Genomic DNA, 71,211 nt, shown 5'->3' with positions numbered 1-71,211 from the left:
CACGCTGGAGAGATTATATCTCTCGGCTGGCCTGGGAACGCCTTGGTGTTCCCCAGGATAAGCTGGAGGAGGTGGCTGGGGAGAGGGAGGTCTGGGCCTCTTTGCTTAGGCTGCTGCCCCCGCGACCCGGCCTCGGATAAAGCGGATGAAGATGGATGGATGAATGGATCCATCTTCTGGGGTGGGCCTACAGAGTAGTGATGGTAAATTTGATTCTTTTTACTGAATCGAGTTTTAATGAGTCACTCACCAAAGTGAATCAGGTTTTTTGAGTCATTTGATTCACTGAGTCAGTTGACCAGAGAGTGCAAAAAATGTACATTTTCACTCAAACTTAATTTGTTTCTCTTTTCATGTAAATCCTACTGCTAAGATGAGTGATTCTAAAAGAAAACAACTATTTTATATAGCAAAAAAGAGCAAAAACATTTCTAAAATTAAGCAATTTCCTATCAAAATTGCTTAATAAACATTTATTTTGTTTATTTTTATTTTATTAGTATTTTCATCAAATGTGTCAAATATATATTTTCTCATCTAAATGTCCACTGAGCTGTGAGCCAGGGGGCGGTAATGCGCCTTAACATTGGTTGCCAACCAAGAAGAAGAAGCTGTGAGCCAGGAGGGAGGGGGTGAGCAAGTCCTGAGTGATTCGCTTACGATTCAGCACAGGAGGCAGGGGGTTAGTGAGTCCTGAGCAATGACTGTATAAAAGATGGACGACGCGACACCGTCTCCTCCCATTGTGCAAAAATGAAGCCAAAATATCCCGCTTGTGGAGGCTGCTATCTCTCAAATTTGGAGCCAGAGTCTGCGCAGTAGTGACTTGAGGTGGAGTGACTGTGTAACACTCCAGCCCACATGACCGCAAACACGCCCCCTACACTTTTTACGTAGCCCGGCGGCTCGAGTTTTTTGCTGGTTTACCGCGACTGACGACTCATTTAGTTAATGTATATTCAACCATGTCACTGTTATAAAAAAAGACAAACAGTTTATCATCTTATAGTTCTAAAATCGCTATGTTGTTAATTCGTTTGCTAGATTAGCTGCTAGCATACGCACTGTGTTGGAGGTTTGTTGCTAGCTACTTAGTGATGCTACACACCTGTTACTCTAATAGTCTGTCTTATTGAAGGATTCAGCACTTCTTATGTTTTTTTTATCCATTTTTAGACAGCAATGAGATCAGCTACACACTCCACAGAAGCCCAGAGTTACTGTTAATATCAAAAATATAACGCTGTCCTTTGAGATTTTGACATTTAAGACTGTGAGTGTAATGGATCTCAAACTGTTTAAATCTCTACAGCCTGGTAACATGGAAACTTTAAAAACATCAGCATAAGGTTTCAGTAGTGTAGTCTAATTTGTTCTTTTCATTTAATAATAATCCATATTATGTATAAGAGCTACATTCAACCTGGAGAGAAACTAGTGAGGGAGACCATCAGGACCAAGCTGGGTTTCTGCGTCCAGAGGTTTGGAGAAACTTCTTCCCTTTCTTTCATCACAGCTGTCCTGTGCCAAAAGTTCTGTTGACCCACTGAAAGAGGCATCATTTAAGAAACACCAGGAACACTGAAGCTCATTGCATAGGACAGCGGCGACACACGACGCATGTGGCAGGGCTTACAAGCCATCGCTAACTACAGGACGACACCACCTGCCTGTGACAGTGACGGCTCCCTCCCAGATGTGCTTAACAACTTCTATGCTCGGTTCGACAGGCAGAACGACGTGGCGGCGAGGAAGACCACCCCTCCTCCGAACGACCAGGTCCTGTGTCTCACTACAGCTGAGGTGAGGAAAACTCTACGCAGAGTCAATCCACGTAAAGCTGCTGGACCAGACAACATCCCAGGCAGAGTGCTCAGAGAATGTGCTGATCAGCTGGCAAATGTTCTCACCGACATCTTCAACATCTCTCTGAGCAGTGCCGTTGTCCCCACGTGCTTCAAGGCCACCACCATCGTCCCCGTGCCCAAGAAGTCTTCTGTGTCCTGTCTCAATGACTACCGCCCTATCGCACTTACACCCACCATCATGAAGTGCTTCGAACGGCTCGTCATGAGACACATCAAGACCCTGCTGCCCCCCTCACTGGACCCAATGCAATTTGCATACCGCCATAACCGCTCAACGGACGACGCCATCTCCACTGCACTCCATCTTGCCCTGACACACTTGGACAAGAAGGACTCACACGTCCGAATGCTGTACATAGATTTCAGCTCAGCATTTAACGCGATCATCCCCCAACAACTGATCGGAAAGCTGAGCCTGTTAGGCCTGAACACCTCCCTCTGCAACTGGATCCTGGACTTTCTGACCGGAAGGCCTCAGTCAGTACGGATCGGGAACTGCACCTCCAGCACCACCACACTGAGCACTGGGGCCCCACAAGGCTGTGTGCTCAGTCCTCTGCTGTTCACACTGCTGACTCATGACTGTGTAGCAACACACAGTTCAAATCACATCATTAAATTCGCTGATGACACGACCGTGGTGGGTCTCATTAGCAAGAACGACGAGTCAGCGTACAGAGAGGAAGTGCAGAGACTAACGGACTGGTGCAAGGACAACAACCTGTCTCTGAATGTTGACAAGACAAAAGAGATGGTTGTTGACTTTAGGAGGACACGAGGCGACCACTCACCGCTGAGCATCAACGGCTCCTCTGTGGAGATCGTTGACAGCACCAAATTCCTGGGCGTACACCTGGAGAAGGACCTCGGCTGGTCCCTCAACACCAGCTCCCTGCACAAGAAAGCCCAACAGCGTCTCTTCTTTCTGAGAAGACTGAGAAAGGCCCGGCTTCCACCACCGATCCTGACCACCTTCTATAGAGGAACTATTGAGAGCATCCTGAGCGGCTGCATCACTGTCTGGTTTGGGAGCTGTGCCATATCAGACCGCAAGACCCTACAGCGGATAGTGGGAACAGCAGAGAAGATCATCGGGGTCTCTTTACCCTCTATTGAGGACATCTACACCACACGCTGCATTCGCAAAGCCACCAGCATTGTGGCTGATCGGACACACCCCTCTCACACACTCTTTACACTCCTGCCATCTGGAAAAAGGTACCGAAGCATTCGGGCACGCACATCCAGACTGTGCAACAGCTTTTTTCCACAAGCCATCCGTCTCCTCAGCAAAAAGGGACTGACTGATAAACACGCACACACACACATACACTAACATTATCACTCAGCTTAACTCAAATACCTCAAAACATTGAGACTGGACTGACTAACCAACACAAGCGCAAACACACTGACCTACACTACCAAACCATCGCACACACCAACCTGTAAATGCTCTTTTGCACAATATTATTACTAGATATATTATATATTATTATTTTTTTTTTGCACTAACTTGTCTTGTAGCACCTTGGTTCCTGGAGGAACGTTGTTTCGCCTCACTGTGTATTTTTAAACTGTATATGGTTGAAGTGACAATAAAGTTGAACTTGAACTTGAACTTGATCAAGCAGAACTCATGATCTTCACCAGCAGCTCCCTCACAGGGAAATCTTCAGCAGTCCTCTGTAGGCCCACCCCAGTAGATGGATAAACCCAGCATTTCATGAACACTGTGATGGAGACCTTTGGTTTGTGTAATGTTATAAATACTCAGATACTCCCCAGAGGCTCCGGACTTTTACATAAACATAATATATTCAGTCCTGTAGAAAGTTATATATTTAAAAATATATGATCCTCTCTGGTTACTCTGGTATGAATAACTCTGCATCACTTTATGGTAAATAACACACCATCTGCAAAAAACTGTGAAAGAATTCCAGATCACAAGTTTGTAGTTCAACATACAAGTGACGACCTTTGACCTTCATCAGGTTTTATTTAATTGTGTTAGAGAAACTCAAACGTGCTCTTCATGCAGCTGAGTACATCAAGTGTTTAAAATGGAAGCTGTGCAGGTCTGAGATCAGCAGTTTTGTGAAACACCAAACTGAGGTCCTGTTAATGCTGATATATAGTGACACAGTTACATGGGTGATTAATCCTTTTGTTTTTTTGTCTTTAACTTTATCAATAAAACAGCTGCAGCTTTCACTACAGCACATGTGGTACTTTAAACTTTGTACTGTTTTCATCAGTTCATTTTGCAGTTAACATGTGAACATGTTGGATGATCTGTCTGCTGTCACTCGGTGGTGCTGAGGTCTTAATCTGACGGCAGCTCCTGTAATCAAAGAGAACAGAACCATCAAACTCAAATATAAATTTTATCCCTCAAAATTGAAATAAAGTTGATTCTTCTGTCCTCACACACTCAGGATCTGAAGTTCTTCTCTTACATTTTTTTCAGTATTACAGTACACTACAGTACTTCAATCCATAGTCCCTGATTAATGAGGAGCTACAAGGTACAAGCTTTTTAAAACAATGTTACTCGCTTTACAGATGTGGCAAGAGACTGAAAATATGCTGTTGTTTGCACATATTTAATATTCAGCTCTGCACATGAGCTGAAGCAGGATGCAGCCTTTTGCTTTTACAGTATAATACTTGTAATAAAAGTACAGTAACAGTAATTAGTGACTGAGTCGCCCAGAGCGTTTCTCTTGATTTCTTTAGTCTGTGTAAATTCATTCACCTGCACGAGTTAACTAAACGAACCCTGACTGCCGAGTTCTCATCTTAGCTAGCTAGGTCTCAGGACCGAGCTAAGGACGGTAGTTACGGATTACAAACACGTTTAACTTACCGAAAAAGTGCAGCAGGGCCTCGGGTCCTTCAGTCGGGTAGTCCAGTTTACTGAAGAACACCTCAGGCTGTCAGGGTAAAACAATGTCGTGTTTTCGTAGCGTAAACGCTGGCCCTCCTCTCAGAGCCTACGCTCTATCTGCTATTCCTGAACAGAGATACGCACGTTTCTCCGTGACTGCAGCTGCCAGTCAAAGCTGTTATGATGACGTTTCACCCCAATTTAACATCACCGCGGTAGGAATTAGAATCAGAGTTATGGGAGAGGAGACCCCTTGGATATCAATCAGCGAGATGAGAACTATTGAAGACAAAAGAAAGAATCTTTGGAAAAAAATTATCTGAGGAGAATAAATTAATTTTAGTCTGACCCCAGTCCCATCTGCTAACATGGAGGATGGGACTTTACTGTAGCCAGACACCAGGGGGCGATAGAGACGTTTTGTCTTCATTTTTGGGGAGCTGCCGCGTCGTCCATGTTTTAAACAGTCATTGGTCCTGAGTGATTGCTTACCCTACGATTCAGCACAGGAAGGGAGGGGGTGAGTAGCTCAAATGTGCTGTTAGCATGTTAGCAGAGCGATGCTACTGTGAACCGAGGAGCTATTGTCTTGATGTGAGCTTCTACTCAGGGTTTTTTCTTCCAGTTAAGAGCAGAATGTTTTTTGTTAAGATACTGGATGTTGTGTTTTTCTCCACAATTTTAATTATAAGCTAGATATATTGCTGCTAACAGCAACAGGGATGAGTCAGTGAGTCAGTTGGGCTTGTGAATCATGATTCATGAGTCAGTAAAGTGATTCTCGAGTACTGAACGATTCGTTCATGATTCGCGCATCACTACTACAGAGGAGTGCTGAAGATTTTCCTGTGAGGGAGCTGCAGGTGAAGATCATAAGTCCTGCTAGATCAATGCCATGAGCTTCAGTATTCCTGGTGTTTCTTAAAGGAAGCCTCTCTCAGTGGGTCAACAGAACTTCTGGCACAGGACAGCCGAGATGAAAGAAAAGTTTCTCCAAACCTCTGGACCCAGGAAACCCAGCTTGGTCCTCATGGTCTCCCTCACTAATTTCTCTGTGGAGTGTGCAGCTAATCTTATCGCTGTCTAAAAACCTAAGGAGTGTTGAATCATTCAATAATACAGACTATTACAGTAACAGGTGTGTAGCATCACTAACTAGCTAGCAACAAGCCTCCAACACATTGCGTATGCTAGCGGCTAATCTAGCCAACAACAGAGTGATTTTAGATGCTTTAGAACTATAAGATGATTGTGACGGAGTTACACCGTCCCGGGCCGCAGACAGCTGATCTGGGCGCATACACGCACCACCATAAGGGGAATGCTAAATTAAATGTGTCTGGCCCAGTGGTCACTAGAGCCCAGGCGAAGGCTGGATGCCAACCCTTGCCAGACTTTGACAGTAGTCTGTGCGAGGGTGGCACTAATGGGCCAAGAAAATTCCGCCGCCAATGCCGCTTTGAGAAGCAGCTATGGTCAAAGGGGCCGGACACTAAGAGCATGAAATGGGATGTACCAGAAAATATCACTTTGTTGCAAAGGGAGGATGAAACGTTGAAAGTTTTGTTTGCTAATGTGACTGAAGGGGGAACTGGAAAATGGGGTGGGAAAGAGAAGTTCATTGTTGACAAAAATGTGTTGTATGCAGTTGACGGTGACCACCAACGGCTTCTGATACCTTCTAGTTGTAGACCCCTCATTATGCACCTAGCACATACCCTCCCCTGGGCAGGTCATCTGGGTCGCCAAAAAACCTATACGTTTCTTTTGGCCGTCAATGTACACAGACATACAAATATATTGCCGTACATGCCCTACCTGCCAGAAAACTTGTCCAGCTCGCAAGTCAGACAGGGCCCTGCTACAGCCACTTCCGGTCATCTCCACCCCCTTCTGTAGGATAGCTATGGACATTGTGGGTCCTCTGGTAAAAAGTAGTCGGGGTCATCAGTACATTTTGGTGGTGTGTGATTATGCCACTCGTTTCCCAGAAGCGTTCCCCCTGCGTGCGCTCACGGCACCCAATGCTCTGCGTGCACTGGTACAGCTATTCTCCCGGGTGGGGATACCAGATGAGATTTTGACCGACCAAGGGACTAACTTTACCTCTAGGTTGATGCAGCTCTTCCACAACCAGCTAGGCATCTCTGCCATCAGGACGTCACCCTACCATCCACAGACAGATGGGTTGGTGGAGAGGTTCAACCAAACTGTGAAGAGGATGCTGCAGATGTTTGTGTCAGACACTGGGAAAGACTGGGACCAGTGGCTACCCTTCCTGCTGTTTGCGTACAGAGAAGTTACCCAGGCTTCCACTGGTTTCTCACCATTCGAGCTACTCTATGGTTGGGATGTGCAGGGGCCGTTGGATCTCTACCGGAAGGGTTGGGAGTCTCCTGCTTCTGCTCCAAATGATAAAGGAGTGGTGTAATTTGTGCTGGAAATGAGAGATCGGTTGGAGAGATACCATGAAGAGGCTGAGGTCAACCTGCAAGACGCTCAACGAAGCCAGAAGACCTGGTATGACCAACAGGCCCGGCAACGTGAATTTCAACCTGGTCAAAAGGTGTTGTTACTTCTCCCCTCAGCCAACAGTAAACTTCTGGCGAAATGGCAAGGGCCATACATAGTTCTTCGCAGAATGGGGCCAGTGACCTATGAGATTCATCATCCTGAAAAGAGGAAACCGAAGCAGACTTACCATGTGAATCTCCTGAAAGAATGGGAAGAACGTCCCCACCAGGCCCCTGTGAAAGCTCTGATGGCAAGAGAAGTGCCAAGAGAAGGGAAGACAGAACCCGAGCAGGGAGCCGATCCAATGTCTCCGGTGCTGACTCATCTTACCCCACAGCAGGCTGCTGAGCTACTCCATCTCTGTGTTCAGTTAACCCCGGCAGGACCACCCTTGTCGAACATGTGATGCGCCTAAAGGATGGACATCCCATCCGCCAACGTCCATACCGGGTTCCACAACACTTAGTGGATAAACTGCGACAGGAGGTGGAGAAGATGCTGGAGCTTGGGGTGATAGAGCCGTCCTGCTCAGAGTGGTGTAGCCCGGTGGTCATCATCTTCAAGAAAGATGGCTCCCTACGCATCTGCATTGATTTCCGGAAGCTTAATTCCATTTCAGAGTTTGATGCCTACCCCATGCCTTGAATCGATGATTTGCTGGAGAAGATCGGACCGGCCAGGTACATCACCACCTTGGATCTGTGCAAAGGTTACTGGCAAGTGCCACTGGAGGAGTCTTCTCGACCGTACACCGCCTTCAGGACACCTGCCGGCCTGTTCCAGTTCACGGTGATGCCATTTGGCCTACATGGGGCACCGGCCACCTTCCAAAGGCTGATGGACAAATTACTACAGGGGTGTGACCCCTATAGTGCTGCCTACCTGGATGATGTAGTGATCTTCAGCAACACCTGGGAGGAGCATCTGCAGCACCTGTCCGAAGTCCTGGGAAGAATCCATAAGGCAGGGTTGACCCTCAACCCCTCTAAATGTGAGTGGGCACGGAAGGAGACCCGCTACCTTGGCTACCAAGTGGGCAGAGGTGAGGTGCGCCCGCAGATGGATAAAGTGGAAGCTATCCAGAACTGCCCTCGGCCTCTCACCAAAAAGGAAGTCCGGTCTTTCCTGGGGCTGGTTGGCTGGTACCAAAGATTTGTGTCCCAGTTTGCAACTATTGCGGCCCCTCTTACTGCTTTGACCAGAAAGGACCAACGGAATCCTGTCACATGGACAGTGGAATGTGAACAAGCCTTCAAAGGGCTGAAAACCTGCCTGTGTACGACCCCAGTTCTCAGGAGCCCAGACTTCAGGAAGAGATTTCTGGTCCAGGTGGATGCCTCCAAAAGCGGCCTGGGAGCAGTGCTGGCCCAAGGGGACCCTGGAGAAGAGCATCCGGTCCTATACCTAAGTCGCAAGCTGCTGCCACGGGAAACCAACTACTCAACGGTGGAGAAGGAGGCCTTGGCCATTAAGTGGGCACTGGAGAAACTCAGGTATTATTTACTTGGAAGGGAGTTTGAGTTAGAAACTGATCATCGAGCGCTCACCTGGATCCATTCCATGAAGGACCATAACAGCTGAATGACACGCTGGTACCTTTCACTGCAGCCTTTCCGATTCACCATCCGTCACAGACCAGGCAAGTTCAATGTAATGGCAGATTATCTCTCCAGGTTGCCGCACAACGCCAACCTCCGGGTGGAAGGGGATGATGTGACGGAGTTACACCGTCCTGGGCCGCAGACAGCTGATCTGGGCGCATACACGCACCACCACCATTAGTTTCTACAATTACCGTGGCTGCGCGTCTTTTTGTCGACCGGGCAGATAAAAAATAAGGGGTGAGAGGTATATTTTGAGCGGCGCAGAGGGTGGCCAACATATTTTCCCATTTACCTTTAATAAAGCAGGTCGCGTAGACTCGCTGTGATCGCTAACCCCCCGATTATACGGGGGTTATGCAAGCCGATGGTATGGTGTTCCGGGATTTAAATAGTGGGTTCGCGCGCGCTTGATAGGTCACGTGAACTCCATTATTTTTTTTGTTTGTTTTTTTGTTATTGTAAACACTGTAGGCTGCCTGGAATTGGCCATAAATGTCTGTATATACATATATGTACTGTAGGAATACAGCTGGAAATAAGCTGAGGGGGAAAGATTGTTTGGTAAAAGAAATAATAAAGAGATGACTATTATGCCTAGTGGGAGGGGCCATGGGGTATAAAAGAAGGCTGTCAGGGCCTACCTGGGTTCTTTTAAGTGAGATGTTACAGAGAGGGTAACATGCAGACTGTGGTTTGTATATAGATGTTTGTTTTGTGTTGACTTAAGTTAGTTTCCTATTTTCTTTGTAAATAATCTTTTGTGCACCTGGGAGGCCGGCAGAATAAATTATCCACACTAAATGCTTCCTGACTACACCTGCATTTGTTCTGGAGAAGTTTAGGAGAGGACCCCGCGACAATGATAATCTGTATGTCTTTTTCATAATGACATGGATGTATTTACCTTAGTTGAACGAGTCGTCAGTCGCGGTATACCCATCAGCAAATCAACTGGAGCAGCCGGGCTACATAAAAAGTGTAGGGGGGTGTGTCATGTCCAGCGGGTGTGTGGGCGGGAGCATGACACAGTCGCTCCACCTCAAGTCACTACTGCACAGACTCTGGCTCCAAAAATGCAAGATGGCAGCCTCCACAAGCGGGATATTTTGGCTTCATTTTTGCACAATTGGAGGAGGTGCTGTCGCGTCGTCCATGTTTTCTACAGTCATTGCTCTAAACATATTGTGCGTTGTTGGTCTTGTGTGCTACCCAGTAACATTCAATGTTTTTTATTTAGTTTTACTTATGCTTATGATGGTTGTTGCTGTGGTTTCCCTACTGTGTTTTTCTCTTTTGGTTGTTTTTTTTTTCCCAGCAGGTGATCAAGTGGAGTTTTATTGTCTCTCTGTCTCTCTTCCCCTCGATTTTTCTGTCCCTCTCCTTGTTTGGAGCTTTGTCTCAACTTCTCGTCCTCATCTTTCTTTTTCGTATCCTCGGTTCCGATTGTAATGACTTAAAAGTTAAAAAAAAGTTCGAACAAACTATGATAATCAAGTGGAAATTGGATCTTTGGAAAAAAAATTAGGAGACAGGGTTTATGACCTATACTGCAGCCAGAAACCAGGGGGCGATAGAGACATCTTTGCTTCATTTTTGGGGGAACTATTAGGTACTGTTTTCTACATTAACTGAAACTGCCATGTTGCACTTTTGGAGACAGAGTCTGCACAGTACTGACTTGAAGTGGAGCTGGTGGCGTTATTTTTGTGCCTCCATTCTGTTCACACCTAAATAATTTTTACAAGTACAAATGTTACATTTTGAGGAGAAAGTTATTTTGAGCAAAGAAAAACTTAATTTGAGTGAACAAAATTGACTGCTGTGTGCAAGAAATATATTTCAGTGTTTGTTACTATCCATACAGACACACAATAACAGCCCCTTTTGCTCAGTTGTTGGCATTTGCTCTTGCTCAGATCTCTGCTTTGTGTGCTGACAGACATCCGTGGACCTGCTCTCAGTGTGTCGCTCCATGCACGCTGAAATCTTTCTGTACACTGTTATAAATGTGCCACAAAACCAACCAATCACACACTTGGATGCAAAAATTCTGATTGGCTGTTTTAGTCTCCAATTGGCTAACTAGCTACTGCATTCCACAAAATCCAGTGGAGTGGTTTGGTTTAAACTAGATTAAAACACATTTTTGGTTAGTATTTTTATTATTTTATTTTAAAATATATCATTTTTGTTTGTTGGTGTAGTATAGTGCATTGTTTTGACCTAAGTTCTGGTGCCACCATCCTCACCTGACTCATTCTTTGGCTAGCTCTATCTTATGTCTTCTAATCCTGAACAGCAACACGAAAATAGAATGTCCCGGCCACATGTAACGCGTTACTGTAATCTGATTACTTTTTTCAAGTAACGAGTAAAGTAAGGGATTACTATTGCAAAAACGGTAATTAGCTTACCGTTACTTTCCCGTAGTAACGCTGCGTTACTGTGTTACTAAAACCGTGATTTTTTGCGAGAATGTCTCATGACAGTGACGTAAGCGAGTGCGCCGTTAGTGACAACAGCTGTGTGCAGATCAACAGTGGATCATATATCGATTGTGGGAGAGAGTATGAGCGTGCAGCGTTTAAAGCGTGGAAGTACTGACCTTACTTTGAGTTTGATTCCATAAAAAGTGACAAAAACATTAACGTCCATTGTGCGTGGGAAGAAAACGTCTTTTTACAGCGAAAAAACCCCCTAAACTTCCAAGCAAGCACCGAGTGCGCAACGACGTAATGGGAAATTCACAGAGAAACTTGCGGATTCTTCAACTGACCGCGGCACACCTGCACCAGGGTAAACCTCCGCCTACCGCAGTCCTGCTTTACAGGTGAAAATAGAGCAACAGGACCGCTGAGTCTTTGACTTTATTTATTTTCTGCTGTGTTTTACTTGCATCTATTTGAAAGAGTGAGTGTAAACACACAAAATATTTTATTTTATGTGCTGGAATGTGTAGAAAATAGATTTAAATGTTAAACTAATTTATTCAAGTCAGAGAATGTTGCATATAATTAAATTTTTGCTTGATGCATAAAGTTAAAAGATTAAAACTGATAAAACAAGTTAAAAAAAAACTTTTCCATTTGATTACATTTTGTATGATGGATTATGTAGAAAAAGTAGAATTGGGCTGAAAGATCTATCGCTTTATCACCTCTTCAGGTTGTAAATCGTGTTTTTAAAAAGTAACTAACTCTTCCACAACATGCATTTATCCTGTTTTCCTTCTCTCACCCCAACTGGTCTCGGCAGATGGCCCCGCCCCTCCCTGAGCCTGGTTCTGCCGGAGATTTCTTCTGTTAAAAGCGAGTTTTTCCTTGCCACTGTCGCCAAAGTGCTCATAGGGGGGTCATATGATTGTTGGGTTTTTTCTACTGTATGTATTATTGTAGGGTCTACCTTACCATATAAACCATCTTAAGATGACTGATGTTGTGATTTGGCACTGAATAAATAAAACTGAATTGAATTTAATACCGTATTTCCCAGACTACAAAGCGCACCTAAATATTAGCCGCACAAGCTAAAATCAGGGGAAAATCCTGTTTTGTACATACATTAGCCGCACCTGACCAAAAGCCGCAGGTGTTTCAATGTTGACTTATCATATGTAAGAGAATATGCACAAAGGGAATTGTCAGGAAAGAGATGGCTGTTTGGAGACATCACTTTTATTAATATTTTGAAAAACAAGTTATGGGTACATATTTGCACATGTAGTACATAACAATAACCTACAGCACACCAGAACAATAGATTCGGCCTACCTTTTAGGCTCAGGTGCAGTGACACAGCTTTAACAAGAAGAAAAGTCAGTCATTCACCACCATCTTTCTCTTCTTCCTACGCACTAAAACCACCAAAGTCCTCTTCTCCAGTGTCGGATACAAACAGGCTCATGATGGCTTCGTCATCCACTCTTCTTCTCTCATTCGTTGTCACTTTCAAAACCAAAGAAATCCTCATTGTCAGTGTCAGAGTCGAACAGCCTCAGAAGGGCCGTGGCGGTGTCCTCCTCTCCATCATGCAGCAGTCCAGCCCTTCAAAATCCGTTGGTGATCGTGGATGTTTTCACACTTTTCCACGCTGTCAGAATCCACCGGTGGAGTTGGGCATAACTTGCTTTTTGGGCATAACTTGCAAGTTTATCGCCGCTCATCATCCACGACTCCCGCTGAACGCGTAGCGCTACTTTGAAGTTTGTTTTTCGCGCTACTTCGTACGTCACTACGTTGCCTGGCGGACGGACATGTGACTAACATACCACTCTTGAACCCCGATCCTTCCGCCAGGCAACGTAGTGCCGTACAACAGCGGAACACACAAAACAAATCGTCTTACGATATGACAAAAATCACGGACAATCCATAGAAAAGCCGCACCTGACTAAAAGCTGCAGGGTTCAAAGCTTGTGCAAAAAGTAGCGGCTTATAGCCCGACATTTACGGTAATTTTTCCTGAGATCAGCTATGCTTCGTGGCTTGCCATCAAGGTATTTTGCCCTGATTTAAAATGTTATGGTAGCCACAACTTTAATTAAAGTTACAGTAAAATTTAAAATGTCTTTAAATTTAAATGTATTTACAACATAGAATGACTTTGGCATGATGTCTGGATTGCAGTCACTAGCAAGTACCATGATATTCTTCACTGATTGGATAGGGATGACCTGCTTGACTGTTGCCATTCATCTCTTTAGAGTGTCCACTACATCTTTGTCCCTCGACCCCAGGCAGATCTTGAAAACCTTTGTAGAAAAAAAATATTAATCACCTCAGGACAAAAGGAGGTCTCACACCTGAACATCTCTGGTGGTCTACAAGAGGTGGACGAAGGCAAGACACTTGAGTTACCAGATCATAAAAAGATTATTTTTTTAAAAATTATTTAAGTGTTGAATTTGAAAATATTAGTGAGCAGGTAACTGTTGTCTTCTGACATTAACAAATTAAATACTTGCATTCAGATTATGGTACAGAAAGCCCACACATATTTTTTTCAAGAATTTTTTTTGTTATACGGTTTAAAATTTGAGTTGATGAGTTTGTTATGATTCCAGGGTGGTTGCAGCTGTTAATTCTTTTTCCGTGCAATCCCTAATGCATTTTAGCACATCTGGTAGATGTTGCTGGTGATTTTATTCATTCTTGCTTTTTAATTACTACTAATCTAAATTACTGTAAGAATAAAATTAAAACAAAGGTCACCTCTTTTAATGGTTCAATGTAATGTATATGTATTTAGAATGCTTACACAAAGGAACATTACTCCAACAAGTACCTTTTCTGGATTAATGAATATTATGCGTTTGTGGATTTGAAGGAGCTTCAGGATCAAGGCATTGACTGGGAGTGTGCTCTACTGCAAGATTAATCTAACAGCTCAGTTGTGGTTCCTGAGGTTGAGTGCCCACTGGATGAGGAAGCCCTGGAAGGACATCAGAGAACAATGAATCCTTTGGAACATTCCAAGTCACACAGTCGTGACCTGCACATACGATTCTTGCAACAGGTGTCAAACCAACAGTGACACCTAACATGTACTTGAAAGCCAACACTGTTCAAAGTTCTCAAATACTCTCCTTCTTTGCTAAAACATTCAGATTACAACTATACAAGCAAACAAAGCACTTGCTTGGTATCTCAAAATCATTTAGTTAAAACTAAATCCGTTGAATATGTTTTTACTGCAGTTTAATTGTTATAGTTAGTTAAAACTGCAACAATTATTCATGAAAGTGGTCACATGGTTAGGATGAACTTCTTCAGTAAGAAAACTATGCCGGTAATTAGTCATAGGTGAACTTCAACCTACAGCTGCATCTGTAACTACAATTTCACAACATATTTAATGGAAGGGACTGGAAATTACTTAAAACACAGCCAAAAATCTGAACTATTATTTTTAATTGTGATGTCCAATGCCAATTGCGTAACGGTCCTCATTGAATTTATACATTAGGACATCTTTCCCTAAAACAGTAAGAGTGATGTATGCACAGGGCATTGTTGCTCTGTTTCCATATCTGGAAGACCCATATTCACAACATGGATATGTAAGTAAAGGGGTCCTTGCAACACATAATTGCCCACAGAAATGTTGATAGCATCGTCAGTCTGCTGGTATTTAATTATATAGGAACATAACTATGATCCAGAGAGGGGTCTAGGATACCTTGCGAAGGGTTAACTGATGGCACGGCCATAGCTGGACTGGCCATCGGCCATTTGCTCAGTGGCCCTGATGATTTTCTTTTTTTTTTTTTTTGTAATGGTATAAACAATGAAAGGTGTTGGATTGGCCAGATGCTGGCCAGTGTGTAAAAATAACTCAGTTGTTTGGTGGTGGCATCGCGGAGCTTCCACAGATTCAGTAAAATGAACAAGTGGTGGAGGCCAGCAGGTGGAGGAGGGAGATCGGAGGCAGGACGAGGAGAGACCTGAGGCGGCCGCCGGTCCGAGTGTCAGGTGAACTGAACTTCAGGTAAGAAGTTATGACCTGCAGTCTGGCTGGGTCAGATATAAACCAAGTTTAGGTGTAGTTTATTTTCGTTGTGCTGACTTTTTACAGTCAGTTACAATAACTTGTACTGCGTACTAGCTAGCATGATGGAGTTTCTATACAGCTGAGTGGGTGCTTTGATTTTACTGATGTTGAAATTTATTAAATTCATAAGGTTAGTTAGTAGAGTTGCCAACCGTCCCATAAAAAGACGGTATCCTCCCGCATTCAGAGAAATTATTTCGCGTTTCGTGTTGAGCTGAGAGGGGAGGCAGTTTGTCCCGGACTTCAGCTAGAATGAAAAAAGACACAAAGGTGGAGTTATTCTCTGTCTTTGCTGCACCGCTGCCTCTTCTTCTCTCATTCTCTCCCCTTTTTCTCCTGTTGCTACTTTAATCATGAAACTGATCAATGATCAGCTGATTGGCTTTTCTCTCTTGTTTGTTTATCGCCCACTTTGCACCAGAAAGAGAAAACCGCCGGATGTCGCGCTAAACAACAGCAGCACTTTGAAGCTTGATCAGCTGTTGTTAGAATTTATTTAATATTAATTTCTAGTATCAACTGATGTTTGCTGGAGCCTCAGCTGTAAACCTACTGGTCACGATATCGGTTTGGATATGTGGTGAGAGGGAAACATGAAGATGAAACCAGGAGATGTCCTTACTAAATCATCAGAGCTGAACAGGTGATGGAGAAACAGGTTTACCCTTTAGGTGACATGAATGAGTTGAAGGGAAGTTATCAACTGTTACTGAGAGACAAATAACACCAATATCATTTTCTAAGTAGCTGACAGCTGGTAACTGTGAAGGGGTGGCTCTAGCAAAGTTTTGCCAGGTGGGCAGGTAGGGCATTAACATGGAAAGGGGGGCACAAAGAAATACTTTATTTTCATTTAAAATGTCTGGCTGTTATTAAATAATTATCTGAAGCTTACAACCAAAGTTTTTATCTGATGTAAAATGAATAGAAATCATACATATACCAACAAGACAGCGTACATCACTGTCACAACAGCTTTTGTTTTCATTCAAAGGCTATATGGCTTTAATACCTGGTGGGCCGGTTTAGTCAAAATGCCCGGGTCGATTTTTTTGTCCCAGTCCAGCCCTGGGCACGACACGCAGTGAATTAATCTGAGAAGGTGCATCAAAAAATAAATGGCCGCGCCAGCGGTGCACATCGCAAATCAGACACATTAGTTGTGCCTCTTCTTAATGACGGTATCTTAACTAACAACCCCAACTACCAGATTCAACTTGTAATTGGCTAAAAATAACTTAGCCTACTGGTAAGAGGGATGTTGTTAGCTTTCCACATTCCGACACTTCAAAAGCTTCAGGAGCTGTCTGCTCAACACAGCATCAGCACCACGGAGATACACGGATACATCCGTAGACTCGAGACACAATGCATTTTTGGGACTTTCAGGTGTTTGGACCAATGTTTTATCTTCTGATCAAACCAGAAATCTTTAATGAGCAGCTGGATTTGTCTCGCATTAACTGGCTGAGTTAATGCCAGTTAATGCAACATCAAAGCAGCTGGAATCCACAGCTGTGCGTGTTCATGGAGCTGCATTTTCACCTGCTGGACATCACTACCTGACAAGTTTAACTGTCTTCAGAACATTGCAGAGACCTTATTGACAGTATTTGGCTCTACATATCTGTGTGAGCAGATTTTCTCTCACATGAGTCCTCAGGTAGCCGTCTGAATGCTGGACACTGGGAGACCTGTGTGTCTCAGTGGGAGACCAGAGATCACATTAACATGTGTATCTCTGAATTAACAAACATGCCATATTGGCCCAGTTTATTTTTCTTATCATTGTTGTGAGGAGACCATAAATAGACATTTGCATTTTATGTTGTACAGTTCATTTGCTGTTATGGATAAAAGTGTCTTTTTTTTGTTTCAAATAAAGCTGATAACTATTCGCTGATAGCTGCCAACATCTGCGAACAAATATAATTCTATAAAGTGGTTCTATATAGTGTGTAACTGTTAATATAGAGCATTATTAAATTTATTGCTAATGCAATCATATGGCACACTGACCTCTGAGGAAATTTTAGAAAGGTAGCCGACCCCAGATTTAGACTGATGTAATTTGTAGGCAGGAGTCAAAAAATTGTTTTTTCTTAAGTTGTTGGGCTAGGGCATGGTCGATCCAGACCCCTCACCCCAGATGCAGCGTTATCAGAGGAGGATGTGAAAGCAGCTATTGCTGTTTTGAGAGACTCAAAATAAGACACTATCTGTGGGAACATGAAAGCTACCTTAATTTATCGTCATTCAGTGGTCAGTGATGAAAAGAATGCAGCAAATGTCTTAGTCTTCCCACAGTTTGTGGACACACCAGGACTAGTAAGTCATCCTAATTTGTTGAATGACTGAAATATATCATGCAGCCTGCAGTGTCACTCATCACTCCCCTCTATGTATTGTATTTTTGCATTACAGATAGAACAAGATTTCAGACTCCTGTTTGGTGAGGTCACTGCCAACAAATGCTTGGAGAGGTGGCCCATCGATTTCAAAGCAAAGGTTGTAAAGGAAAGCCATGGACTTCTACCCACACTGAAAAAAATGTTTTTTTGGCCCTGTAATTATTATTTCAATTAGCTATATAAATTTTACAAAAAAATACAAATTCAGTGCTATTACTTTAAAATAGCAGTTTTTCTTGTAGTGCATTACTTGAGGATTGTTTGTAATTATGTGTCCTCAGTTTTGTATGTAAATTGAATCATTCGATCCAAGTAATATTCACTAAACCAATTGGCTTAATTAGTTGACATTTCCAAGTAAAATGTAATGGAGTGACATCAGTGAATATGGCCACCTTCTCTGCATTCAGAGCATGACGTCAAAGCCCCTCCCCACATTTGAGCGGTCTTTCTTCAGACATACCATGGTCCACATTTCGACGGTTGGCAGACTTGACGGAAACGGGAAGAAGTGGAACCATGAATGTAATTTTTAAGCGGAACAAACTTTGTACGTTCCTGTTGGCTCACCTACTTAAGTCAGTTTCTCCGCACTGAAAGCAGCTGCACTAGCAAATAGTGTATTTTCCTGCTAGACTTGCTGACTAACTTTCCTGGCAGGAGGTATGTCCATAATTTCCCACAGCACTTTACAGCTTAGATGGCCACCCAAACAACACACGCCTGCTGCCTTAACTAACGTCTTTATGAATAAAACGACCACGGTTGCTGCACCGCTGCCATGAGGTGTATTTTGAAAAAAAAATTTCACTCGATTTCACTCAAGTCTTCATATTGACCTGTTTTAAATTTGACACCGAGCTGACATATGTAAAAAAAATAAAAATAAATTAATATCATTGTGCATCCTTGAGTTAGTAGAAATTAGTTGAAAAGCATATAAATAACCTTTTTTTTTTTTTTTTTTTTACAGAACATAGGACCTTCTGACTGCTAATTTGAAGTCCACAAGGTAAGATCAAATTAGTAACGATTAGGTTTAACTTGTCACATAATTTCTTTGTGTGGCAGTTTGGTTTAATTTTGAGATGGTCAATTTGTCTGTTTAAGGTGCCACAACATGAGATGGATGTGTAAGATATGTAGCTTTGAGTCAGAGAAGAGGTTGGGATTGTTAAAACACTACAGACTAAAGCATGGAAATGGTGGTCGCAGCCAGTCAGTCCCTTGTCTTCACACTGATTGCCCTTGCTCGTTTAAAACATTTAATGCCCTTAAGACCCATTTGTCTTGACACCATGTGAAGATGGTCACACAAAGTGGACCTCTTTCATTTACTTGTCTACTTTGCTGCTCTGTTTTTTTTTAATTCAGAGAAGCAGTATTTTGAGCATCTTAACAACCACTTAAGGAAGTTTGAAGTAGTTGCATGTGTCTTCAAAAACTGCAACTTCAGTACAAATATTTATTCCACCTTTGCTACACATAGACACAGAAAACACCAGTCACACACCCTTGAGGATTTTAAAACTGAAGTATTAAAAAGCAAACCCAATGAACCCATGTTTGCTCAGGATGAGACCTGTGTGGAAGAGAGCTTAGAGCTTTGGGATGGGGAACCACAGGAGTTGTCTCAAGATATAAAAGAGAAATTTGGCCATCTATTTTTAAAGTTAGAAAGCATGTTCAATGTCCCAAACAAATGCATTGATGAAATAGTAGATGAGCTTCAGTTTATATCCACCTCTGCATCTGGTCCACTTTTAAGAGATGTGGTGGTGTCCACCTTGAAAAGCCATAATTGTGATCTGGATCCAGCCATTATCTCAGATTTAGTGAAAAATCTTTGTGAGACACACCCTATAAGTACTGCCTTGGGGACAGGTGGCCCTTTCACAACTTATTACAAGAGAAGAGAATTTATGAAGAAGCATTTTTCAGTTGTTGAACCAGAAGAACACATACTTGATAATTAAAAAAAAAGGGCAAAACCTTCCAGTATGTCCCAATATTGCCCTCCTTGGTGCAGGTCCTAAGTAAGTCTTTTCAAGAAAACACATTTGAAGGTGAAAAAAAAAACTGAATATGACTTTAAGTACCAGACATTTCGTGATGGATCTCACTATCAAAACAACAAGTTTTTCTCTGTAGAGGAGAACAGAGTGAGTCTCATCCTGTACGTTGATGACTTTGAGGTATGTAATCCTATTGGGACATCTCGAAAAAAGCACAAAGTCACAGCTGTCTATTGGGTGTTGGGAAACATTCCGGTGCAGTTACGTTCCACATTGACATCAATCTATCTTGCAATTCTGTGTAATTCTCATTCCTGCTAACTTTTCGACTCAAAAATCAGTAGGGGGCAACGCACATGAAAATTGGTGCTTATTACGTCTTTTGCCTCTGATTATAGGTTTAAAAGTACCCCAACAAGAGCCTGTATGGCAGTTGCTGATGACACTGAAAGACATTGTGGACCTTGTCATGTTTCGAGCCCACACTGAAGAAAGCATTTGCTATCTTGACAGCATCATTTCAGAACACCGAAGCAGATTCCTTGATGTTTTCCCCCAACATAAGCTCATTCCCAAGCACCATTTCCTTGAGCACTATCCTCAGCTAATTCGGGAATTTGGCCCCCTAGCTGCCCTCTGGACAATGAGATTCGAGGCCAAACACAGTTTTTTCAAGAAGGTGGTCAGACACACTGGTTGTTTCAGGAATATTTTGCTGTCCCTTGCAAATAAGCACCAGCTCATGGTTGCATATCATCAATCACATTCTGTCAAACCATCACTTGCAGTCACAAAAACAACAGAGGTCTCTTTAGATGTGCTTAAGGATGATCTAAAAGACCTGGTGAAATGCAGATTCCCTGCTGTTACAGCTGTGTATGTTGCCAATAATGTGTGCAGTTTAGGCACCAACTATGCAGTGGGAATGTTGTTGTGTTGTGGTTCCACTGCAGGACTGCCTGACTTTTCTGAAGTGTTACAGATAATGGTGATTTGTAACAAACTGACTTTTTTCGTGAGACAACAAAATACATGGTACAATGAACACCTGAGGAGTTATGAGCTGGAGAACACAGGGAGTGTGCCGTTACTTGAGCAAAGAGAGCTTAAAGATTTTTATCCTTTGGCTTCATACACCCTTGCAGGAAGACGCCTGACAACTTTAAAGCACCACATTTGCCTATACTTTTGAAATGTGAGGAGAGAAGCTTGTGAATAAATGTCTGTGTATTTCTCTTCTCTGTTGTTGCAGCTTCTTCCTGTTGATATGGCACCCTCAGCGAAACTGCGGATAATTTTTGGGGAGGATGATGTCCACAAACTACTTTTACCTGCAGGCATCCCAAGCACACTTCAGGACCTCAATGATGTTCTTCAAGAGACATTTGATATTACAGGACCATTCACTATTATGTACCAGGACATGGATTTCGACGGTCAGTTCTTCACTTTGACCTCGATTGAGGAAGTACAAGATAAAGCTAACCTCAAAGTAGTAAAAACTGAATCAGTAATCTTGAGTCTCACTACTGTGGACATGTCAGAAGTCGAATCTCCAGTTCCACTATCTACCGGAGCAAGCTCCTCCTAATCTGTATGCGACACAATCCTGTTGTCCTCCCCAGATGAGAGTGGACCATCCTACAGGTTTAAGCCATGGCCATTTAAGTTTGAAATACTTCTCTTATGATATAGACCTTGCACTGGAAGCAGGAAAGCAAGCTTATGAAAATGATGGCACACAGCGAACGTTGTTGTCCAGATTGGACGGGTACACCACCAAACTCCTGGAGATATTTCGAAGGAAGGGCGGGACTGCAGGGACCAAAATAAAACCAATGTTGGACTCACTGAATAAGGTAAAATTTTAAATTATTTTTATTACATAATCTAATGGAAAAGATGAGGTCATACACACTGAGAATGTATCACTCTTATTTAAAGGACAAGTTTGTTATTTTAAACTTAAAGCTTTGTTTTCAGATTGTTTATGATGAAATCGAACGATTTTGATTGAAATTTGGACACATGCTGCTGGCCCGAGCTTTTTTGGTTTCTGTGGTAGCACACCCCCACCTCCACAATGGCTTCATACAAAGACGTGAAACTCACCGAGTGGTCAGGGGTGTTCACTGATATGTTCACACACAAATCGCTGCAAAAATGCTTTCCAACAGGTGTTTTACCATTTGTTGTAAAACTGTGGACCTTTTTTTTCAAACGCCTCACACCTGTACATTCTTCCGCCGAGAGCTTGAATAATAGAATAGAATAGCGGCGGACTAATACCGTACATCACAGCACATCTAATACAAGTCAATGGAGTTAGACAAAAACTACAATAAAAACCAGTTGGAAAGTATCTTTTGCAGCGATTTTTTGTGTGAACATATCAGTGAACACTCCTGACCACTCGGTGAGATTCACGTCTTTGTAAATGACAGTTTTATGCGTTTTAAGAAGGATTGTTCCAGTGCACCTATGAAGCCATTGTGGAGGTGGGGGTGTGCTACCACAGAAACCAAAAAAGCTCGGGCCAGCAGCATGTGTCCAAATTTCAATCAAAATCATTCGATTTCATCATAAACTGAAAACAGGGCTTTAAGTGTAAAATACTGAACTTGTCCTTTAATCTGATCAGTGTCTGTGTTGGCTGAAACTGTTCTCTTGATCCTGACACTGTGGCCACAATTAACAATTTATGCACATGATTGTCTCTACAAGTGTATACAAACCTGTCTATGGGCAGAAATCTGTGCCATCAGAAACTGAAATTGAATAAGTTAAATTTGAATTTGAATTGCTCAGATTGAATCTGAATTGTAACTTGAATAAATGCTTTTGAAAACGGAATTTGAATTAGTCTAATTTGAAATTGAATTTATGGTTTGAAAATGATCATCACTAAATTGAAATTGAATTTTATATTTTGAAAATCAATTCGTTTGCTTTGAAACTGCATTTTATCCTTTAAAAATTCAGCTCTCGAATAATTTCAGTTTCACTTCTCACCATTCAGTTTCAGTTCTACAATTCAATTTCAGTTCCAAAATTCAGTTTTTTGGAACTTACATCCGGTTACGGTTCTTGCGTAATCGCGCGCAGAGTAATCAAACTTCGTTTTACTAGCGGACCGCAAGTGGCAATCTACAACATCTTGAGCTGGAGCTGGAGCTGGAGTAATTCTCCTGAAGACATTCGTGATGTCAAATGACCAGTTGAGAAACGCTCAGGTTGGTAATAAATGTATTACATGTATAAGAACAAGCGTCATGTTAACAAATAATACCCGTACAGTAACGTTTATGTGTGTTGTAGCTGTTAGCTAAAAACGCTAATTTAGCGTAGATTGCCCTGGGTTCAGCGTTGACAAACAAATATGAAAGACAGCTTTCAATAGAATCCCAAAGTTGTCATCTTGTAGCCCTCCGGAGTCCTCCACACTTGCAGAGGCCCCTACAGTAGGATGAAGGAAAATTTACAGGCTAGTTTCAGGTGTGAGGAAGTTGCAGGTTTCCTGAAAAGCACTATTAATTAATTAAAGTGCTTGAAATCCATGAAACTGTGCTTATTATTGTTAAATTCTTGTGGATTTAAAATGTGAAGGCAACGTTGATGGTTTGTAATGGCCTTAAGTGACACTTATTATTAACAGTTATCTTAATACTAAATGACGTTGTATTGCATTTCCTTTTTCAGAATATATTCGTGCAGGAGTGCTTGTCCAGATTTAGGCAAAGGCTGGAGTATGTCCTCAACAACGACCCTCTTGACCTTGATTTTCTGGAGTACATTGTGACCCAAGAGAGGACTTTCATGAATGCACTGGAGAATGCTGACCTTCCTGCTGATGTCTGCGAAGCTATAGAAGAAGTGAGCAGCTTGTTACACCAGCGAAACAACCCTCCCCCCTTCAACTCTGTGGTACAGATTATTGGTCCTTATGGGCGTTTTAGGCTTCAGGTCACAGAGAATCACCTCCAAAGTCTTCTTCAGCTTGGTCTACCTGCCACATGTGTAGCAGACCTTCTTGGTGTCTCAAGACGTACCATGTACAGGAGAATGCAGGAGTACAACATGTCAGTTAGGAGTCTTTACTCTACCCTATCTAATGACGCTCTTGATGCCAAAGTGAGAGACATTAAATCCAGACTACCTCATGCTGGATATCAGATTGTCAAGGGTTACCTTCAAGCTGCGGGCCACCGTGTACAGTGGAACAGACTAAAGGCATCAATGCACAGAGTTGATACAGAGGGCATCTTAACAAGAATGTCAACTTTGGGCTGTGTGGTTCGGCGAAAGTACTCTGTTCAAGGCCCACATTTCCTACAGCACATTGACACCAATCATAAATTAATTAGGTTTGTTTTGGCATAGAAAATTAAATGACTAACATAATTCTGAATAATTTTATCCATCAGATGCTTTATGCTTTGCTTGTCTTTTCTTCACCAGATACAACATAGTGATATTTGGCGGCATAGATGGCTACTCTAGGAAGGTAAGTTGCCTACCCAAATACAGCACATATTATTAAATCCACAAAGACTTTCTCACATCTTGTTATCTTTTCTCTCTCCGCTTATGTAATTATACAGCTCACATATTTTGATCATATTGTGTATTATGACAGTTTGCACACTCTTGTCACATGTCCTCCTATAAACATTTTGTATATATGTATGAATTTTTAATGTGGTGGTGTTAATCAATTTTCCCCCGGTTTAGATTATGTACCTTAATGCTGCATGTAACAACACAGCCAGCACTGCACTTGATTTTTTTCTGGACGGAGTTAGAAGATTTGGATGGCCTTACAAGTGAGTAATTCTTCGTTAAATTTATTCTGGAGTTTGTCTCATGATTTGTGTTTGCCATGTTTAACCATGAAATGATCAGGATTTCAGTGCTGTATATAAATTTGCAAGTGTGTCAATCATGTATTTGAATAATTTTTTAGTGTATTTTGTTGTTTCAATACTTATTTTTAAAATCTTATATGGTACAGAGTGAGAGCTGACCAAGGAGTTGAAAATGTCAAGATTGCTGAAATGATGTTCACTGTGAGAGGCACAGGATGTGGAAGCTTCATAAGTGGAAAAAGCGTGCACAACCAGAGGTAATGCTTGTAAGATCTTAAATGGCATAACATTGTTATTTCATCATGATTGACTCCAGCTGAATTGCTGTTTGGCTGTCCTTTGTTAGTTTTTGATTGACCTTTCAGACCTTTTCTGTATTTTTTTTCAAATGTAGAATTGAGCGCCTATGGAGGGACGTTTGGACAGGGGTGACACACATTTATTATGATGTACTACACAGCTTGGAGGAAGATGGATTTCTTAACATCTCAGATAGTCTTCATCTCTTCTGTGCCCATTATACCTTCCTCCCAAGACTCAAGGGGGATTTGGCCAAGTTTTCTGCTGGCTGGAATGATCATTCCATCAGGACAGAGCATAGCCTTTCACCAAACCAGCTGTGGGAACTTGGGATGCTGCAGCACCCCATCAGAGAGCCACAGAGATATGAAGAAAATTTGGCAGTTGAGTATTAATGGCAATGTTTTGGTTTTATTGAGTGCTATATGTAGATTTTTAAAATCATTTACATATGCGCTGCTTTATTTCAGGAAATCCAAATTGAGAGCATTGATTGGGAGAGTGCAGGGCTATCCCATCATAACAACCCAGGTGTTTTGGTGCCAGAAATTGAATGTCCACTGAATGCTGAAGATATTGAATCTCTACGCCTTTCCATAGATCCTCTTGTGCCTTCATGTAGTTTTGGAAGAGACATTTACCTGACCACACTCTCACATGCTCTTCACCTACATCACCATCCATGAAAGTTGCAGCTTGGCCCATCAGAGTAAAATTATAAGAACATGTTATTTTACAAACTGCTAGTGATAGTTTTTCTTTTAAATAATCCCTTTTTCTAAGAAGAATAAGAACCTCTCCTTGTTTTAATGGTAATTTTCATTTTCTTACTTTCTGTTACACTCATGAACCCAAATAGATACTCACAAGCTGACACAGTCAAATGGAGGAGGGAATGAGATCAGCAAGGACTATATTGACAAAAACTTTTTTTAAATAATAATTTCAATGGCAATAAACAGAATGCTTAAACTGTAAAACAATAATAAAAAAAACATCAAGCAACACGCAACGATTTCTTTGTTTTACTAACATTTCATGGAACAATCAAGATGTCTGGCTGGCTGATTATGCTCCTAAATATGAAGAAATGCCTGACCATAGTGGAACGCGTTTGTCATCACATGCTTGAACTCTTCATAAGTTTGCATATGCTGAACAGGTAGCTTGACTGTATTACTACATGCTGTCACGGTTGGGTAGCAAACTTCATGAGCACCATACTGAATATGGCATGAGTGGTTGAACTGCACAGAGACTTTGAAGTTCATCTTCTCATCTGGCAGGACAGGAATGTGGCCTTGTCCTGTGAGCCACTGCAAGAATGAACTTGGGGAAAGGATGACTGGACGGTCACTGGTCTCAGGCTCTTCACCTTTTTAAAAAAAAGACAAAGCAGTCATTTAGATAAAATATTAGATACTGTTTACCTGTAACTTCACAAACACAACTTAAAAACTTAATTACTGACAAAGAGTGAACAAGCACTCATAGTGTAATCTACAGCTGTGGCCAAAGGTTTACAGAATAAGAATTGTTTTCACACATTTTGCTGCTTTTGTTTTTTAATATCTTTTTGTAAAACGTTTTCTGAAGTGTACTCCAGAAACGTCGGACAAAAAGATCTAAAAACACTAAAGCAGCAAACTCCATGAAAACCAAGACTGGCCATTCTCTAAAAGTTTAGCCATTCCTTACATAAAATCATGATTCCAAGTTTAACACAGAAAGACAAAATACATTGACAGTAAACTACATGTGCACTTACGTGATTCCAGCGCTTGCAAGAAGTCCTGTAGATGGTTCATAATCCTCATTTCCACCTGTTCTTTGTTGGAGCCCTTCTCGCTGAACTCAGGATGGCATGTTGCAAAAACAAAGTCAGCATCAGCCTGGTAAGAAAGACAAAGAAAATTGTGACTTTATCTGAATCAAGACTTAATTGTAATTGAGATCAAGGACCTATTATTTTGTCTTTATTCTAAGTAATTGTATTCTTTTGTCACGCATAAAGACAGGGACATAAAACGTCTGTCTCATGCTGCTTGCTAGTTCTTCTCATTTAATCTTATAACTTTGTATAGATCAAGTCTCTTTATAACTCTGTAGGTTACATGTAAATAATCCTTGTTAAAAGGGATTTTTTCATTGCTCCTGATGCCTTGTGTTTGCTCTAAACGGTTCAGGAATATTAAGCAACTTAAGACAATTTTGAATATTCTTTTTCCAGTGCCACCATTAATTACATTTTCTACTATAGGACTTGAAGTATATACTGTAAAGTAAAGATAAAGAGCACTTTGAACTGCTATTCACAATTACAAGTGTTATCCCTACTAAAGTCAACATTTACTCACCTTAACTTCCACCCCTGGGACAAACAGCGATTGGCACATGTTTTGGTACTGCTTCAGTAGATCAGTAAGACCATAAAGGTTGAGCCCATCACGTAGCTGGGAGAGGAGATGCACCAACCGAAGTGTGGCGTGAAGAACAACAGCACTGAAATGCAGAAAGGAAGAAAAAGTCGCATGCTGCTAAATGAAAAAATTAAAAAAAAAACTTTTTTTGGGGGGGAAACAGTAAAACAGTTTTACCGAACAATTTCTTCTTTCTTTTCGACATTAACAGGTCCATGATAGCCACAACTCAAAATTTCATCAGTGAGTTCTGTCATTTTATCTTCTGTTGCCGAATCAACCTTAAAGGACACAAACATACACATTAACATGACCAATTCCAGAGTCCTATAATTTGCAAATAACATAAGGGATGGTAAAATCTGTGCTAAACATGTAATTCAAAACACTGTATAGCAGTGAAACCTTTAAGACTTCATACCTGGGAGATAACAGAAGTGTAATGATCATCACAGACATCCTCATTCCTAATGTTCTCAATCTGCAGCTGTCCACTACACAAGTACTGGTAACACCAGTCTTTGAGGCAGCAGGGTGGTGGCCCACCTTGCGCCAGACTAACTGCCCAAATTTCACCAGCACTACTGTGAGAGGAGAAGAGATAAATAACATCAATCAGGTAATTTCCAATGCGTGTGTGTGTACACACAACTGCGGACCCCAATGCATGTGAGAAAGGCCTACCGGAAGTTTCCTAGATCGAGATACAGCAATGAATATTTGGGAGCCTTCCCAGTCTGGTCACCCTCAAATAGCCGTTGCTCCAAGCCTGCAACCATTTCTTTTAACACAAATAGTTAGTCCGGTTAAGTAGCCATTTTCACTCCTATCAATTTAGATCACATTTTAAATACGAGTACCTGTGAGGAATTCTTTCCGTAATGCCCCTGTATCAATTCCTGCCTCTCCGATGAATGTGACCCTCAGCTGATTTGTAGGCAATGCCTTTTTTTACCTCTTCCACTGTGCAAGTCCCCGCTCCACCATATTGGATCTTGAGACAGTGATACGGAATTCTTCCTCTGTATTCACAGCAGTACTTATGGCCTGCAGGATTTCATCCAGGCTAATGGAGAAAAACTCGCAATTACAAACATGATACTGGAAACCATGTTGTGTGTATTCATGTGTATTCGTTAATGTCTTTTAGGTTTTCAAACTGAATTGTGTCACCACTAGCAGTATGTGACTTTGACCTAACAGAAGAAGAAAATGCAGTGGACAGGCTAAGCCTTTAGGTAGCTGGATTCCTTTACACAAAGGGTACTTGGCAGAAATTGTTTGAAAACCACTGTACAGAGCATTGAAGAAAGACTACTGATGTGTACAAACCTAGAAATGCCCATCCTTTGTTGTGAAGGTAGGTTTGCATTGCTGTAATGAAAAAATGCCAGAGTAAAAACAACATCACTTGACCTCAAACATGTACTGTACAAAAGCAACAAATAAAACAATACCTTTACAACTTAAAAACTTAAAAGAGAACTTCTTCAACCGTGTTGTAATAACTTCTGTAAGACTTAAACAATTAAAAATGTTACGGCAAGAATGACAAAACCTAATGCAAAAAAAAAATAAAAAATTATAAGGATCAAAACCAAAGTATAACATACATGGCACAATCACTAACAAAGCATAAAATGCTGTCTATCAAAATATAAATTAATAGGTGGAAAGCAAAAGGCTTGTAGGGAAATTCTCAAACATACGTTGGAAGCCATATTAAAAGACTGCATTACCTCTCACAACACTCGCTTGCATGTGCCTCCACCTCATTCTGAGGAAATGTCTCACCGCAGACAGGGCACACAATCTGTAACAGGAAACAATATCAACGATAGAATCAATAATGCCTCAAAGACAGACATTAAACACGTTGCACTCAACATTACCTTTGCAGTTGAGGACAAAATAATGACATCTTCCTCCACATCCTGTCAAGACAAGCAAAGAAAGGGGAAAAAACCAGCAACTTTAAAAGAATGGAATTGTGATGTGATTCCATACATCTGATTGTTGCTTATCTGTCAACTTTCATTACAAATACAGCTTACATGGGCTACCCACTTTAAATATAAGGAATAAATCCAACCTCTAATAATGAACCTCTTCAACTTGGCTATTGTAGGACACTTTAATCAAACTCAACTTTCTCCCCATTCAATGTAAGGCATCATATTTATGTTCCTGTCTTTGTCATGCACAGTCAAATAGATAAAGGTTAAAGGGGTACAAAACTTCACCTTTAGATGTGAGTTAAGTTGATCGTCTTCTGTATGTGGTATGGGATGTGGTGCGTCCTCTATGTCTTCATTACAAGTCTGATAAAGGAGAATAGCAAGTACAAACTTAATAAATTACCTACAGAAACACAAGCAAGTGTAGTGACATCCACAACATTGAACATGAAGCTCCTGACTGATAAAAACATTTTCAAAACACGTTTCAGTCATTACGTAGTTTTATAGGACAAAGCTACATGTAATGTGATCTCCCAGACTCATCCATGCAACGGGACTGTACACACCTCCTGTGCATTAGTATCTGAAGGCTGACATGTTTCAACATGCAGTGCTAAGAGTTGAAGTGGGTAGCTGGTTTGACATGAGTGGCACATCGCTTTTGGCATATTGGAGAAGGAGCTAGAGTCAGGAGGCAGCGGCTGAGTGTCTAGCTCTTCCTGGATTGGAGCAATGTAAAGGATGGTCTTTCCCCCAGCACTTGCATTTTTTAGCAGTGACCCAGTATATCCACTGTCCTCAGGAGGCACCATATTTAGTTTCCGAGAACCCCATCCACCTGTCGAGAAAAGTGAGTGACTCAGTACTATTCAAAATGTGGCAGTACACATTGCAGTGCATTCATGGTCATGATATCATCAAAATTCTTCTATAACTATCAATTCAAAAGTTGGAATGGCCATTAAGAGGTTTTTTCTACCTGCTCCCTTGTAAATCAGCCAGCCCCCAGAAACACTTTCCAGTTTTGGATACAGATCTTTGAGTCTTGAACATACCTTTGAAATAAACCATCGGCCACCAAATTAATTGACTCTGAATAAAGAAAAACACTTGTTGATCGTTAACTTACAACAAATATATTTTCCTGTCAATGTGGAGCAGTACCTTACCTCATCATGACTGTAGCTGTCAGGTATCAGTGTAGACCTACGTCCCAAACCAGCTTGCAGATGGACAAATTCTTCACTGCCTTTTGGAGTAGACTGAGCAAGCTTGGGTAAGAGATAAAAATTAAGTTGTATCTCTTTAACTGGTGTGAATTGGTTGGCAGGCCCTCGAAAGCACCGGCGCTTTGCTTTGTTTCCATAAAGAGCAGGAAAAGACCTGTGAAGACATGTTATAAGTTGATATAAAATAATACAATTGTACATCTGAACAAGTTATGGGTATTGAGAACTTAAATGAGTAAGTATAAGGAACAACAAGTCTGACAAAGGAACAAATACAACAAGGAACCTAGTCATTTCTGTGTGGACACTTGGTCGGCCATCTCTCCCTCTATCCTGACTCGTTTCCTGTCTGCTAGAATGACACAATATTCAGAAGATGCATCACATAATTTTATGCTAACTAATTAATATAGTACAACAATAAAACACATGTCAAATGATTCAAAAGTCATTTGGTAATCTGTGCATGTGTTGTTTGTGTCTAGCTTCACAAAACCTGGGAGGCTCTTGGTGAGTCTGAACACTGGGCCGAACAGTGGTAGAAGTTAGTAAATTTAGCAGGTGTCTTGCTGATTTCTGAACTGTCTGCCTGTCAAACACAAGAATTGAGGAGTACGTTAAAAGTACTGTGTATTTAATCATACACTATGTAACAGAAAAGTTATATATCATATCACACCGAAGTGATCAGTAATGATCCAGACACTGATGAGTGTTGGACTAAATATACACTGTAGCTAAGGGTTTTAAGTAAGCTAAAGACTTGGGATGCTGTGTGAGACATAAGTAAACCCAAATGGCAATGGTTTTGACATTCTTTTGCACGTTTTCCTACTGTAGGGGCCTCTGCAAGTGTGGAGGACTCCGGAGGGCTACAAGATGACAACTTTGGGATTCTATTGAAAGCTGTCTTTCATATTTGTTTGTCAACGCTGAACCCAGGGAAATCTACGCTAAATTAGCGTTTTTAGCTAACAGCTACAACACGCATAAACGTTACTGTACGGGTATTATTTGTTAACATGACGCTTGTTCTTATACATGTAATACATTTATTACCAACCTGAGCGTTTCTCAACTGGTCATTTGACATCACGAATGTCTTCAGGAGAATTACTCCAGCTCCAGCTCCAGCTCAAGATGTCGTAGATTGCCACTTGCGGTCCGCTAGTAAAACGAAGTTCGATTACGCAAGAACCGGAACCGGATGTAAGTTCCAAAAAACTGAATTTTGGAACTGAAATTGAATTGTAGAACTGAAACTGAATGGTGAGAAGTGAAACTGAAATTATTCGAGAGCTGAATTTTTAAAGGATAAAATGCAGTTTCAAAGCAAACGAATTCATTTTCAAAATATAAAATTCAATTTCAATTTAGTGATGATCATTTTCAAACCATAAATTCAATTTCAAATTAGACTAATTCAAATTCCGTTTTCAAAAGCATTTATTCAAGTTACAATTCAGATTCAATCTGAGCAATTTAAATTCAAATTTAACTTATTCAATTTCAGTTTCTGATGGCACAGATTTCTGCCCATACCTGTCATCTCTCCCTTAATATGCGCTCAAAAGCAGAGAAATTTACAGAATTTTCAAGGTGACCCTCTGAGTGCAGCGAGATCCCTTCCTGTTGCCCATAGACTCCAATACAATTATTTCCCAAAATATTACTCTTGCGTGTGGGAATTCCTGTCTTTGACTGGTGAATATTGTGATAGGAGGTACTGATATGTTGCGAAAAATTCATTTGCATGTCCAGTGATGAGGCAGAAAACTTTCCTCACTGGGCAGAGACAGTTTCTGGACCCACAGATTATGACATGCACTGGACTCTTGTCTTAACACATATCGTTGAGAAATTCATGTTAAGTTGCGCACTTCACAACGTTAGAATGTAGCTGCAGGCTTACATTCTCCATGGGTAACTTTCTGTTTACATCTGTATGTGCTGTTATGTATGTATGTTACATATGTTATGTTGTGTATTTTCTGCAATAAATTTTCTTTTTGGGTTTAATAGCATCATGTCGATGGCAGAAGGGACATTATCATTCGTTGCTTAGTTGAGTATCTTGGAGAGAGTGGAGAGGAGCTGATCAAAGACCATCAGGTATCTGATGATCATAATGACTGTATTAAAATTATTGTCTAACCTTATAATCTGGTCTTCACTTGTGATGATATGTTGAAGGTCAAAGATTCTCTACACTCGTGATGTTTTTAAAAAAAGACTCAAGATTAATATTTTTAATCAGGCTTTTAACTAATTTCTTAAATCTTTATGCTCTTACCCTTTATCTTTTAAATCATATTTAATCTTTATCTTATCTGCCTTAAACTTGAACTTGCCTTATTCTGCCCCTCCTGTTATTTCTAAGGTGTGTTTTTTATAAGTTTGTTATATGGCAGGTCATAATCATTCGTTCTGTAATTAACTGTTGCAACGTGTCAGAAAATATGTTTATTCCTGATCTTGTCTGGGCAAAGCCTGCCATCTAGTGGGTTGACAGGGTCGCGCCATGTTAGAGCGCAAGCAGTGGTTTTCTCCCAGCGCTCGACAGGGAAGGTCCATTTCTCTGTGTCTCTGTAATTTCCTGCATCTGACGCCCTTGAAAAGGCATAATCTGTAAGTGTGGCAAAACGGTTTATTGTTCCCACTTATTAGTACCTTGTTCAGCAAAGTAATGAGTTTCTTGTGTGTTTAGCGAGTTTGTTACATCACTAGCACAAGCTAGCTGTTAGCCCTTTGTTTAGCCTGCTAACATGAAGTATACCAGCATGTGGTGTTGGCTATATCTTTTGACATGTGTTGATACTGAGATTGTGTAGTGATTGTTTACATAAGTCAACAATATTTAATGTAATCTTTGTGTATTTGAATGGAGAGTGAATACACTGTATTCTGTTTCTGTTATTACAGTTTTACAAAAAAAAATAATAAGGATCAGTAAAGCTCCGAAGAATGCCATGCGGTCTCCTGAGTACGGTGGTCCCTAGAGACAAAGCACGTACAAACTCCAAAACACATGCAAAATACAAAACACATGCAAAATACAAAACACACGCAAAATACAAAACACATGCAAAATACAAAACACATGCAAAATACAAAACATATGCAAAATACAAAACACACGCAAAATCCAAAACACATGCAAAATACAAAGCACAACGGAAGTGCTCAAGGACGATAGGGGCAGTGTTGAGCTCGATTTGCAAAATAAACGGCAAGTTTGTTGCAAACACACGGAGATGGATACCAGCGGAAAACACCAGCAAGGATAGACCAACCACGCCTCATAATAAAGGTAATGTGCAAACTGTTGTTAGTTTGATTGTTGTTGTTTTTTTATTACTATGAACGCTTGGTTTATGCTTTGCTCATGGAGAACTGGTTTAAAAAAATGGATAAAAGTATGAAAACGTCATGTTTTAGCGATTTCTGTCCTTTGCTAAACATAAAAAGTAGCATGCTGTGCCGTTTATATACATATATAGAATGAAAGTTAAGATAAAATATGTAATCTTATTTTAATATTTTGCTCTGAGTAATTGATTGAAAAACATTCTCATGGTAAAACAAGTATTTGCAAGTGAGGTTATACAAATCTAAGTGTAATGTTTTTGGTTCAGGAGTCTTAATGTAAGATGTGAAATACTTGTATTTTCTGTGGGTTGTAGTGAATCTTAATTTTGTAAAACATTTGATGGGGTCATTTTTACAGATGTACTGTCCCTTCTGTGGACACCTCTTGGCAGACAGTCCTGCCTTTTGTAGTCTATGTGGTAAAAACATCAAGTTTTTAAAGGACATCACCAGCACTGTGTCGAGAAATCCTGCCCTTGGTGAAGAGGCAGCAGCTCTTCCATCTACCAGTTCCAGCATCCTGACTGGCACAACTATACAGTCTACACAGGGTAAAAAACATATTTGTATTAAATAAATCTTCTTAACTGTCCCTTCCCTAAAATGATAATTTTTTTTTTCTGTTTATAGCTGGGAAATCATTAGTGGAGTCATTTATAAAATTTAGGGATGTGAAAGAAAGGGAAAGAAAGGCATTTTTTTCAAAGAAACACCAGGAACAGAAACCAATGAAGGTATGTCATAAACTTGAACGTGGACGTTGACCACTTTTGTTGCTAATACAAAATCCAAATTACCTGTAGCACTGCCAAGGCATCGCTGTAAATTTCCATATGCATATGAAAGGAACTGTATATATTGCAAGGGTGGCCAACTATGTCCTCTACAGCTATGGACCCCCTCCCCTCCCCCCGTACTATCTCTGTTTAATTTACTTTGAGGCTGATTGCTGTTTATTACCTGCATATGGTGTGTTCAGCTAATCACAACCTTGGACATTAGTGTTGCTCGGGGAACGTTGAAGAAACTAGAAACGATCTAGTTGCCGCTCTTGGGGATTGTAGTTCACCACTGATACAGGGCTTACAATTTTTAACCTGATCAGAATTTCTTAATTGTCAGCCTTTGGTCAACATTCCTTCAATAATATATGCCCCCTGTTAAAACTAGATTTAGTCGCTAATGTTGTCTTTTGAGTCACAGCACAGCTGGAGCACAACTACAGATCAGAAATAAAATGGAAGACAGGGAAGATCATGTAGGAGCAAAGATGTAAAAACATGTTATTGTTAATCTCATTCCTAGATACAGATTGGCATCATGAGAAGGACCAGTGATGGTATAAGACCTGTTCGAGGAAAGTCACTTCCAGTTGATGTTCATTCTCACTGGTCAACTGAGCAAATCTTGTCTGCCAGTGTGAAAAAACATAAGGACTTTAACCAGGACATGGCCGATGGACCCTATGTACTGCTATACCCTGATGCAAGGGAAGTTAACACAATTCCTGGAACCAACACCCCTTTCAACATCCAAAAATACAAGGATGCCATAGGGAAGGCCTATCAAAGAATAACTCTCTACATTTGTAACCATGATGACTTCTTAAATACTGGTAAGTGATTCTGATAATGCAGTGACAATCATAAATTTTAGATATTAAAAATAATTCAAGATTTTCAAAAAAATGTTAATCAGAGAGTGACATGATTTTGCCACAGATTTCAAATATATTTAATTTGTGCTGCATAGCCAAAGTGTTCTATATGTTTGCTAATTGTTAGATATAGCTTTCAATACATACAGTCTAATTTAAATATATGTATGTTTTGAATCATTGAATATTTGCAGATTGCAACACAGAGTGTGAATCTGAAGAGGACAATGAAGTTCAAGTAAAAGCAGTAGAAAGCCCACTGTCGGACACTGTGGTTAGTCTTTTTTCTTTACCATTGTTTTGTGTGTGTGTCTGTGTTTGTATACACCAATATAATCAAGAAAATTTTAAAGTTTTAAAAAGTGCTGTTAAGCTTATTTTACTACTTATCAGGTATGGGATTTTCCAGATAATCACAGCACACCGGAAAGAGCACCTTCAAGAAATAGGTAAGTTTTGTATTGTGGAGGATACAGTGCGGCGACCCTGAATAGGGAGGAGCCAAAACACATTATTATGTATTATATTGTAAATTCTGAAATTATTTAAATTCTTTACAGGGGGTCAAACTTGCAAACTTCTTCTGAAGTAAGACTCTGAAAAATGTCTAATTATCATACAGGCTACAAACATAAATTATATTAACTGTTCATATATTTTTGATATTTAGACTCAAGGTCCCTGCTACAGGTATGTTTTGGACACAGAAATTTGTGTATTGAGACACTAGACCAATAAAATCTTAGTTAACTTTAGATTTTAAGAAATGTTCTACTTTGCCCACTAAATGTTTTTCATTGCAGCACATACACAAGTGTTTATGCACCGATTGTAATTGATAGTGACTCAGACAAAGAAGTTCTCATCGAAAAGGATGAGAGTGAAACACAAAGGTAAGTATACATTTAAATGTGAGAATGTAAATATGCTAAAAGTGAGTAATAACATCCTCATTTTATGTGATATTAAATAATTTTTTTATGTTCTAGTACAAATGGCCTGACTGCTGCAGAAGTACTTGAAGAGCTGGCGTCTAAGACAATAAAAACATCTATCAGCAGATTTAATATAAACAGAGCAAATGTTTGGGATGGAGCAGCTCGGGGCTTTAGACGTGTGTCTTACAACCCAACTGATGATATACTAGTGAAGTTCAGCGATGATGCAGGACAGCGTGAAGATGGAATGGATAATGGTGGTCCTAAACATGAATTTTTGACATTATTAATGAAATGCCTTAGATCACGACGAATCTTTGATGGACTTGAGGACAGCAAATTTCTTACATTTGACAGCGCTGGTGAGAAAGTTATACCATCTGACTATAAAATTAAATTAATACATTCTGAAGTTAAGCTTGGATGATTAATTGTTTATTAAAATAAAAAGGCATATAATTTAAAGCATTATTTTAGCATAATCAAATAATGCTTTGATTATGCTTGTCTTGTAGGGAGACATCAGTATGTCTCCCTACAAGACATACTGATGTTTGCCACGGGCCTAAACAGCATTCCACCAGCTGGAATGGAACCAAGACCAAGATTGCTGTTTGGTGATGCATCACGTTTCCCAATTGGGAAAACATGTGCAAACACCATTGTGATACCAATGGTTTTCTGGAATTGATCCTTATAAACAGAAAAAAAAAAGATGGGAAATGGTAAAATAGATCATCAGACAAGAAATGTGCAGTTTTAAATAACAATGACATTTTAAAACCAATGTATTGTCTCATTATTAAACTAAATTAATATGTTGCTTCTTTGGGCCTCAGTAAATTCAAGACAAATAAAGTCTACAACTATAACCCTAACCTGGACGACTAAGAATCTTCACAGATATATACCTTGGTTTAAATGATTGCAAAATAACGTGTATGCAATTTATATAACATAAAAATAATATAGTACATAAGGACTGCATTCAAATGTAAATAAACTGTAAACAGCCAAATGGCAGCTTTGTGAACTGGTTGAGACAACCTTTTTTTTAAATGTTATTTGTGAAATACTTACTGTTGTCGACAAACGCCAAAAACTCAATATGTTTGCCACATGAACCGCAGAACTTGACTTCTCCCACGTTATGGCCACAATATGGACAAAACATTCTTATCCTGAAACAAACAGCATTTTTCTTTTAAAATAGAGTATTAAAACGGCAAAGGGCAGACCTAAGCTAAAGTGTATATACACAAACGCATTTCCAACACAACAGCTATGTTGCTAGCGTAAAACAGAACTTCCAAAACACAACTACCTAGATAACTTAAATTACACAATTGAGAGCATATGTGTATTAGTTGTTGATTTATACACAAACACTAATATATATTCAAATAATTAAAAAAAAAAGAAGGTTCATTTACCTTTTACTGCCACACACCAAATCCGGTCATTAGAAACGTCATGGCTTATGTAGCCACTAGGTAACAAAAACTCAACACTGCCCCTAGCGTCCTGGAGCACTTCCGTTGTGCTTTGTATTTTGCGTGTGTTTTGTATTTTGCGTGTGCTTTGTATTTTGCATGTGTTTTGTATTTTGCATGTGCTTTGTATTTTGCATGTGTTTTGTATTTTGCGTGTGTTTTGTATTTTGCGTGTGTTTTGTATTTTGCATGTGTTTTGTATTTTGCATGTGTTTTGTATTTTGCATGTGCTTTGTATTTTGCATGTGTTTTGTATTTTGCATGTGTTTTGTATTTTGCATGTGTTTTGGAGTTTGTACGTGCTTTGTCTCTAGGGGCCACCGTACCTGAGTGTTTACTGAAGCCATTTAATGTTTAGCTTTCTGCATAAGCTGGATAGAGACATTCAGCTGAGGGCAGAAGATGCCTTTTGTCTGATTTTTTTCTGACTATTTAACGATCACTTATTAACTTTATTTTATGAGCAAAAGCGTATTTAATTTGATTATACCTTTATAACCTATTTCAATTATTTAATGGTTCTGGTCTACCAACACGTGTGCCGTCCCATGGACAGCTCCAGGCTGGATGGCCCCCAAAAGTGATTTTCTTTGTCTCAGGGTCAGCCTCTGTGAAGCACGTTCTGTAACTTTACGTATGAAAAGTGCCATATGAATATTGTTTTATTTGAGTATACTAAATTGAGTATACCTCTTTTTTATTTTTACATTTTTTTCTCTTAACCTTTTCTTTTACTTGGAATCTATTCTAGTTATTTCTAATTGTGGTTTGTTTGTTTTCACAGGACGTCAGCCAAGAAGCATTGAAAGAGGACTGCAGTAATCACATGATGAAGATCATCGTAATCCATCCCAATGTGGCACGGGAAAACCAAGATCCTGTGAACGTATCGGTCATCATTGAGGGGACAGAAATTCTGGAGGACTGCGGAAGTGTGACAAACGCTTGCCTCCTGATGTGATGTGCGTGATGTGCAGCACCTGAAACTACGGATACTGGATGCCTGTGCTGGCATTGCTCCTGCGGTGTTGCTATCAGTGTCATGGTTCTGGGTCAGTATTGACCCAGCATTCTGAGTTCTGGTCTATTTTTGAATGAACGCTTTGTTTCTCTGGTGTTTTGTTGATGATGATTATTATTGTTTGAGTTCTATGTGTTATATTCGGTATGCCTGCTTATGAGTCTGCGTCTGTGTCTCTGTCTGTCGTGTGCTACCTGTTTTATTTTGTAGGTCTGTGTCCTATGTCAGTGCATTCAGCTTTGTGCTCTCCCTGTCTCGTCAGTGTAATCAGCGTCAGCCGTGTCTCCCAGCTTTTTCCTCTTCGCTCCGTTCACCTCTTGTATTTAGTGTCTGTGTCTTCCCCTACTTGGTGTCGCATCGTTAACGTCTGTTCATCCTCTTACCTTCTCCATGCTGTGTGTTTGTCATGTTCCAGTTTTCCAGCACCACTGTTTTTTGAGAGTCATAGTTTGAGGAGTTTTTCCAGCAATAAAGCTGCGTTTTTAGTTTAAGTCCTGTCTCCAAGAGTCCTGCATATTGGGTCCACCACTCCTGCCTGCCTGCCACACAGCCAACCATGACAATCAGTGTGTGAAGAGTGGGAGAAGAGGGTTGCATTGATAATCCAACACAATGGGCAGCACATTGAGCACATTTTATAAGTGTCAGAGTGTAAGTCAGAAACTTGTAAATAACTCATGAATGAATAAAGTTACCTTGAAACCAAGCACACCATTGTTTTTCTTGTGACATTACCAATAAGTTTGATGTGTCAAATGGCCCTCTTCCTATACTCTGCTGTAGGTCCATATATCAAATGATCACTGTGGCATTACTGAGAGTTAAAACACATTCTTAAGTCTTTCATCTTTAATAAAATTATCAGCGTTCTGCTCTACCAGGTGTAACAACTGAGTTTAACATCCAGGCATCCATGAAAACGGAATTTATGACATTTAACGGAGTTAGAAGTTAGCAGGAAGTTAGATCGCTAGCTTCCATCTAAATACAATATAGCATGTCCTGACTGCGGGGTTTTGGAAACAAATTCAAACGTACAGCTCTGTTATCACTTCCAACATAAATGAAGACAGAAAACTAAACAGCAGTGACGTTTGTAGGGTTACTGAAGTTTGGCTAGCTGCTATATAATGATGTGCTACGTGACCGCTAGCGACACAGCTATGTTAGCATAATATAAACAAGCTAACTTTTTTTCCACTGGATAAAAGTTAACGTGAGGGTTCTCAGTGGTCAGGAACAAATGTAATCGCATGGCAGGATGCTGTAAAAGGACCAAACTTCAGCCAGGAGAACAACTGAGATAATCTATCCACAATACGAGGTTAGTCATTCATATACTGCTGCATGGGCTGTGCTGTAGTTACATCGTAAGGTTTTAAAAACTGAGCTTAAATAAATGATTAGCGGTAATAAAAGCCGAGGGAGGTCAATGGTGATCACTGACTTTTTTTAGGAGCTTTTTGAGATTAAATAGAAGAAAATACAAAGCATTAAACACGTTAACAACACAAAAGCCATATTAAACACAGACTACTTTAGGCCCGGAAGTAGGATTCATCACATCATCACTTAATAATCGGATTGAAAAAACAAAAGTTGTATCCAAGATGGCCGACTTCTAAATGGCCACCATGGTCACCACCCATCTTGAGGAGTTTACCCCCTCACATATACTAATGTGCCACAAACAGGACTTTAACATCACCAACCATTCCCATTTTATTACGGTGTATCCATATAAATGGCCCACCCTGTACTTTTATTTATTCACTCCACATAAAATGTAATAAATAAATCATATAATACAAAAACCAACTATTCACATTTCAACTTTTAGCTTTTTCCTTTTAAACAAATTTAAATCAATCAATCAATCAATCAATCTTTATTTATAAAGCACTTTTCATACAGAGAAAATGTAGCACAAAGTGCTTTACATAGTTAAAAGCAGCCCACCCCACCCTCCAACTCACTCCCCACACTCTCAATACACATATATCCCCCCACCCACACACACATACACACACGCGCACACTTAAAGAGTAAAAATTGGGCTGGGCTCGCATGAGCCAAGTGAGGAAACACTATAACAGGGAGCCGTCTGCACCGGGAGCCGGTCACAGACCGCAGCCTCCAGGCTGGGCACACAGCAGGAGGGAGGCAAAGGAGCCCCCCAGCCAGGCTGAGAGGACCCCAGAGACCCAGCAGCCACGGTCAATAACAGCCCCGGTGCAGAGAGCGCCCTCCGAGGAAACACTGGAGATATGACGCAATACAATATATATAGGGTAAAATGATAAAATAAATAAGAACAGGATATAATATAAATATAAATAGAATAAGAAGATTAAAAAATGAATAAGAATAAAATCAAACAAATATTAGGTAAATCCTAAATTAATAATAGAATAACAGGATAGAATAAATAAGCATAAAATAAATAAACGCTAAGTAAAAGCTAAATTAAAAAGGTGGGTCTTGAGCCTGTTCTTGAAAACATGTACGTTCTCTGCGGCCCTGAGCTCCTCCGACAGGCTGTTCCACAGACGAGGACCATACCACTGAAACGCTGCCTCTCCGTGAGTATGTGTCCTGACTTTAGGGACAATCAAAAGGCCAGTACCAGAGGACCTCAGGGTCCGCGAGGGTTCGTATGGTAAAAGCAGATCTGAGAGATAAGAAGGCCCAAGACCATTAAGACATTTAAAAACCAATAAAAGAACTTTAAAATCGATCCTGAAACACACGGGGAGCCAGTGCAGCGATTCTAAAACCGGTGTAATGTGGGCCCGCCCTCTGGTCTTCGTCAGCACACGAGCTGCTGAGTTTTGCAAGAGTTGTAAAGTTGAAATATTCTTCTTAGGAAGACCAGAGAGCAGGGCATTACAGTAATCAATGCGACTGGTAATAAAAGCATGCATCAGCATCTCCGTGTTGGCCCGAGAGAGAATAGGGCGGACTCTGGCTATATTTTTTAGATGATAAAATCCAATTTTAGTTACATGTTTAATATGTGGGATAAAACCAAGCTCAGAGTCAAAAATAACACCCAGGTTTTTCACTTGTAGCGAAGGACATAGTGAAAATGCCTCTAATTTAGACAAGAGTTTCTCTCTCTGAGCCTCAGGACCGACAATTAAAACTTCAGTTTTGTCCTGGTTAAGTTGTAAAAAGTTTTCTGCCATCCAAGATCTTATATCCAAGATACAGTTAAAGAGGGCATCCATTTGTCTGGTGTCATCAGGAGACACGGAGATGTACAGCTGCGTGTCATCAGCGTAACTGTGGAAGTTCACTCCATGCCTCCTGATGACACCGCCGAGAGGGAGCATATACAAATTAAAAAATACAGGGCCTAGAACCGACCCTTGAGGCACACCACATGTCATTTTATGGATCTTAGAGGAGCATGTATCCATACTCACCATAAAAGTTCTGTCAGAGAGATAGGAAGTGAACCAGCTGTGTACAGCACCAGAGAGGCCCACCATGTGTTTCAGTCTGTTTAAAAGAATAGCGTGGTCTACTGTATCAAAGGCTGCGCTTAGATCCAGTAGCACCAGGACTGAGAGCTTTTGGGAGTCCCAGTTACATCTAAGATCATTTAAAACCTTTAGGAGAGCCGTCTCTGTGCTGTGGTTCACCCTAAATCCAGACTGGAATATCTCCAGGATCTGTCTATCATTGAGAAAATCAGTAATCTGAGTAAAAACAAGTTTTTCTAAGACTTTACTTAAAAATGGTAAGTTGGATACAGGTCTGTAGTTATTAAAATCATTACAATCCAAATTGCTCTTCTTCAGAAGGGGCCTCACCACCGCCGTTTTAAAGATAAGATAAGATAAGATAGAACTTTATTAATCCCTCGGGTGGGTTCCTCTGGGAAATTCGATTTCCAAAAAAGCACAGCACCGACAGAAGTTACAGAGTTATACACACACACATATATATAAATACAGAGACAATATAAATAAAATATACGAAGGGGATAAATAGAATAAATAGGAATAAAAATAAAAATACAAGTGAATTGCACATTTCAAGTATTGAGTCTATTGCACTGTTGACTATTTACAAAAGTATTGCACAAGGTATTGTACAGTGAGGTGAAGAGGCACTACAGCTTAGTTGTTCCCCCCTCCTTTGTCCTCCTGTTTCCCCTCCCTCTCCCCTCCAGAGAGGAGTTAAACAGTCTGATGGCGTGTGGGACAAAGGAGTTTTTAAGTCTGTTAGTTCTTGTCTTTGGGAGAAGCAACCTGTCACTGAACAGACTCTTCTGGTTGTTAATGGCCGTGTGCAGAGGATGCCCAGCATTGTCCATAATGTCCATCAGTTTCTTTAATGTCCTTTTCTCTGCCACTGTCACCAGAGTGTCCAGCTTCATGCCGACCACAGCAGGGAGGCAGCAGGGAAGACACCCAACTGAAGAGAGCAATTCATCATGCATAAAAGCTCAGCCTCAAAAAATCCATAAAGTGTTTTAAAGAGTGAAGAAGGAATTGGATCTAAAAGACATGTGGTGGGTCTCACTGTGGAGAAAACCTTCTGAAAGTTCTCAGCATTAACCAGGACAAAGCTGTCCAGTGTCTCCTCAGGTACAATCGAGCCCTCAGATGTATTTAAAATCATATCACGATTAGATAAAATATCAGATCTGATGGCGCTGATCTTTCCCCTGAAGTGGTCTGCAAACTGCTCACAGAGCGAGTCTGTGGGGGTTCTTTGGGAGCTGTTAAAATCAGGGTTAAATAAGTGATCTATGGTGGAAAAGAGGACCTTGGGATTATTTTTGTTAATACTGATTATTTTGGCGAAGTATGAATTTCTTGACTTCCTTAATGTATTATTGTACACTTTAAGTTGCTCGCAAAATATTTGATGGTTGATATTATTTTTAGTTTTCCTCCATCTCCTTTCTGCTGCCCTGCAATTTCTTTTGAGTTTTTTGACTTCTTCGTTTCTCCAAGGTGATGCATGTTTTACGTTAATCTTTTTGGTGGTGAGTGGAGCAACGGAGTCAAGGCTTTTCTTCAGTTTGCTGTTGAAATAACTGAAAATCAAATCGCAGGATGCAGGTAAAATCACAGGGGGGCATTCGTCTAAAACCCTGGTAAAATTTGCAGCCACTTCAGAGGTTAGATAGCGCCTCCTCACAGTTCGCACCGAGGTCTCCCGCTGAATAAAACCGGTGATGTTAAAAAACACACAGTAGTGGTCAGAGACAGCCAAGTCAACAACAGAGGACACGCTGGTGGACAGCCCATGGGTGATGACCAGGTCCAGAGTGTGTCCTCTGTTGTGAGTCGGCTGCGTGACGTGCTGGGTAAAATCCAAACAGTGAAGAATGTTTAAGAATTCTTTTGCTGCAGGGTCAGAAGGATTATCTATGTGCAGGTTAAAATCACCGGTTAAAATTATCATGTTATATTTTGAATGTATGTTTGTTAAAAATTCTGAGAATTCCTTGATAAAAGCAGCGCTGTCTTTAGGTGGTCTATAAACTGTGACAGATAAAACTGGAGGGCTGCTGAAAACAATAGCATGGAATTCAAAAGTGGTAAAATGATCAAATAAAATTTGTTTGGAGGTGATTGTGTTGTTGGCTAAAGATGCAGTCCCACCACCTCTCTTACCACTTCTAATAGAAAAAGAGAAATTAAAATTTGGTGGGGAGGCCTCAGTGAGAACAACTGGTGCATCCGAACCCAGCCATGTTTCAGTTAAAAATAAACAGTCAAGTTTATTATCTAAAATTAAATCATTAATAATAAAAGACTTGTTCGACAGAGAGCGTACATTTAAAAGTGCCATACTGATTGAGACTGGTGGATTTTTAACAATAGAGTTGGATGGATGTTGATATTTTTGAAGAGGCCGGAGGTTATTAATATTTTTGGAGTTACTGGATTTATGATAATTCTGTTGCTCTCTGTTTGTGATTATGACGGGTATTGTGTTGACTGTGGGAGAGAAAGGTCCTAGTCCAGAGTTTTGTGTATTACTGTTAAAAGTGGAACAAATATAGGAGCTGGGACCAGGGGAACATCAGTCAGTGGCAGACGGATCAGCAGGTAATGTCAGTTTGGGGTAGTGACAGGGCGATGTGCGGGAGTGCTGTACGCCAAATGCCAAATTGGCGGACAGCAAACGGCGTCCCCAGGCGTTGAGGTGGAGCCCGTCTGCCCCAAAAAGATGCCTCCTCTCCCAGAAGGCATCAAAGTTGTTAATAAAACCCACGCCGTGGGAGACACAGGCGGAGGAAAGCCAGGTGTTAAGGCTGAGCAGCCGGCTGAAACGGCCTATCCCTCTGCCACAGGTGGGGGTGGGCCCAGAGATAAAAGCACTCACCTGCAGCTGACCAAGGAGGCTGAAGAGTTCGAGGAAGTCCAACTTCAGCAGCTCAGATTGCTGTTTGGGGATGTCATTGGTGCCGATGTGGATGATGAGCCGGTTAACCTGTGGGTGGGATGCCAGAATGTTGGGAATTCTGTCCACTATGTCAACAACAGTGGCTCCCGGGAACGACAGCGTGAGCGCCCCCCTCATCCGCACGTTCCTGACGATGGAATCCCCGAGGACCAGCGTGGAGAGAGGAGGTGCCACTGGGGGCTGTTGGCCATCTGAGATGCCCACGCCGCGACGCCGGGGGTGTTCAGATGGAGATGCGCCAGCCGGACTGCGTGAGTGACTCCCAGGTAGCCGCGCCGTGGGTCCTCTTCTCCGAGGAGCCGGGGTAAAGCACAGCTCTCCGCGGTGAGTTTGCACCACAGCGTCGGGTTGCCCGCCGCGGCTCCGGGGGCGTAGTGGTGGAGATGGCGCAGACCTCTGCGACACAGCGGGATGGCGAGGGCTAGCAGTCAGAGGAGGAAAGTCCACAGGATCCAGGACATTGAATTTATTCTCCAATACTACCTCACCGGAGGGGTGAGGGTGCGAGAGACGGATCCTCCTGCCCTCTCTGCAGCCACCACGCGTCTCAACCATGGTCCATGGCGCTGGTTGGAGTGGAGTGGAGCTGACCAGAGCCTTGGGTCTGGCCCCTAGCTGAAATCAGGAGTTCTCGTCCTTGGCAGAAGCAGCAGCGACGCAAGTTGAGAGCCTGTGTTGACTGTTGGCGGGATCTTGGGACACAGCAGCTGGATGGTGCACTGTGTCGGCTAGCTCAGCGCTAGTAGCGGTGGTTTGAGCTTTGCCAAGGAGGATCGTGTCAAGTTCGCATTCAGCCCCCTGGATTTGGTATAGCGTGGATATCCTTTGTTCCAGCTCGATCACTTTTTGGCTCAGGTTGATGCAGCTTTCACAGCTGGATGTTGAGGTAAGTGGTGCCATTCCGGAATCTCGTACCGGCGACAGCGTCAAAAACAAAAACAGACACTGCCACTTTAGCTTACGTTAGCTAAACTCCTTTGCTAGCTTGTTCCCAGTACTGAGGTTTGTGATGGTCTTCCAATTCTCCGTAAAATCTCCAGTTAAAACACAGCCTTAACGAATTTTAGTGGCAGCAGGCTTGGCGGAGAAGCCGACAGGAATGATCACCTGAAGCAGGTTGAACCGGTCTGAACTCAGACATAAAGCGAAACAACACAAAAGACTGCAAACCACAACACAATTAAATATAAATTAAAATATGAAAACAAAAAGAAGATTCTCTGTCATTCTCTGTCATATGGGCCTGCATGAATAAACTTTCTGAATCCTTTATCATCCGCAACTGAAAATAGTTGTGGATGATTACTATACCTTTTTAATGTGACGCTTTTGTCCCTGGCTCTCTTCCTCTGTCTCTCCCTCCTGCTCTGTTGCTGTGCTACTGCAACTGTAACTACCGCCCCTCCCCCCTCTTCTCAGCACAAGCACAAGGCTCGCATGCGGAGTGAAGCGGGAAAAAAGTGCGAGAGACAGGGTGAGAAAAAGAAAAACAAACCCCATGGCTCGCGATAAGGAGCCGGCTCGCGTCGTTCACGTCAAAGATCCGGCTCTAAGAGCCATTTCGTTCGCAACCGACACATCACTAATGAATATGAAAAAAGTAACACTACAGACAAATAAAAATGAAATATTATTACACATTAGATCATTATTTTAAAACTAAATTTGGAGTATAAATAGCTCTATAAAGTGTAATCATATTACTCTGAGCAGTGTGAATAACCCTTGGTTTTTAATATTTTTACACATTTTATTGTTAATTTTGACACTAAATGGAATAAAATTAACACTGGAAAGTTAACACTGGCCATAGAGTCAATTTTACTCTAATTTTGAGTGGGACCAAATGTTATCTGAAACGGAATTAAAATCAACTCTCTAAGTGTAAAATTGACACTTGGTTTTTGGTATGTGCAACTTTTTTCAATATAATGTATTTGGTGAAATGCACTATCCCTACCATCATTATGTCAGAGCTCCTGTAATTATTGACGTTAATATTCATCTGAACAAAGCTACTGACACTTTGGCACTGGAATTTACATGATTATAGTGTTGTGAAAAGGTATTTGCCCTCTTCTTCAATTTTTGTTTTGCATATTTAGATAACCCAGGTAAATATACAATGTAGTTTTTACATGATGACTTCACTGATTAAGGGGAAATAAAATTTAATTTAAAACCTACCTGGAACTATGTGAAAAAAACAACTTCCACCTAAACCTAATTACTGGTTGTGCCTTTCCTGGCAGAAGGAACTCCAATAAAGCTGTGAGAAGTCTGTGAAATAATTTTGGCTCACTCTTTGTGGAATAGTTATAATACTTAAGAATAGCTTTTATTCAAACACATTGGTGGGTTTTGGAGCATGGATGGCTCGTTTAAAGTCAGGACAAAGCATCTCAACTGGATTTAGCTCAGGACTTTGAAAGGCTAAAGAATGGTTTTGGAGTGGTCTAGTGGGGTTTCTGTTGTGTTTTGGATCATTGTTCTGCTGCAATAACCCAATGGGTTTGAGCTTCAGGTAATGTGGTGCCAAAAGCATGCATTTGATATAAACATGCAGAGTCCTTCTGAGGCAATAATGAGTCACCCAACTTTTGTTTACCGATGTAATATCAGAACATAGGATTGGGCCGAATAGTGTGCAGATTTACATTTAACAGCTTTACAACACTTCTTGGGGAGGAAAAGGGGACAAATGTTTGGGTTATCGCTTTTAATAATGATTGTTAATGGAATAAGTATCTCTTAACTTTTGAACAGAAATAAAGTGGGCACAATCACTTTCAGGAACATATTACAGGTTTTGCAATGATTTAAATCCAGGTTTCCTCTGTAGTGACTCTCATTGCACCTTGATGCACATCTCTCACTGTGACTTGGGGGAACTTAAGCCTTATTTGAGGCAAGCAGTAAAGACCTCATTCCAGCTGTGTAATTACAGTGTAGATTGGTAGATTATTTTGCATTACCAGTGCCTGTCGCTTCCCAGCGAAGAGTCTTACAGAGAATAGAACAAACTATAGAATGAGATCTAAATTCACTACTGGAGAAACATACTCCCAAATTCATTAACAGGTAAAGAAATACATATCAGTATAATGGAAAAGTTGCCTTAGCTTTTACATCTTCTCTCAGGTATCATCTTACCACATTTGATGCTATTGGATCACAGCAGTATTGTGACACTTCCTATTCCTGGTGATATGCACAGTGGTGTTTTCACATTACCAGTGGTTATTATTGTGTGTAACACATTTAATTGCAAACCTTTACATACTATTGCTTTCACATGCTTCATCCAAAGCTCTGCTGAATCACCTGATTTATATAATACCTTGGTAACAATATGATAACCTTCTTATTGCTAGCAGGTTATGTCTGTGTTTGAATTTTCACATCTTTTTAGACTTACCTCATAATAATAAGGTAATATTGGCCGATGTTTTATCATATTTGGATAGTATTACTATATTATAATCCTTAGTTTCCTGCTTTGCTTAAAAGTGTATACCCTGGATTATTAAATGGAAATACCTGTGCTTTCTATGTAATAAACACACTGTAAGACCGAATAGTAATAGTTTGATAAATGAAATGAGTTCCAACTACTTAAAAACCTGTTATAAGTTCATACACCTTTATTTTTTTGAGTAGTTTGAACAAGTTTGTTTTTTCAAGTTATCAGTACTTGAATATATTGATTAGTTTCTGGCATTGCCCTCAAATAATTTGAGTTTTAACACTGACGTCACTTACGTGCCTACGTACATACCTACGTGCGCCACCTGTTTCTTTATGAAGTGCTGGCAACCATCTTGGATTCCTCGCTTCGAGTGTGAATGCCCGCTCATTACTCCGAAAGAAACTTGTGGAACGTTAATATCCGAACAGAAATAAAAACATTTGTCAAGGCATTGCCTTTGACGCTGGATAAAGGAGGGCATGCTATGGTATGTTACGGACTTTTGAACTGGAACAGCTAACGCTCTGCACTTGGCTAGCTGCATTTACCGCCTTTGCAGCATCTTCAGGAGCGCTTTTGTGGTAAGTTTTATTTTTTCTGAAACTGTAGTTCTCCGTTGTAATATGGGTTTTTATCGTCATAAATGTACAACTCTAGCAGGCATTTAAGAATTACATGCATGTGTCGTTTTATCCATGTCGGCTTGGCCCCAAAGTGTTTTGCATGAATTATGCTAATAAGCTCATATTTAGTATGGCCTGTAAATGGCCTGTATTTATATAGTGCTTTACTAGTCCCTAAGGACCCCAAAGCGCTTTACATATCCAGTCATCCACCCATTCACACACACATTCACACACTGGTGATGGCAAGCTACATTGTAGCCACAGCCACCCTGGGGCGCACTGACAGAGGCGAGGCTGCCGGACACTGGCGCCACCGGGCCCTCTGACCACCACCAGTAGGCAACGGGTGAAGTGTCTTGCCCAAGGACACAACGACCGAGACTGTCCAAGCCGGGGCTCGAAATAGCAACCTTCCGATTACAAGGCGACCTCCCAACTCTTGAGCCACGATCGCCCCATCATGGCTCAAGAGTTGTATAACACATTATTAGTCCCAGCCTCTGCTGGGACTAATAATGTGTTAATAACTTTTAGAATAACTTTTCTAATCTCTTACTATTTTAAAAGAAGTCTTTAGAAGGCATTTCTGGATTTGCAGATTATAAACTGCCTTGTGGTTAAATTGTTGAATCAATATGCACTGCTGCGCTGCTTCACACTTAGCGCATACGTGGATATTGATATTAGCTAGCCCATTTGCTAACTGGTGGAACTTGAAACTTACATTTAGTTCTCTGGAGTTGTACATATTAAAACTGGGGCAGCAAAATTGTAGGCACAGGACATATTTACAAAAGCAGTGAATAATCATTACATAATTACGCGGTAGAACTTGGTTTACATTGCAAATAGTTATGTATACTAAATTGAAATGTAGAATCTTCTGAACTGTAAAATTGTTGTGCCTGGTCTATTTTAGGTTAGCTTAAGGGTGAATCCATCAATAATATATTTACCAAACAGTTAATTTTTCGTTTTATTTTATTCTGATGCCCAGTGTTCATTAGTGAAAGACTTAGTTTTTTTTATCTGTCAGGGGCTGGGTCTGTGACACAGAATTTTGAGTTTATTTTGTATTTTTGCTTTCTTATGTTATATTGAAATGAGGTGAAGTTCTTGTATTGTTGTTATTATTAGTTAAGGTTTAGTTGAGTTCTGGGCTGGTTATGTTTCATCTGTGTCTCCTTGGTTGTGTGTCTTTTCTGTTCTCTGTGTAGTCTGTCTTGTCTTCTGTGTTTTACTGTTATGTCCATGCCAGGGCAGAAGTAAATTTTCAGGGGTGAAGATGCTGTTTACCTTGACCAGCTAAGACTACAGATTGTAGATGAAGTCGAGAAAAGTGAAAAGAATCCTGATTACAAAGCTGATGCTCACAACTTTGGCCTTGCAATGCAAAGAGATCATCAATGATGACCTACCAGTAGGTCAGATCCTAGATTGCTGGCCTACTCTGAAATCCCAGTCCCAGGTAAGAATAATAATAATAATAATAATACATTTTATTTAAATAGCGCCTTTCAAAGCACCCAAGGACACTGTACAACAGATAAAAACTGGAAATATACACAATGGTAAAAATAGAAGATAAAAGTTAAAACATACAGAAATTTAAGAATAGGCAATTTTAAACAGATGAGTTTTGAGGGTGGACTTAAAAAGAGAGAATGAACTAATATTTCTGAGGTCCGGGGGTAGGGAATTCCAAAGTCGAGGGGCAGAGCAGCTAAAGGCCCTCCCTCCCATTGTGATCAGACGAGCAGAGGGAACAGAGAGAGAAAGAGAAGATGAAGATCTGAGGCAGCGGGATGGGAGCTTCATCTGTAATAAGTCAGAGAGGTACGGTGGAGAGAGAGAATGAATAGCCTTGAATGTATACAGAATTATTTTAAAATGGATGCGAAATTTGACCGGGAGCCAGTGAAGTTGCTTCAGGATTGGGGAGATGTGGTGGGTAGAAGAAGTCCTAGTAATAATACGGGCAGCAGAGTTCTGGACACGTTGGAGCTTGTTGATAGATTTTTGTGTGAGGCCAAATAATAATGAGTTGCAGTAGTCAATTCTAGAGATAACAAGATTATGGATGAGAATGGCAGTGGCGTGAGGTGTGAGGAAGGGGCGGAGGCGATTAATGTTACGGAGTTGGAAATATGCTGCACGTGTAATATTATTGATATGTGAGTTAAAGGATAATGTGCTATCGAGAATGACACCCAAGCTTTTCACAGAGGGAGAGATAGGGACCAGCGAGTTATTGATGGTGAGAGAGAAATTGTTAATTCTGGATAGCAGTCGTTTAGTGCCAACCAGAAGAAGTTCCGATTTATTGCTGTTGAGTTTAAGAAAGTTGGAGGAGAACCAAGAATTAAGTTCAGCTAGACAGAGGATGAGGGAGGGTGGAGGAAGAGTAGAGTCAGGTTTGGTAGAGAGATAGAGCTGGGTGTCATCGGCGTAGCAGTGGAGCTGAATATTATATTTACGAAAAATATGTCCGAGTGGAAGAAGGTAGATGATGAAAAGAAGGGGCCCGAGGACAGATCCCTGGGGCACCCCAGTGGATAAAGGAGAAAGCTGAGAAGTGAAGGATTTTAATTGAATGAACTGAGTGCGGTCAGATAGGTATGATTTAAACCAGGCTAGTGGAGTGTGAGAGAGACCAATAGAAGCTAATCTGCTAAGGAGAATGGGATGAGAGATGGTGTCAAAAGCTGCACTCAGATCAAGAAGGATAAGGATGGAGAGGAGACCAGAATCAGCTGCTATAAGAAGGTCGTTTGTTATTTTTATAAGAGCAGTTTCAGTGCTATGTAGAGGACGAAAGCCAGACTGGAACTGTTCATAAAGGTTATTATCAGTTAGGTGAAGATGGACTTGTGAAGCAACTATTTTTTCAAGGATTTTTGAGAGAAATGGTAGATTGGAGATAGGACGAAAATTATTAAAGTTGTTGGGATCTAGACCAGTTTTTTTCAGAATTGGGGTAATAGCAGCAACTTTGAAGGAAGCAGGAACAGTTCCAGTGGTGAGTGAAGAGTGAATAATAGCAGATATGAGGGGAAGGAGAGGGAGTAAGCAGGCTTTGACGAGGACAGTGGGGATAGGATCGAGCTGGCAGGTAGAAGGCTTTGATTTATGGATGAGATCAGCAATATCAACTAAGGATGGAAGTTGAAAAACAGAGAGGAAGTGAGAAGGGGGAGAAGTTAGGACAGAGAAGCTACATTGAGCATTAGGGTCCAGGTCTAAGTGTATTTTATGAATTTTATCAATAAAGAATAGCATTAGAGCATCACAGAAGTTAGATGAATAGAGATGAGCAGGGAGAGAATCAGGTGGCCTGTTAAAAGAGTTGAATAGTGAGAAAAGGGTCTTGGTAGAGTTCTCACTTGAGTAGACAATAGCAGAGTAATAAGCAGATTTGGTTTGACTAATACATTCCTGGTAAAACAGAACGTGGTTATTAAACATATCCTTATGAATAGTAAGGCCAGTTTTCTTATAGAGACGTTCAAGCTGTCGGCCTTTAGCTTTCAGTAGCCGGAGTTCAGGGGTGTACCAGGGTGCAGAGCGAGAAAAAAGTACAGTTCTGGTTTTTTGTGGAGCCAGGGAATTTAAAATACTACTAAGGCTATGATTATAAAAAAGTACCAGGTCCTCTTGAATAGCTAAGTTGTTAGAAGACAAGCAGCTAGAAAAAGCAGAGGAAAGGATATCAAGATTTATATTCTTGATATTCCGGAAAGAGATAATACGGGGATTGTTAATTACAGAGAGGGTCATGTGAACATTAAAGGAGAGAAGTAGATGATCCGAAATTAGCAGTTCGTCAGCTGTACAGATGGAGGGGGTAGGTCCAGAACAGCAGACTAGGTCCAAAGTGTGGCCCTTAATGTGGGTAGGGAAGTTTATGTATTGTTTAAGGCTGAAACTATCAAGGCAGGATAGAAGGTCCTTGGTAAGAGGATGGTCGCAGTTATCCACGTGAACGTTAAAGTCACCCAGCAATATTATATTAGGGGAGACAGTAGCTAGATTGGTCAGCAGATCGGCAAAGTCACTGATAAAAACAGAATTAAATTTTGGGGGGCGGTAGATGACAGCTATTACAGTTGGGGTAGGTCCTGAAAGTTGACAAACAACAGATTCAAAGGAGCTGTACGTAGGGGCGGACAGCGGCGAGACTTTCCAGTTCTCGCGATAGATTATCGCGAGGCCACCACCACGGCCGGACTCGCGAGGTTGGCAGGTGTAAACAAACCCCGGGGGGGTGGAGTCGTTGAGTTGCGAAAAGTCATTGGGCTGTTGCCATGTCTCAGTCAAGCAGAAAAAGTCAAACTTACGGTCTGTTAGGAGATCCTGGATGAGATGTCCTTTGTTCGTAAGCGAACGGATATTAAGCAGGCCGAAGTTGACAGAAATACTGTCGGACTGGATGAGAGTGTTAGCCGACCTAGGCAGACCAGTCAGAACATTGTGGTCAATAGACCTGCAGGGGTTCCGTTGAGAGCGACCAGAGGTGGACCAGAAGGACTGAATTGGTTTGGAATTATCCTGATGGAAATACCGACGGGAGCCTCGATGTACGTACTTTCGACGAGGGAGGAAGGCAATGTCCGTGTGGAAATGAAGAGCAGCCAGCGGCGGAGCAGCTAAAGAGAAGCGGAGCCGGAGGAGCTCATCAGCTGTATATTGATGAAGTCCAGTGCCGAGTCGGTAGATCGATGACATAAGGATCCAGACCCACACTGAGAGTACATAGATCCTGAAAGGCCACATCATGGACAGGAACAGCCGGGTAGGGACACCGGTGGGCCTTAGAAACAGGAGTAGGACAGAAGTCCAGAAGTCCAGAGTCCAGTAGCGTTAACGTTTAGCGATAGTGGTGAGTGGCGGCCGGTGAGTAGCGGCAGCCAGTCGCGCCAGCGTTCACTCAACCGGAAATATTGAATGTATATAGATGTATCTAACAAGATGTATTTTATATCAACTCCTGTTATCTGGCCTGTCTGAACAAATTATGCCTTTGGAGTGTAAGGATTTTGATGTATTTTGCAAAGAATTATAGACTAATTGAAACTTGTAAACACAAATGTATCCTGTGTGTTCAGATCTGTGCAGAATTCCACAGGATTACAAACCTCCACCTGAAGAACCACTTTTATGCTGTTGGACCAACATGCTCCCCGGCTCCAGAGCTTATTCAGAAAGAAAGCTGTTTGCACAGGGAACGTGTCTGATGTCCTGTCTCAGCTCTTCAGAAGCTATAATCTCCAGGTTAGTGGGTTTTTGTCTTGTTTTTTGAGCTTTATTTAATTTGATCAATTTTTCCAATTTTAATTACCATTCTTGACTAGGTTAGCCAATAATTTAAAATAAAAATTTTCTTGTGATGTAGGAACAAGCTGATATCCATGCCCAAAGTGCTGGTGTGCTTCATGCCCTCTCTGCCTATTTGTACGAAGACACCTCTACCTTCATCAAAACATGGGATGTAAGTTTTGGACAAAGTTGTGAACAATATCTTAGTAGCATCCTTGTTTAGATTTCTCAAAACATTATGACACTTTGACAGTTTGAGAAGCATCTCCATGCTTGGATCTGTCTACAACAGTGTCCATGTCACATAATGGAAACACTACATGTTTTTAATGTGTGTAGACCTTCTATAATGTTCCTAGCCCAACCATACATCACTGTACAAATGAAAAAAATATATAACTCCTATTGACTTTCTGTTGTTATTGCTACGAAGAGGTATGACTTTGCTTTACTAAAAGTACTATTTTTGTCAGTTTGTTTTCTCAAATCTTTGGTGTGATGTGGCTTTTTTGTTGTTCAAACAATTGATTTCTGAGCTAGTAATAATCCAGAAATGTGACTTGTATAGATGAAACTAAGAGAAATAGGAATGTACTAACATGTAGTAATTTTGTTTTCTGTAGATGATGCATTCTGATAGACCAGATATTAGTGAAGTGCCACTTGGACTCCTCCTGATCAGAGCCAATTCCAGCGATGCAACATTCTTCTGCCCTGAGAAGACTGCAGTTTTGGTCGAGGGTAACATGATCGTTGTTTTCACCACCCTGGCTGATGCATTTCTAGTAATATTTGGACTGACCGACGTCCTGCACCTAAGCTACCCAAAATGTTTGGCCAACATTTTTGACTTTATTCAGAAAGTTTTGATGGGTCTGGAGGGTGGGAAGTTGAAGCCCAAAGTGCTGAGTCTTAAAAATGATCTTTTGGCAGCAGAATAATGTCCAGGATTCCTACACAGCCCTCAAGTGCCTGTTAAAGCAAGTAATTCAGTTTATCATGTTTCCAAGTCTGGATAAGTTTTTTATAAAAAGAGAGAATAGAATAAAGAAATCTTTGCAGACTCTGTTTCATACTTCATTATCTAAAAGCCACATCCAAAGTAAAAGGGGTGATTTTATTTTATTTTATTTTTTTTTTCCCCCATTATCACTTGTGTTTTAGTTGATTTTGATTGTGTTTTTAGTCAGATAACTGCAAATCTATAGAGAAAATGAAGGACAATCTCACTACATTTCTGGCTTCTAGGTGGGATCTTGAATGTCACTTAAGGAACGTTCCTCCTGAACTACTCATAACTGACATAAGGCGCTAAGGAGGTTTATAACACTTTGTTTATGTCTCTAAAGAAGTATTTTTCTATTTAAAGTTTTATTGCTTTGTTGTTGAGACTGTGATTGCACTCTACAAATGTGCATTTAGCATAACCACAGTATTGGCATATTAAAAAGGTTACCAATTATATTTCAGTGTATTAGCTGCACTATACTATACTATTACTTTCATTCGGTTTTCCCTCCTAATAATGCAGGATTTTCTTTTCCTTTTGTTTGTTTTTTAATAAAAAGGCCATACTCATGTGTTAGTCCACAGAAGGACTGGTAGCGCCCCTTAGGATAAGGGTTCAGATCGCGCGAACAGGTGTGGAATTAGAGCTCTGGGTAGCTCCCCAACTGGGTCTAGACTGGGTCTAGAGAGTATTTTAAATTCAGGGAATTTAAAATAGAAAGTAGCTCGTCCACAGAAGGACTAGTAGCTCCCCTTACGATAAGGGTTCAGATCGCGCGAACAGGTGTGAAATGTGTGTGTTTAGTTAGTTTGTTTGTTTGCTTGTTTTAATTAATTTTAAATCATGCTTTTTATTTGTTTTTGTTTCTAATGTCTCTGTAAAGCACTTTGAATCACCTTGTTGTTGAATTGTGCTATACAAATAAATTTGCCTTGCCTTGCCTTGCCTAATCAAATTTGAATACTCTTAAAACATGTTGTGAAATTCTTTATTTCTAATATTGTAACCTTGTGCCAAAATTTCTGACATTATTCCCTATAAAATGTGGTGGATTTATGTCTTTGGGCTTTTTGTTAGAAAGGCTATGTGTCAAAGTAACTCAATAAATTTGTAACTTGAATTTATATTTTCTGTCTTATGTTTTTACAAGTGTAATTATTTTGGGCACTTTTTTTTATATCAAATTCAAAACACAGTAGATTTGGATATTACGAGCATTTGTATTTAAAATTTTTGAGTTGTATTAGCTTAAAATGGATAACATTTTGAAACTAAAAATTAATTCCTTAAAGTTACTTGAGCTAGATTTGTACTTGAAACTCAAAATATCAAGTAGAGAGTACTAAACCAAAAATGTGGATATAACATAAAAACATTTATCAATGGTACTTAAAAATATTTATCTAAAGCTAATAAATAAAGTGTGTTTATTTAACTTTTATTTTTAAGTTTTAGTTACTTAAAATATTTTATGTAATCAGTTTCACCAAAAGTTTTGAGTAAAATTAACTTATTGGGTTTTACAGTGCAGGAAACAGAGCTGCAAAAAGCCAAACCGCCTGTTTCTATTTAATAACATCGTGATAACCATTTTAATAACCTTTTAAAACAAACGTAAACAATAGTGATGTCTACCTGGAAAGACCAGTTTCTGTGTAATAAGCAGAAATGTATTACCACGGTAATGATTAAAACAAGCATTAGGAAATCCGGAATTAAAAAGAAACTCTTGGTACAAAAAGCAATTGGAGTTAAAAAAGAAATCATGGAATCAATTTATAGACCGAAATGTATTCTAAACTTTTGACTCATCAAAGCAGCCACCTTTGGCAGATATAACAGCTAAACACACCCGTGGCATTCTTTCTACAATAGAAAAATATCAAATATTGTTCAGAAATGTATCGCACTTGTACATCACTTTGCTTTCACTCTTTTGTCCAGTACATCCCAAACTACCATCTTACCATCTTGTTCTGTTTTCCTGAGGTAGTTCTGGCATAGCTTGGAGTTGTGTTTTGGGTAATTATCTTGCTGTAGGACCCCTAACCAACAAGGTGCATAACAAAGTATACTGCATGGTGCTGCAGAATGCTGTGATAGCCATTTTAGTCCAGGGTACCTCTCACTCTGTACAACTCACCTACCCGGGATCCAGTAAAACAGCCCTAAACTATCACACTTCCTCTTCCATGTTTGGCAGTTGATGCCACACACTGTGGAACCATCCTTTCGCCTACTCGATGGTGTACAAAGATTCTGTGTGATGAACCAAAGATTTCAAATTTTGATTCATCAGTCCATAATACATTCTTCCAGTCTTCAGTAGTCCAGTGACTGTGTTTCATGGCCCAGGCAAGCCTCTTTGTCTTATTCTGAAATATTAGGAATGGCTTTCTTCCCGCAACTTGCCCTGTCAAACCTGCAGCTCGAAGTCTTCTCTTAACAGTGGAAACTGAGACTTGCTAACACAACCACTATTAAGCTGTGCTTGAAGCTGTTCTCCTGTGAGCCACCTATCACACAAACTGTTAACTCTCAGAAACTTGTCCTCTGATTCAGTTGTGGCTTTGGGTCTGCCAGACCTCTTCCTGTCAGAGTTTGCCCCAGTTTCTGAGTGCCATTTGGTACCCACTGGCAGTTCACAACTTACTGTTGTAGCATTTCAAGCTATTCATTAGCCTTGAGCAACTTAAATTGCACTAAATATCTGGAAAAAATGGGGAGTTCTAAAACTTTTGACCAGTAGTGTAACCCTATTTAAAATAGTTTTTGAAATGTTTAAAAGAATAAAACATGTGTAGAGGACTGGCTTTTACAGGATATTTTTATATCAGGGACAAGCAGAGGGACAATACATAATGTGATAAACATATTTCAAATAGGAATAAAAGTGGTCATGGAACACATTTAAAATGTCCAGTACACAAAAATAACATGCCATCCATGGTCTCCCGCTTATCTAATTCAGGGTTGTAGGTGGCGCTTATCAAATTCATGTTGTGGGGAGCACACCAACACCATGCTGCGTCGCCTACATCACTGATTGACCTCTAACCATCCAAAGTTCCAGCCTGTCTCTCGATTAGCACCAAGCCACCCACGTGCTGTCATGTGGCAAGCCTTGTAAAATTTAACAAAGGAACCAAGATGCGGATATGCAGTGAAGTGAGAGGGCTTTATAGGAGGCTGGACCGACGGGCCAGACAGAACATCCTCCGGCGGGTCAGTCATCACAGGCAAATGGGAACCACGAAGAGGCTGCTTGGTACCAAGTACCAAGCAGAGGGTCAGGCAAGTCCTGAGGAGTCAGCTGAATGGGAAGAACACGATCTGGGAAATCAACACTGAAGATATGCGTAGCTTATTTAACCCTTTAGAACCGAGCAGAGCGGTCCCGCTCCGATTTGCCTAACTATTTTTAAATCCCAGTAGAACTGCAACCACGTAAGCTAGCGCAATAATTTTTTTTGCATATGAAACTGGAGAACTTGTACTTACATATCGCACATGCAGCTTTTCCCAGAGAGATGTTTCCTTCCTCTAATATGTTTGCAGAAATCATGTAAAAAGCAAACAAATAAAAAAAAAACCATAATCCTCAGCCAGACTCTTTATCGATCTGATCAGCCGTACACATCACTTCCTACTTTGATTATGCCTCGTCACGTTGTCACCGTGACCTATCACGTGGACCTGTACAACAACAACAGGAAGTGACGTCATTTCACCCGGGAAATTTAGTTATTTCTCTCGCTCGTGTATATTGTCGCTTTTTCTAGAAACATACACGTACAAAACACAGAACACACACTTTTTACACACTCAAACACATCCACCCATTACATTATTATACAGCAACAATCCAGACACACCAAATACTTCACATTGCGCGAAGCTTTGGATCTGATTACCGCCCCTCCTGAATACGGAGCTTCTGGCCATTTGTCGGATCCTGATTCTGCCGACAGTGAGGATGAGGCCGACTTCGTTGAAGGGATTGACCCTTGCCAAGACAAGTATGTATATTGTTTGAAATAAAATAATGTTTTTTATGGAAGAGAAACGTAGGAAAAATTACGTTTGCAGTGCAAAAGAGGAATTTCGCACCGCGACACAATTTTGCCCAAATTACACACCGTTATATAACTCTCGTGCTTTACAAATTGAACAGATGGTATAATTTCTTTTGTGTATAGTGTTGATAATGTTGAAGAGGAGGGAACTGAAGTCTCCTGCTCAACTGAAGCAGCCCCTACTCCGGAGGGAAGCAGAGGGAGGGGAAGGAGTCGGATGACTTGTCCTCCGGCAAAAAGAGGCAAGCGCTCCAGGTCACTTCCCGGTGATGCAGCTGCCTGGATGAGTGAAAAGGACCCTGACAGCTTGCCTCATTCTCTACCGAATTTCTGTCCAAAAAGAAAGCCAGGTGTGCAGCTGCCATTTTCAGAATGTGTGGACAGTCCATCGCCATCTGAACTATTCAAGATATACTTTGACCATGCTGCTATAAGAACACTGTGTGTCAACACAAACAAAAATGCAGCTAAAAATATTGCTGCAGGCAAAAAATTCACATGGACTGATCTCACAGAGGCTGAACTGTACCATTACATTGGCATAACACTCTACATGGGGGTTCTAAAGCTGCCTAAAATGAGAGATTTTTGGCGCGTGAATTCGATTTTTCATGTGCAATATCCGTCTGAGGTCATGACCAGAGACCGGTTCCTCACCATCACTTGGAATATTCATATGAGTGACCTGCGGAAGACACTCTCAATGACAGAAAAAAAGGAACTACAGATTATGACTGCCTGCACAGACTACGTCCCCTGTATGACAGTTTACGTGTATCCTGCAAAGCTGTATACCACCCACAGCAAAACCTCTCTGTGGATGAGCGCATGGTTTCCACTAAAGCCAGAGTTTTCCTGAAGCAATACATAAAAAGCAAGCCAACAAAGTGGGGGATAAAACTTTTTGTGCTATCTGACAACACAGGCTACACAGTGGATTTTAACATTTATACAGGGAGGTCAACTCTGGTAACTGGGAAGGGGCTGTCATTTGATGCTGTGATGGCACTTATAAACAAAAACTACCTGGGAACAGGATATCACATTTATTGTGATAACTTTTATACAAGCCCAGCACTTTTTCACCACCTTTATGATCTGGGGTTTGGAGCATGTGGGACATTTCGGGACACTAGAGTTGGAGTCCCAAAAACCAAACTTAACGCCCTGACAAAAAAATCTCCACGAGGGACAATCAGGTGGATCAGAGAGGGCCCTCTCATTTTTATCAAGTGGATGGACACAAGGGAGGTGAGTGTGTGCTCAACTCTGCACAGTGCCTTCTCAGGAGACACCGTGAAAAGGATGTGCAAGGCTGAAGGACAACACAGAGCAATTGAGGTGCCAGTGCCATCAGCTGTAAAGGACTACAACCGCTTTATGGGAGGAGTTGATCTGTCAGACCAGCTGATTGGCTCCTATTCTTCATGGAGAAAGAGCAGGAAGTGGTATGTGACAGTTCTGCACCACTTTATAGACATTGCTGTCACAAACAGCTACTTGGTCAGCAAGGAGCTCTGTGGCAGACTGGAGCAGCAGCCAATGACGCACCAGGATTTCCAGGAGCAGTTGGTCGCTGTACTCTGTGGGGTGTCCTCACAATCAGGAGCGAAGAGCTACCAACACATCCCAGTTGCCATTGTTGAAGGGGCATCTGGTCAAAACAAAGCCACAAAGGGGCGCCGGAAGTGCAGGCTGTGTGGGAAGTGCACACCCTTCAAGTGTGAGGCATGCAAAGTGGCTCTGTGTGTCATTGTGGACAGGAACTGTCACAGGGCCTATCACACCTCCACTACTGCTGCTGAAGAATGATATTTGACTTTTTTCTCTCTCTAAAAGTAATGTGACACTAAGAACTTTTACTGCACTATTGTAAACTTTTTTTTAAATTATTGTCATGTTGCCAAATTGTGCAAAATATTAATTTATCTATTTATTGGTTATGCTCCACCGGGGGTACTGAAAAGCAATATTTGACTGTGCCTTTCTGTATATCAATTCCTGTGACACTTATAAGTACTATTATTGTATTGTACTATTATAAATAGTTCATTTTGATGTTGTATTTTTATTGTCATGTTGTTAAATTGTGCCCAATATGCATTTTATTGATTTTCGTTTTTTACTACTGTTTATAAAAATGATTATATCTCAAAAATGAATTGATGAAAAAACTCCAAATAAATTTTGTGTAGTTTGAAAGGACTTTGTGCAACTTTTTTTCATTTACAATTTTGAGCTATATAGGTTTGATATTTTTGTATCAACAAAAATATGTGAAAAACAAAAAACGTTTTTAAATTTTTTAGTGGTTTATTGCACTTTTTTTTTAGCAATTTCTATAGTTACTATGGATTTGTTACACACATATTATTAAAATGTGGGATATAAGGGTTGTATTGATGTATAGTAAGTTAAAATACTCAAAAAAATGGGCCTACAGTATGTAAAAATGTAAACATAAGGTCTGGCGGACTTGTTCTATGGTAGGTCTTAAAGGGTTAAAATGTGTTAGGTAGAATGTAGAATTATTGTAGAGACACTGACACTGCCCTGGATGCAATAAAGGCCTGAGTGTGTCATGAATTTAGGAGTAGATTTCTAGGAGGCCCTCCCCCACTTTGAACTGTGAAAGTAAGACAAAGAGAAGTTAATGTTGAGTGGAAATTCCCCAGGGGAGACCTGGGTGGGGGTCTCAGTGTTTGTAATATGTTAACTCTGTTTTCTCTGTTGTGTATAGGAATTTGGTGTAGCTTGGGTGAGGAGATTACTTTTATGATCGGCAGGAAGTCACGTACTCAGAGACACACACACATACAGTGCTCAGTGGCGTGTCTAGAAAATTTTTGTTGGGGGGCCAGGTAGGGGCACAGATTTGGAGAAGGGTGGCAGATGTAATTGGCAGATAATGTTTTAAAAAAATTCTACCAACCGTTAACCATAATTCAATAACCCTATAAACCTAACAACCGAATGCACTTTTAACTCTTATTAGAATGAGATTTTAACCACTACGGTGCAAAGTTTTTAGATACTGCGCTGATAAAGTACAAGAGATACAATCAGTCAGTGTTTATTCAGCAGTCAAGGACATCAATATTTGCATAGTATTTTTATTGACATGTAGTGCACATATGTTTTGGGCAAAAACATTTTTGAATATTAAAATACGAACATTTGTAACAAACAATTAACAAATTATCCAATGCCAATGTAAAACTTTATCTGCCTATTAAAAAAAGAAGATAATCTTCTCACAAACTGGTGTTTGATTTCGAAACAGGAAAAAAGTGGGGAAACAACTGAAAAGACTAACATTTGAATAAAACCTGAAAGCAAGTAAATACTTTCTATGCTGCCTTATGGTAAACTTTGGTAATATTGATGTATAAAGAACAACACTGGCTGATGACACTGCCAGTATTAACCTGCAGGGCTGGACTGGGACAGAAAATCGGGCAGTTTGACTAGAGACCGGCCCACCAGGTATTAAAGCCATAAAGACTTTGACTGAAAACAAATCCTGTTTTGACAGTGATGTACAGTCTCGTTGGTATATGTATGATTTCTATACATTTTACGTCAGATAAAAACTTTGGTTGTAAAATTTAGATAATTATTTAATAAAAGCGAGATTTTTTAAATGAGAATAAGAAAGAAAAGTATTTCTTTGTGTCCCCCTCTCCCTGTTAATGCCCTACCTGCTCCCCTGGCAAAACTTTGCTAGACCCGCCCCTGCACAGTTACCAGCTGTAGGCTGCTTAGAAAAGGATCCTGGTGTTATTAGTCTCTCAGAAACAGTTCATAACGTCCCTTCAACTCATTCATGTGAACTAAAAGGTAAACCTGTTTCTCCATCACCTGTTCAGCTCTGATGATTCAGTAAGGACATCTCCTGGTTTCATCCTCATGTTTCCCTCTCACCACATATCCAAACCGACATCATGACCAGCAGCTTTACAGCTGTGGATCCAGCCAACATCAGCTGATACTAGAAAGTAATATTAAATAAATTCTAACAACAGCTGATCAAGCTTAAACGTGCAGCTGTTGTTTAGCGCGACATCTATGGAACGCCAGGACTGCCATAATGAATTAATTAAATACACCATTAAATAATTAATTAAATGTGTCAATAATTAATTAAAATTGGAATTAATTAATTAAATAAATAGTTATGACACATGTAATTAATTAATTATTGACACATTTAATTAATTATTTATGTATTTCACATTTTAATTAATTATTGACACATTTAATTAATTAATTATTGACACATTTAATTAATTATTTATGTATTTCACATTTTAATTAATTATTGACACATTTCATTAATTATTGACACATTTAATTAATTATTTAATGATATATTTATTTATTTCATTTTGGCAGTCCTGGCGCCTGGCTCTCATCATGAAATAATTTTATCTGTCAGCCTCACCCATCAAACTCAGGGGGCGGGGTTAACGCTGATCGAGTCAAAACCATTGCTTTGGCCTGGTGGCCATTGTTTCTAGCACACAACAACCGGCATGTGGAAGCTAACAGAACTGAGCTTTGAAAAACCCTGTTTGTGTGTCACCAAATACCGTTTTAATATTTTTTTAGAGGAGAATGTAGTGGTTTAATCTTCATGTGTCTGGTCGGTTTGTCAAGATACAGCCTCTTTGCAAAAGTGCTTCGATGATTTCGGAGATGTCTGCCCAGTCTCACGGCAAAGCGTGGGATAGACCCGCTCGCCTCGCAAGCAATCCCACCGACAAAGCGCAGGCCCTGGTACACAGCTGTAGTAACCCCCGCTGACTTCTTTTACTGAGGTTATATTTATCGGTGTTTTATTTCCTGATGTTCTTATGTGTCCTACGTGTTTCAGTCGCCAATTCTGAATTATAACTAACATTAAAAACATGTTTAAGGAGGAGAGAGAGCAAATAAATCTGTTTAACATCTGATCTTTGGGTTTTTGTTCAGTAATCAGCGTGACCTGTGTATAAACGCATAAAAGAGATAACGTTGGTGTTTCTGTCATGTAGTAACTGCTGGCTTTAACTGTACAAAGGTTGTTCGACACTATGAAACACATACAGACTTCATGATGTTCGGCTAATATTTTTATTGTGAATATTAATCATGAGGGTAAACGGCCCTGTACACCACGGAGCGAGGTCAGCATATCCACGATATCCTCAGCTCCATGAGTTAACACAGAGTTTCCCAGCTGACTAACTGCCAACTATTCCAGAGACATGAAAATATACAGCATAAAGAAAAGTGTAAGAGACTCAGCAGCAGATTAGAATAACAGTTATAGATTTAATAAATCACCAAATTAACAAACCTGTTCGAACAGTTTGAGTTTGTGTTCCCTCAGCTGCAGACTCGCTGCTGTTTAAATGTTTGAAAAGGAAGATTAGATATAAACAAACGTCAAACATAGACTCAGTCTGCCTTCACATTTGATATGAGGCCAGCACGTATAGTGGCTGTGTCCTGTTTTAAGATCATACATGTAAAATTGTTGTCTGACCTCCGTCGATCCAGCCGCTCAGAGTCCGTGGTTACCATGGTTACTGCATAAGCAGCTATAATGTTAACAGCTGGCACTGAGAAAACCTACCAGCAGCATGGGTGTTTATGTTTTTCATTGCAAAAGAACCGTCTGAATGGTTAACTGAAGTTAACTTGGATAAATTATAGTTAAGGAGTATCACAGATAACGCCTACGTGAGCTGTGTGACTGTTCACCACTACACTGAAATCAGTAGGCTATTACTGAAATACACGTTGTCATGGTCTGGAGTCTGCGACTCCGTGTTTATGTTTAGTTTATTAGTATTCTGTGGTTTTGGTTGCCTTGGGTGTTTGTACTCTTCTGTTTCATGGTTCATGTTCCTATGTTCTGTGTCCCCCAGTCTGTGTTAAGTTGGTGTGTTATGTCATTGCGTGTATGTGTTTCCTGTTTTATTGTGAAGGTCTGCGTCTTATGTGAGTGTTTTCAGTTTGCCTCCCTAGTCTCGTCACGTAATCACTCCCAGCTGTGTTCCCCACCTGTGTGTAATCTCCCTGTGTTCTCTGAGTGTATTTTAGTTGTATCTTCTGTCATGGTAGTGGCTGGTTCGTCTGTGTTGTTTCCCCTCGGTCTCCCTGCGTCTCTCCGTATGTATTTCCCCGGACCTCCCTGCATCTTCATTTCTGGTTTGTGTTGTTAGTTTACCCAGTTTAGGTTTCCGGTTTCATGTTTTCCCACCATTGCTGTTTGTACCCACCCTTGTAAATAAATATTCACCTGCACCAGAGCTGCCGCCTTTTGGGTCCTTTCTACTACTCCACACAGCTTGCAAACCGTGACACACGTGCTATATCATAAACTATGATATAAATAGGGAGGTCCTATTAACATGTTTAGTTTTAAAGGACACCTTCCTGCCTTTAGTCTCCTTCATGAGCAGTATTAGTTTTCTTCTAACATCCAGAAGTCTGCACGATGTGTTTCACAGTTTGTAACAAGCCTTTGACAGGTAAACATAACATGACCAAAAAAGCCAAAAAAAAAAAAAAAAAAAAGAGAGAAAGAGTGTTGACATAAGAAGAGAAAATGCTCTCAATTATGGAGACAGGCAAATGGTTCATTTATGTTTGATGTGTGTTTATTCCTCCCTAAATATCGTCGGTGAAGTTTGCCATGCACGTCAGATTTTCCTGCGCATTTTTATACCTCTGCCAACAGAGAGAGAAAAAAATCACATTCTAACAGACAGCTGGTGCTTAGAATACAGTTGAATAACTATTAAAAAACAGATGATATTTAGATGATAGTTCAGTCTAACACATGTGCCAGTGAACCATTAAACGTCTGTGAAACTATGCAGTTATGAAACATAACTTTAACCTCAGCCAAACCGATTTGCTCAGTTGTAAATAAAACAGCGAAGTAAACGTGACCCGACAGACAGAACCTGAGTGAATGAAGTCCAGCGTTTAACCACTGAGAGCTAAAACTCAGCTGAGGTTTCAAAGCTGTGTGCCGGTGATTGGACATCAGCCGCTGATGAAGCTGTCCGCCTATAAAGTGCTCTGTAAGGAAACAAGCTCCAGCAGCTCTGCGCTCGGGGAAAACACTATATTTACTTATCTTGTGCAGAAAAATGCACTGACATTGCGTTATATCGAGCACCGGCTGCCCAGTTAAACTGTGACTATCACCAGGTAACGTAGGCGTGTTTCTTGAATTAGCAGCAGGTGTTAAACAGCTGACAGATGAGGAGGAGGATGCATGCAGGTAAACTGAGGGTCTGTTGAGCTGATCGCTGGTTTCGTGAGAAAAATGTCAGCTCGTTCTTTATGTTACAGAAGCACAGAGACACAAGACCAGGCGGAAAGAGACGATCGTTCGGTGAAAATGAGAATCTGCGAATGCAACATGTGGAACACGGAGAGTGGAATATGTAAACAAACTGGTTAACGTAACCCCCTGGGTGCACTCTGCATGCTAATTGTTAGCAGAGCTAGTGAAATCTCTGAAAACATCTGAGCACTTTTGCAAACATGTTCTATGTTGACAACCTGACCAGACATACGGCGCGACATTCGCGGCTAAAACACTGTTAAAAGTGTAGCTGGTGACAGAAAAACGGGGTATTTTAAAACTACACCACCACCATTGCTGCCTGTGATTTGATCTGCATTCTGGGATACCTGGCTGCCCCAAGTCTACACAAGCAATCGATTATCTAGGATCGACCTGTTTTGACTTACTTTGCACGGCAACCAATCAAATGTTAGAGAAGCTGCATGGGCAGCGTTAACCCCGCCCCCTGAGTTTGATGGGTGAGGCTGACAGATAAAATTATTTCATGATGAGAGCCAGGCGCCAGGACTGCCAAAATGAAATAAATAAATATATCATTAAATAATTAATTAAATGTGTCAATAATTAATTAAATGTGTCAATAATTAATTAATTAAATGTGTCAATAATTAATTAAATGTGTCAATAATTAATTAATTAAATGTGTCAATAATTAATTAAAATGTGAAATACATAAATAATTAATTAAATGTGTCAATAATTAATTAATTACATGTGTCATAACTATTTATTTAATTAATTAATTCCAATTTTAATTAATTATTGACACATTTAATTATTTAATGGTGTATTTAATTAATTCATTATGGCAGTCCTGGCGTTCCATAGACATCCGCTGGTTTCCTCTTTCTGGCGCAAAGTGGGCGATAAATAAACAAGAGAGCCGATCAGCTGATCATTGATCAGGTTCATGATTGAAGTAGCAACAGGAGAGGGAGGGGGAGAGAATGAGAGAAGAAGAGGCAGCTGTGCAGCGTAACGACAGAATAAATCCAGCTTTGTGTCTTTTTTTCATTATAGCTAAAGTCCGGGACAAACTGCATCTCTTCTCAGCTCAATACGAAACGCGTAATATTTTCTCTGAATGAGGGACCATTCCATTTTTTTAAGGAGCCATTGGCAACTCTACTAACTAACCTTATGAATAAAATAAAGTTCACTATCAGTAACATCATAGCACCCACCCAGCTGTACTGTATAAAAACTCCGTCAAGATGGCTAGAACGCAGTATGAGTTATTGTAACTGACGGTAAAAAGTCAGCACAACGAAAATAAACTCCACCTAAACTTGGTTTAAATCTGACCCAGATAGACTGCAGGTCATAACTTCTTACCTGAAGTTCAGTTCACCTGACACTTGGACTGGTGGCTGCCTCGGGTCTCTCCTCCTGCCTCCCCTTCCCTCATCCACCTGCTGGCCTCTGTGGAAGCCCCGCCATAGCCACCACCAAACAACTGAGTTATTTTTACACATCGACCTGCATCTGGCCAATCCACCACCTCTCATTGTTCATGCCATTACAAAAAAAATTAAAAATAAGTCACCGGGCATATGCCCGGTATGCCCGATGGCCAGTCCAGCTATGTTAACATGCAACCAAATCTGCAGCTCCATACAGCAATGTTACGACTTAGATTATATCTTATAACTCATAACTCTTATGTTAGCTGCCCTCAGTAGCATACTGTCTGATATATTCCACGGCTGCAATAATTCTTTAAGTGTTATTTTTTCCTTGGTATTCTAATTTCACCGAAGTTTACTAAACTCAACAAACTTAATATTACTTACCGGGACATTTATTCTGTCCTCATTTTCTTTTACCGAAAAATTGTTTCCTGCAGTGCCGTCTTTCGTGCTTGGCTCTCCTACCTTTGCTAACGTGATAGCGCAGAAGCCGATGCTGTATTCACTTACACTCGGATATCTGAGCTTCACCGTGACAACATAATCGTTGGTACGTGCATACATTCACTCACGTGCACTCATATAGACATACGGGTACACGCACACACAGGCACCCACATGCTTGTCCATACACACAGACACAGAGTTTGCAGCACACCATGGGGGTTTTATGATTGGGTCAGTTCTATAAAGCTGACAGACAAAGGAGTGAAGATTTTGCAGAGGGACACCGGCCTTTGCAGGTCTTCCCTTCTAGAAGATGCATGCGTAAATAAAGATGAATAAAGGTTTTTGTGAAAATGACTACTGAGTCCGGTGCCATCTCTGGATGCCCGAGGAATAAAAAAGAACCGGGGTAAAACTGATTTCTTAACAACACCTACACCCTGCTACTTATCAGATACCTTGCTGGGATAATACGCTGGCCAACGGAGGAGATAGAAGCCACTGACATCAAGTAAAAAAAAGTTCCTGACCATAAATGAAGAGTTTCACCCTAAATTCAGCACGCTGAGACTGTACGCTAAGCGGAAGGAAAGAGGCTGAGGACTGGTGATTGTCAGAGCCCCTGTCCGTGATCAGACAACAAACATCCATGAGTACATCAGGAAGATGGTCATAACTAACCGTGTGGACCACTGTGGAAGGATAGGCTCCGGTATGGTATGTACCACCAGCAGACAGAGGAAGTGGATGACATGCTGGAGAAGGAAGAAGAAATACAAAGGGCTGAGAAAACAACTTGAGAAGATGTGGAGGGTGAAGACAACAGTGGTTCCAGTGGTAATCAGAGCACTAGGTGCAGTGACCTCCCAAGCTAGGCAAGTGGCTCCAGTGATCCCAGGAACATCTGAGATCTCTTTCCAGAAGAGATCAGATTAACACATATCATTTGTGATTAAGTTTATGTGTAAGTTTAATAAGGAAGATTTGTAGTCACACATCAACTTGCTTCCCAGGTGTTTGGTGGCTATTCTAAGCTTTACATCACTTCCACCTTCCCACACAGTAAAGCTCACTGTGACATCACTGATCTAGTCCAATCATCTTTCTGCTGGCCTTCTTCAGGCAAATAAGCCTCCAATCCGCGTGGTTTAAACCTTTAAAGTCTTTGAAGGTCATTCAAAGTGAGTCTGTAGAGGTCTTCCAAGAACTGCTGATTAACTTCTTGGTAATGTTTGAATTGATCTATGCACTACTCTCTAGACCACTACAATTATCCCACGGAACTGAACAACACTGTATTTATTCAGTGAGTACAGTAGTCTGGAAGCTGGTAAACTGTAGCGCAACTTTCATACAGTAATCCAGACTCTTGAGTCTCTGAGCAAAGTTTCTAGTTTCATTTTTTGTTGCAATAAATTGCAATTTAAAAAAAAAACAAAAAAAACATAGCCAGGACTGTGGTATATGTACATTTTAAAATTTTAGTTTTGACAGTTTACACTATAATTAATCAAATCTGCTACTGATATATTCAGAGGTACATGATTCCGTTAGCATTTAAAATTCCTACAATTATTCATTTAAGTATTTCTTGAATATTGACAGTGCAGTGTATAACTGGAGGAGGTCAAGACTGTTAAACTGAAGATATGTACTTAAGCTGTTAAATTACTCAGTGCAATTGTGTAATATGTTCTTGAGTTGATGTTTGACTTTTAATTAGAATAGATGGCAAAAGTGAATCATAGATACTGAGTTTTGCTAAATGGAAAAACTGACTCTGTTGAACTCCTTTCTTTTATGTCATTTTATTCCCATAGGAGACATAAATGAAAACCTCAAGTTACTATATATATATATATATATATATATTTTTTTTTTTTTTTTTTTTTTTTTTGGCCTGTCCCGTTTGGCTCTTTTGCCATCAGAATTGTTGTCTAAAGGCAAA

The 71,211-nt window shown here is 40.6% G+C and overlaps 4 protein-coding genes and 1 long non-coding RNA gene across 5 annotated transcripts; 3 read left to right on the top strand and 2 right to left on the bottom strand.

The window, feature by feature from the left end:
* The first annotated feature begins 23,564 nt into the window (after positions 1 to 23,564).
* LOC147304599 (uncharacterized) lies at positions 23,565 to 25,845 on the top strand. Its single transcript, XM_086279451.1, has 6 exons — positions 23,565 to 24,218; positions 24,313 to 24,358; positions 24,586 to 24,677; positions 24,866 to 24,976; positions 25,114 to 25,402; positions 25,490 to 25,845. The coding sequence occupies exons 1-6, from the start codon at positions 23,671 to 23,673 to the stop codon at positions 25,703 to 25,705; spliced, it is 1,302 nt and encodes a 433-aa protein (XP_086135577.1). The 5' UTR covers positions 23,565 to 23,670; the 3' UTR covers positions 25,706 to 25,845.
* A 192-nt stretch (positions 25,846 to 26,037) lies between these two features.
* On the bottom strand, positions 26,038 to 28,218 carry LOC147304598 (uncharacterized). Its single transcript, XM_086279523.1, has 6 exons — positions 28,124 to 28,218; positions 27,861 to 28,023; positions 27,617 to 27,720; positions 27,377 to 27,521; positions 26,788 to 26,911; positions 26,038 to 26,394 (listed from the first exon to the last, which is right to left on the bottom strand). Exons 1-6 carry the CDS (start codon positions 28,216 to 28,218, stop codon positions 26,096 to 26,098), a joined length of 930 nt encoding a protein of 309 aa, XP_086135649.1. The 3' UTR covers positions 26,038 to 26,095.
* Positions 28,166 to 30,765, bottom strand: LOC147304597 (uncharacterized). Its single transcript, XM_086279452.1, has 9 exons — positions 30,570 to 30,765; positions 30,380 to 30,455; positions 29,967 to 30,238; positions 29,683 to 29,760; positions 29,332 to 29,373; positions 29,179 to 29,252; positions 28,772 to 28,813; positions 28,300 to 28,505; positions 28,166 to 28,220 (listed from the first exon to the last, which is right to left on the bottom strand). Exons 3-8 carry the CDS (start codon positions 30,210 to 30,212, stop codon positions 28,391 to 28,393), a joined length of 597 nt encoding a protein of 198 aa, XP_086135578.1. The 5' UTR covers positions 30,213 to 30,238; positions 30,380 to 30,455; positions 30,570 to 30,765; the 3' UTR covers positions 28,166 to 28,220; positions 28,300 to 28,390.
* A 3,511-nt stretch (positions 30,766 to 34,276) lies between these two features.
* On the top strand, positions 34,277 to 37,020 carry LOC147304596 (uncharacterized). The gene is made up of 9 exons (XM_086279450.1): positions 34,277 to 34,549; positions 34,629 to 34,732; positions 35,304 to 35,613; positions 35,850 to 35,929; positions 36,049 to 36,104; positions 36,216 to 36,243; positions 36,326 to 36,345; positions 36,459 to 36,548; positions 36,645 to 37,020. The coding sequence occupies exons 1-9, from the start codon at positions 34,339 to 34,341 to the stop codon at positions 37,018 to 37,020; spliced, it is 1,275 nt and encodes a 424-aa protein (XP_086135576.1). The 5' UTR covers positions 34,277 to 34,338.
* A 17,745-nt stretch (positions 37,021 to 54,765) lies between these two features.
* Positions 54,766 to 55,693, top strand: LOC147304595 (uncharacterized). The gene is made up of 3 exons (XR_015126993.1): positions 54,766 to 54,905; positions 55,027 to 55,122; positions 55,574 to 55,693. It is a non-coding gene; the product is annotated as an uncharacterized LOC147304595 (long non-coding RNA).
* The last annotated feature ends 15,518 nt before the right edge of the window (positions 55,694 to 71,211 follow it).

The sequence above is a fragment of the Aulonocara sp. 'chitande type north' Nkhata Bay genome, linkage group LG22, assembly GCF_057382095.1.
Source record: "Aulonocara sp. 'chitande type north' Nkhata Bay isolate Kocher_YH1m ecotype deep benthic linkage group LG22, A_spYH_male_GT1.1, whole genome shotgun sequence".
NCBI lineage: Eukaryota > Metazoa > Chordata > Actinopteri > Cichliformes > Cichlidae > Aulonocara > Aulonocara sp. 'chitande type north' Nkhata Bay.
Note: the sequence above shows the minus strand (reverse complement) of the source record. Positions and strands in the feature narration are given on the sequence as shown.

What these genes read in the sequence shown, in the direction of transcription:
- LOC147304596 (XM_086279450.1), top strand. Translation starts at nt 34,339, where the DNA reads ATGGGGTCATTTTTACAGATGTACTGTCCCTTCTGTGGACACCTCTTG. An exon ending in GCCCACTGTCGGACACTGTG is followed by an intron (nt 35,930 to 36,048) that starts GTTAGTCTTTTT and finishes ACTACTTATCAG; the next exon opens with GTATGGGATTTTCCAGATAA. An exon ending in ACTTGCAAACTTCTTCTGAA is followed by an intron (nt 36,244 to 36,325) that starts GTAAGACTCTGA and finishes TTTGATATTTAG; the next exon opens with ACTCAAGGTCCCTGCTACAG.
- LOC147304598 (XM_086279523.1), bottom strand. Translation starts at nt 28,218, where the DNA reads ATGGTTGCAGGCTTGGAGCAACGGCTATTTGAGGGTGACCAGACTGGG. An exon ending in CTCGATCTAGGAAACTTCCG is followed by an intron (nt 28,024 to 28,123) that starts GTAGGCCTTTCT and finishes CTCCTCTCACAG; the next exon opens with TAGTGCTGGTGAAATTTGGG. An exon ending in ACACTTCTGTTATCTCCCAG is followed by an intron (nt 27,721 to 27,860) that starts GTATGAAGTCTT and finishes GTGTCCTTTAAG; the next exon opens with GTTGATTCGGCAACAGAAGA.
- LOC147304597 (XM_086279452.1), bottom strand. Translation starts at nt 30,212, where the DNA reads ATGGTGCCTCCTGAGGACAGTGGATATACTGGGTCACTGCTAAAAAAT. An exon ending in CAGATACTAATGCACAGGAG is followed by an intron (nt 29,761 to 29,966) that starts GTGTGTACAGTC and finishes CTCCTTTATCAG; the next exon opens with ACTTGTAATGAAGACATAGA. An exon ending in GCAAGCGAGTGTTGTGAGAG is followed by an intron (nt 28,814 to 29,178) that starts GTAATGCAGTCT and finishes TTTTCATTACAG; the next exon opens with CAATGCAAACCTACCTTCAC.
- LOC147304599 (XM_086279451.1), top strand. Translation starts at nt 23,671, where the DNA reads ATGAATGCACTGGAGAATGCTGACCTTCCTGCTGATGTCTGCGAAGCT. An exon ending in ACCAATCATAAATTAATTAG is followed by an intron (nt 24,219 to 24,312) that starts GTTTGTTTTGGC and finishes TTTCTTCACCAG; the next exon opens with ATACAACATAGTGATATTTG. An exon ending in TAGATGGCTACTCTAGGAAG is followed by an intron (nt 24,359 to 24,585) that starts GTAAGTTGCCTA and finishes CCCCCGGTTTAG; the next exon opens with ATTATGTACCTTAATGCTGC.